This window comes from Eptesicus fuscus, chromosome 13 (assembly GCF_027574615.1).
Source record: "Eptesicus fuscus isolate TK198812 chromosome 13, DD_ASM_mEF_20220401, whole genome shotgun sequence".
Taxonomy (NCBI): domain Eukaryota; kingdom Metazoa; phylum Chordata; class Mammalia; order Chiroptera; family Vespertilionidae; genus Eptesicus; species Eptesicus fuscus.
In genome coordinates this window covers 82,513,323-82,579,102 of record NC_072485.1, presented here as the reverse complement: position 1 = coordinate 82,579,102, position 65,780 = coordinate 82,513,323, and the positions used below count along the sequence as shown (strand labels likewise).

Here is a 65,780-nt window from a genome sequence, read left to right as displayed (position 1 = left end):
GGGCAAGCCGTCTTCTCCGCCGACTACAAAGGCTGCCACGTGCTGGCGAAGGTGGGCCCTCCCGGCCCTCTGGGGGGAGCCCCTGGGCCGGGCCAGCGGGCCGCACACGGGGTCAGGCTGGGAGGCCCCTCGGGGACCAGGGAGGCATGGCACCCCCATCACTCGGTGAGCTGGTGCACGAGGGGGGACTGAGTCCTGGCCATCAGCCTGGCTGCGGAGCGGCCCCAGCTGCTCCCACGTGCCTTCTCACCTGCAGGCCGGGCGCTCCCACCTGAGCGTGTTCGTCGAAGCTCTGCTGCCCGACGGCCGTGTGGACGCGGCCCGGAACCTCACTCTGGTCTGTCCCAAACCCGCCCCCGGCCGGACGACGCCAGACGGCCGGACGACGCCGGACGGCTGGACAACGCCGGACGGCCGGACGACGCCGGACGGCCGGACGACGCCGGACGGCCGGCTGGTCCCATCCGCCAGCTTCTCGCTCTCCACCCCGCACACCCGCGAGCTCCCTCCCACCGCAGAGCCCAGCGTCAGCCCCCCAACCCCTGCCTCCTCAGCCCTCGGGTCGGGCCCCACCCACCCCACGTGGGCCGGCGCCCAGGGGGGCACCGTGGAGACCTGGGGAGCTGACAAGCCGGAGGACACTGGTACGTAGGGCTCTCCTGTGTGCTCACCTGGACCTATGTGTGTGGGGGGCCCGGCCGCCCTTCACTGGGCTCAGGAAGCCACGGCCTCCACCTCCCTGCAAGCTGCTGTCCTGGCTCCTCCTCACGTCCTCCCGCTCTGCCGCCAGCCCTAGGCACCCGCCCGAGCCCGGAGCAGTGCCGGGGGGACTCGGGGCACATCCCCTGCTTGGCGAGAGGAAGCTCAAAGGAAGCCTGTCAGCAGGCTGGCTGCTGCTATGACAACACCAGGGATGTTCCCTGTTACTATGGCAACACAGGTACCACGTTCCACGCCCAGCCGGGTCCCACCCTCTGAACCCTGAAGCCGTAGGAGGCCCTTCTCTCCCGTTCCTCCGAGAGCCTGGCCCACGGAGACTGCAGGGCCGACCGCCGAGGGGCCACGTGGTGCCCCGGGAACCGCTGGCACTAACAGCTCTCCCTCCTCTATTTGTTAAATTATCTTTATTTTTAACTGACTTCAGAGAGAAAAGGGGAGGGAGAGAGAGAGGGAAGGGAGAGAGAAACATCCACGGTGAGAGAGAATCATGGACCGGCTGCCTCCTGCACGCCCCCCACTGGGGATGGAGCCCGCAGCCCGGGCCTGTGCCCTGACCGGGAATCGAACCCTGACCTCCTGGTTCAGAGGTCCACACTCCACCCCTGAACCCGCCGGCCAGCTGCTCCCCTAGCTTCAGATCTAGAGCCTCCGGGTGGGTGAGGAGTGAGATGGGGATCTCCCTCTCAGACGGGGGGCGACGGTTCAGGCCTGAGGACCCGGGTCGGGGAGGCTGGCTCGGCGGGCTCGGCCCCAGTGGAGGGGAGAACCCGGGTCCTTGCTCCTCGGCCAGCCCCGTTGGGCAGCAGCCGCCCCGGTCCGTGCCGGACACGCCTCGGCCCCGAGGCCCTGGCCAGTCCGACCGCCTTTGTCCCAGCGACGGTCCAGTGCTCCAGAGACGGCCACTTCGTCCTGGTGGTGTCCCGAGAGGCGGCCCTGGCGCACAGGGTCACGCTGGCCACCGTCCGCCTGGCCTACGCCCCCGCCCGCTGCCCCCCCGCCCAGGAGACGGGGTCCTTCATCGTCTTCCGCTTCCCGTTCACCCACTGCGGCACCACCGTCCAGGCAGGCGCGGGGGCGGGGGGCGGGGGGCGGGCGGGCTGCCTGGGGTGTGTGTGTGTGCGCGCGCGCTCACCCCGGTGTCTCCCCACAGGTGGCTGGCAACCAGCTCATCTATGAGAACCAGCTGGTGTCGGACGTGGATGTCCAGGTGGGCCCACGGGGCGCCGTCACCCGGGACGGCAGCTTCCGGTGAGCGAGCCTCCCATCGAAGGCGGGACGTGGGCTGGGGTGCAGGGCGCGTGGGTGAGCGTAGAACGGGATTGGGGCCCTCGGGGTTCAGGTTCAAACCCTGCAGCCGGCCGTGTGACCTCGGCCCAGCCCCCCTCGAGGCCCTCACTCGGGCTGCTGTGAGCATCTGCCTGCGGCCCGGCCCTCGGAGCCCCACCTCGACCCCTCCCGGACCCAGCGCAGGGACTGGGCACCCCCAGCGAAGCCGGCGGGTCCCCCTGCGCCCCAGGGAGAAGCCGAGCCTGTGGCTGTGGCCGCTCCTGTCTGAGTTAGTCCCAGAGGCGGCGGGACCTGGGGCCGGGCTCGTGGGGTGGTGGGTAGAGGAGCGGAGGGAGAACCCCCAGTGAAAGGGGCGCCAGGACCCGCTGGCTCGGGGGCATAACCGGGGTGCCCCGGCTGCCCGTGGGGGTGCCCCGGCTGCCCGTGGGGGCCCCGGGGGATCTGCTAGGCACGCCTGCCTCTGCGCCAGGCACCAGCGCCCCCCTTACCTGCCAGAGCGAGCGGTTACCCATGGCTGGGGGCACCCTGCGCCCGGCACCAGCGGACCAACGCCCGGGTGTCTCCTCCCCACCGGCTGCCGTGGGTCTGGGGCAGGTGACTTCGCTTTAAAAAAAAAAGCCCCTAAGGACGAAGGGGGGGAGACAAGCTGTCAGGCTTCGGGCCGCGGGTGGAGGAGGGAGGGAGCTGGCCAGGGTCCGTCCAGCCCGGCTCCGGGGGCTCCGTGGCCCCCCGGGAGCAGCCGCAGCCCAGCAGGGGCCGTGGGGGCTCCAGGACCAGAGGCCTGAGGTCAGGGCGTGAGCACGGACGCCTGTTAGCACCTGCTTTGTGCCAGGCCCCGACCGCCTGCGGGGTGTCTCCTCCAGGTCCCCCCCTCCCCCAGAGCAGCCCAGGCTCGCACCCAGGGCCCTGTCTCAAGTGGAGGGAGCAGTAGACTCAGCAGCGGGGGCGGGAGGGGGGGGGCGGGGTTTGAGTGGGGCGGGGTTTGAGTGGGGCGGCCAGGTGGGGTCAGCGACTCCTGCAGACACCTCAGGGCTCTGGGTGTGACCCCGTCAAGACTGCAGGGCACTCGGCTGGCAAGGGACCCTAGACCCACACCGGGCGTCCTGTCGCCTCCCTGCCCCTGCCCCTGCCCCAGCTCTCGGGGGAGGGGCTGCTGCCATTTTACAAATTCGGAAACTGAGGCTTAGGCTAAGCCGTTTGCTTGGGGGCCCGTGGCCAGTGCATGCTAAGTGCATGCTAATACATGCTAAGTCCATGGCTAAGAAGATTCAAACCCAGGTCTGCCCGCCAGGCTTGACTGGCAGGCAACGAGGGAGCTTCAAATGCCAGAACGAGGTGAGTGCCGCCGGCCCTGAGCCCCGGGCCCAGCCTCCATCCGCCGGCCCCGCACCGAGAGGGCAGCCCGGCCTGAGCTGTCCCCGGAGGGCGAGGAGGGCAGAGGCGAGGCGGGGTGCCCGTCACCCCAGCGCCCCAGGTGCCCACCCGCCCGCCGGGGCCCTGTGTGTCGCGCCCACGGCGTGGACCTGGGGCGCTGACCCGGGCCCTCCTCTCGCCCCCCGTCAGGCTGCAGGCTCGCTGCGTCTTCAATGGCAGCGACTTCCTGCCCCTCCGGGCGGCCGTCTTCCCGCCCGCGGCGCCCGCCTCTGTGGCCCAGCCTGGCCCCCTGCGGCTCGAGCTGCGGATCGCCAAGGGTACGTGTCCCCGGCCCCGCTTTCTCCTCCGCCCCGCGGGCTGCAGCCGAGGCTCACCGCCCTCTGCCCGCAGACGAGACTTTCGGCTCCTACTACGGGGAGCGGGACTACCCGCTGGTGCGGCGGCTGCTGGAGCCCGTCCCCGTGGAGGTCCGGCTGCTGCAGAGGGCGGACCCCCGCCTGGCCCTGGTGCTGCACCGCTGCTGGGCCGCCCCGGGCGCCAGCCCCTTCCAGCAGCCGCAGTGGCCCCTCCTGTCCGACGGGTGAGAGGTGGTGGCTGCTGGCTCCCCCGGCTCCCCAGGCTCCCCCCGCCCGCCGCCTCCCCCGCCTCAGTGGTGGCCTCCTCCTCCTCCTCCCAGGTGTCCGTTCGAGGGCGACAGCTACAGGACCCGCCTGGTGGCCTTGGACGGGGCCGCGCTGCCGTTCCCGGCGCATCACCAGCGCTTCACCGTGGCCACCTTCGCCTTCCTGAACGCCAGCTCCGGCAGCGCCCTCAGGGGGCCGGTGAGAAGCCCGCGCCCCGCGCCCCGCGCCCGCTGGTGCCGAAACGGGCTCCCAGACGCTCCCTTCACCTGGTGTCCTGGAGGCCCGGCCTCGGGGCAGCCGAGGTGACCGGTGAACTGGGCGGGGGGCGGGGGCGGGACACCATCCCCCGGAGGCTGGGCCCCGTCACGTGCCGAGAGCAGCCTCGCCTGACGCTGCCGCGTGTCCGACCTACTCCCCGGGCGTCTGTCTGCCCAGCAGCTGCTCCGGAAGGTGACATGGTGAACGCGCGTGTCCTGAGGGTTCCTACACGACATGCAAATGGCACAGCGGCCACCCCCCGTCGTATAGCTTTTGTTCACTGAGCAATATTCACACACACCTCTATTTTATTTTTTAAAAATGTCTATTGATCTCAGAGAGGCAGGGAGAGGGGAGAGAGATAGAAACACAATGATGAGAGAGAACCATCCATCAGCTGCCTCCTGCAGGCCCCCCACTGGGAATGGAGCCCACAACCTGGGCCTGGGCCCTGACCGGGAATCGAACCGTGACCTCCTGGTTCCTAGGTCGATGCTCAGCCCCTGAGCCGCTGCCGGGCGCCCTCTACATCTTAAACAGCCACACGTGTGTCCCATGGAGGGAGACTTCACGGGTGGCACCTGCGGGCGGTGGAGTCCTTCTCAGCTGTGAGCCTCTCCCGTCACGACCGGGGACTGAGGCCCTGGCTGCGGGATGCGACTATGCCCGGCCTCTCCTCCTTCAGGTGCCGCCCTGGACTCTGTTCATAAGCGTGCCAGCCTGTCCTCCCCCTGCCCTCGGGCACCTTCTCAAAACTCCTCTGTCACTTAGTCGCTCGGGAGCACGACGGCCTCCCAGGGGCTCTGCAGCCGGAGGAGGGCGGGGGACAGGCCGAGGGCTGGGGCAGGGGTCCCTGCCCATCAGGACCTGGGCCGTCGGGAAGGAGACGCACGGGTTCCACACGAGGTGGTGGGGGCAGCACGCACACGCTGTGCCCCGCCAGCAGCGGCCGCAGTCTCCGTCCTGGCCCGCGGGCCCAGATGCTCCCCCGCCCGCCTGGGCCCGGGGTCCCCGCCTCGATGCTTCTTCCAGGGCCCGAGCCAGCCCCGCCTCGGCCTTTCTCCTCCCGCAGGTCTACTTCTTCTGCAGCGCCTCCGCCTGCTCCCCGTCGGGGCTGGAGCCCTGCTCCGCTCCCTGCGGCTCCAGGACTGCCCGTGAGTCTGGGGTGGGGGTGGGTGGGGGCGGGGTGTCTGTGTTCTTGCATCCATCTGTCCTGGCTTCTGGGCCACTCGGGCCCGGACACCAGCCCGATCTGCCGCTCCTCCCCCGCAGGACAGCGCCGGGCCGCGCCGGGCCTCGGGGACACGGCCGAGCCGCAGGACGTGGCCAGCTCTCCGGGGCCCGTGGGCTTTGTGGATTCCTACAGGCAGGAGCCCGCGCCGGGGCCCGCAGGTACGGGCCTGTGGGCGGCCCTCGGCCTTGGCCGCCAGGGCTGTTAACTAAGCAGGACGCTCCGTGGGAAGGGCGGGGGGCGCTCACTCCGTGGGAAGGGCGGGGGGCGCTCGCTCCGTGGGAAGGGCGGGGGGCGCTCGCTCCGTGGGAAGGGCGGGGGGCGCTCACTCCGTGGGAAGGGCGGGGGGCGCTCGCTCCGTGGGAAGGGCGGGGGGCGCTCCGTGGGAAGGGCGGGGGGCGCTCACTCCGTGGGAAGGGCGGGGGGCGCTCCGTGGGAAGGGCGGGGGGCGTTCACTCGTGCTCACTCCATGGGAAGGGCGGGGGGCGCTCACTCCGTGGGAAGGGCGGGGGGCGCTCACTCCGTGGGAAGGGCGGGGGGCGCTCACTCCGTGGGAAGGGCGGGGGGCGCTCACTCCGTGGGAAGGGCGGGGGGCGCTCACTCCGTGGGAAGGGCGGGGGGCGCTCACTCCGTGGGAAGGGCGGGGGGCGCTCACTCCGTGGGAAGGGCGGGGGGCGCTCCGTGGGAAGGGCGGGGGGCGTTCACTCGTGCTCACTCCATGGGAAGGGCGGGGGGCGCTCACTCCGTGGGAAGGGCGGGGGGCGCTCACTCCGTGGGAAGGGCGGGGGGCGCTCACTCCGTGGGAAGGGCGGGGGGCGCTCACTCGGTGGGAAGGGCGGGGGGCGCTCACTCGGTGGGAAGGGCGGGGGGCGCTCACTCCGTGGGAAGGGCGGGGGGGCGCTCACTCCGTGGGAAGGGCGGGGGGGCGCTCACTCCGTGGGAAGGGCGGGGGGCGCTCACTCCGTGGGAAGGGCGGGGGGCGCTCACTCCGTGGGAAGGGCGGGGGGCGCTCACTCCGTGGGAAGGGCGGGGGGCGCTCACTCCGTGGGGCAGAGAGAGAAGGCCCAGCGGTGGCTGCAGCGCCCGGAGGCCACCAGGCCTGGAGGGAGGCCGCCACCCTGACAGCCCCGCCCTCTTCACAGGCTCCGCCGGGAACTCGGACCCGAGGCTTCTCCGCGGGGTGGCCCTGCTGCTGGCGGCTGTGGGCCTGGTCCTGGGGGTCGGGGTCTTTGTGGGCCTGAGCCGGGCCCCGGCCCCGGGGCTCCTGGAGGGTGGCAGGGGCTGAACGCTCAATAAACGGTCTCAAGCTCTCTGGGGCCGGAGCAGATTCTTCTTCCCCGGAACCGGTTCCTTAGTCGGCGCTGCCCTCTTGCCGTTGCATGTCATGCACGCTGGGGCCAGTGGGTTCCCCACGTCTGGACTTGGGAGGAAAGGTGGTTTTTCCTGGGAGTGGGCGTCGCAGGGCTCACGGCCTGGGAGGACCTGCCACCTCTGCACCGACCGGCACCGCAAAGCGCACTGCGTGGCTGCCGGCACAGGTGGGGCCCCAGAGCCCCTGGGGCCAAGGGACCTGAACCCGCCTTGAATGAGCTGCTCCGTTCTGCTCTGAGCCCCCAGCCTCCGCCCCGGCCCCGGCCCCGGCCCTGGGCCCCAGGACCAGTCACACAGGAACAGAGGTGGAGAGTGGGGTGGGGGGCGGGGGGTCGTGCTGGCCCGGCTGGCTGCCCTCAGAGGCCAGGCTTCTGGCTCCAACCAGCGTTGCCGCTTCCTCCCTCCCCGTGCGTCCTGAGCCGAGCGAAGGGCAGGAAGGGCTGCTATCGATGGCATTGGCTGTGAACCAAGTGCGCTTCTAGATCAGAATCGCGTAACCAGCCTTTCTGGCTGTTCACACAGGCCTGCCATTTCTTACTTTGCATGCAGTTTCCTCTGGAGGGCGGTTCCACGGTGTATCTGATGGACCAAACCTATTGACAATGAGTGCTGCACACCCGCGTGCACCTTTGTGCCCTTTTCCTGGAAGAGCTGACTGCTGGGTCCAGAGCCGCGCCGCCGACGCCGGGGCTCTGGGTGGGCGTGGGCCTGGCCCCCACAGCCTGGCGTTCCCAACCTTCCCTGTCGGTCTGAAATGGGCCTCTGAACAGAAGCCCAGCATCTCCTGGCCACACATGAATCGCCTCTTCCCGTCTTGCCTGCGCCACCGAGCGCGTCTCGTCTACAGAGCGTTCACTAGTTCGGGGTGGGCGTCCTCATCTGACACACGTCCCCCGGGGCCGGCCACGGGGTTTCCTCGGGGGAGGGTCTGTCTCGCGTGGAGGAGAGCTACGTAACGAATCTCCCCTCGTACTGTTACCTTGGAACGTGGCAGAGCTCCCCTACCCTGCACACGCTTACAAGTGCCCACTTTTCTCGCCACTCCTGTGACAGTGGGCGTTGCCCTCCTGTCCAGTGTATTGAGGTGCAAGGTTTTTAAAACTTGGGGATGGAGCCCGAAACCCGGGCGTGTGCCCTGACTGGGAATCAACCGTGACCTCCTGGTTCATAGGTGGACGCTCCACCTTTGAGCCACGCCGGCGGGGCAGGCAGCTTTGGGAATCGGTATTGAAACTGTGCACGGGTTTCTGTCCTTCTGTCGAAGGGTTCTGTTTGCAACGTGTGCAGTGGAGGCTCGCAGCTTGGCCGAGAGGCAGGGCAAGCTCCGCGTTCCTGACACGGAGCCCTCGCCCGATCCTGCCCACCTTCAACCCTCCCTCCCCCAACCGCCTCCCAGCGCAGCAGGCACCTGAGCCCCGAGAACCTGAGTCAGACCCGATGGGGCGATAACGAACCGGCTGACCTGTGGCAGGAAGCGGAGCTGGGGGCTGTCAGGCACCGCTCTCCCTGCCCTCTTCGGGGCGGGGACCGGGCAGCGGCTGCAGGAGGCGAGACCACGGGCTCCCGCCCGCTCCCCAGGCGCTTCCTGCCGCACTGAGCAAATGGATGCGGGTGCCCGTGACACAGGCGGGGAGCCGGCTCCAGCTCAAGCAAAACGCAGCTCCCGCCACGGGCTCCGCGCGCAGGCATGTCCGGGGGCACGTGCCACACAAGGCGCCACGGCTGGCCCCGCAGCGGGAGAGGCAGCCAGCCTTCCGTGTGAGGGACAGGGCAGCTGTCGGTGCCTTTAAACACGTGCTGCCGTCATTGCTGAGACAACATGGGGAAGAAAGGCTCACACTCAGGACCAAAGTGAAAGCACAGACGGGGAGTAAAGGCAGCTTTGGCCGCAGCCTGTTCGGCTCAGCGGACTGAAGGGTCCCGGGTGCTTCTGGTCGAGGGCACATGCCCAGGTTGCAGGCTCAGCCCGGCGGTGTCCCTGGTGCGGAATGGGCAGAAGGGGGGAGGCGGTGCCCGCTCCCAGTCCAGATCCGCCCGGAGCAGGCACATTGATGCCGTTTCAGACGTCGATGGCGACAGGCGGGCGGAGCCGGCGGAGCGGGGACCCCAGCCGGCCACGCGTCCTGGAAATCGAGCGGCTCCGCAGCTCCCCTCCGTCCCAGTGGACCAGGGGGTGGTCCGTGTGGGGTCCAGTCAGACACTTAAATCTCAGCCTCACTCTGAGTTTCCTGTGGCCGATCGGGCCCTGGCAGGGCTGCCCTCTGGGGCTGAGCTCAGCCTGGGGCGGTGTGGGGCGACAGGCAGGCTGCGTAACTACAGTGCCCCCCGGTGGCCGCCCTGGGCAGTGCGCCAAGGCTGACAGCAATGTGGCCACGCCCTCCCCTTCAACAGTGGGGACACACGTGGGGCTGGGGGCCTGCATGCTGGGGCGCTCAGGTTCACGTGGGATGCAATAAGCGCCGGTTACCCCCCAATTTCCCGTCACATGCTGGGACTGCGGGCTGCTCCTGGGCCCGGAACAGCCTCACGGCCTGACCACCCGGCCCAGAGCGGGTTCCCTGCGGCAGCCGAGCCCAAGCCTGGAGCTGTGACAGGGCAGCTCTGTGCTCTCCGGCTGAGACCCCGCCGCCGGCCTCCTCCCTGCTTGAGGCACCAAGGGCTGCAGGGTGAACGTTCACGGAGGCCTGGGCAAAGGGCAGGGGCTGCTTTCCTGGGCAGTTCCAGGTTTTCCCAGCCGGTAAGCGTGCCGCCTGCAGGGGGCCCGGCGAGAACGGCCTGATGCCTCACATGGACTGCCGCGGCCCGCAGCCCAACTTAGCTCCCTTCCCGCACAATCCCTCACCCACGGCACCGACTCCCCCTTTCTCACCGCCCCCCCTCCCAGGTGTCCCTCCCATGCTGCACTGGGCCTGCTGGTCAAGTACTAACCACCATCCTGCCAGGCCGGTGGTCACACTGGCCCCCTTCCTGTCCCTCTACACCCCCAACCCCCACCCCCCCAGCCTCAGGCGTCCCCTCTGCCTGGCACTCGGGCTTCAGCGTGACCATTGGCACCTCAGCAAGGCCCTTCCCGACCACCCACCTCCAGCAGCCCCCCGGGAACCCAGCTCCAGCAGCCCCCGGCCTGGACACCTGCCTCCTGGTCTTCACTATTTACCGCCGTCTCCCCTGAACTGGCCCGACTTTGGATTCTCAACTGCCAGTTACAAAACCTTCCGACTAAGCCAGCTGGGACAGGTCTCCTATCACAAGGGAAGGCCCTGGCTCACTGCTCAGTTCCTCACCAGCAAAAGGCCACCTTCCTAAGAAATCTATTCTTATTGATTTCGGAGAGGAAGGGGGAGGGAGAGAGAAACACCAATGATGAGAATCATGGACTGGCTGCCTCCTGCACACCCCCCACTGGGGATGAGCCTGCAACCCGGTCAGGTGCCCTGACCGGGAATGGAACTGTGACCTCCTGGTTCAGAGGTTGACGCTCAACCACTGGGCCACACTGGCCAGGCAAGAAAAGGCCACTTGGCCGCACTTCCCTCTCCCTGCCGGGCTGGGGAGGTGGGGGCACGAGCGGCACGACCCTAGGAGACAAGGCCCAGGCCTGCGGGACCTGGAGACATCCTGGCAAACCGCCAGCAGGTTTGTGTTTTCTTTGATTTCTTTAAAGGGGGAGAGGGGGCGTGTAAGTGACGAAAGCAAAGGGCAAAGGGCTTCCTGAGGGGCCGCGGCCCCAGTTCCCACCCACCCACTCCTGCCCTTAGCACACGCACACGCGCACACACACCCAGGTCCCTGCCTCTCTCTCTCACACACACACACACACACGCACACGCACACACACACACGCACACGCACCCCCAGGAGGTGGCCGCTTTATTGTTTCCTTTTTTAATGAAATTAGGTCGCTGCTTACAAAATCCTGCGCCAGCCCCGCGCCCATCCCCTCCGCTCCCTGGGCTCAGCCTGCGCGTCTCTGGGACTGAAGCCGTCTGCTCCGGGCCTGGAAGCTGCGGTGAGGGTGGTGCAGGCCGCCAGGGTTCTCAGGCCACCACCCCGACCGGTGAAATGATGAGAATGTCCCCCCCAAGGCCCCGCCCCCCAGTAGTCTCTCCCCTGCCTCCCCCCTCCCCCCCTAACTACCCCCCGCCAGAAGGGACAGGGCCTACAGGCTGTAGAACTTGAGGCTCCTGTCCATGCCCGTGGAAGCGATGAACTTGGCGTGCTGCCCGAAGGCGACCCCCGTGGTCAGGCCGCTGTGCTCTGGAAGAGACGAGGCACCGTGAGGCCTTCCCCAGGGTCTGAGCGCTGACCTGACACCCCCGCCCCCACAACATGTGACTGCGCGTCTGGTTCCCTGGACTTGACACTCCGAGGGCAGGGCCGGGCCGGGCTCTGAAGGGACCGGCATTTCCCCGCAGGGCCTCACGCAGTGCGTGGCACGTGGCAGGCACGTGAGGCTTTGCCACGGGCTGAGTGCACGGAGGACTACCAGCCCCCTCCCCTGTCCCCTCTCCCGCCCTGAGCTGGCCGGCGGGCGCTGAGCCAGAGCGGGAGGCTGGCTTCCCTTCTGGCGGAGCCCAGCCTGGTTTGAGCTTCAGCGGTCAGCTTGCTTGTAGCTGGAACGGTCCCCTCACACAGGGCAGGCCTGGGTCTGGGGCGGGCCAGAGGGGCTGGGCAGCACTCCCCCGGGGCTCGGGCAGCTCATGAGCTCAGTGCACGTTCCTCAGGCCCGTTCAGGGTCACCTGCCGCCAACCGGCTGTCCACTGCAGGCCCCGGCGTCGGGGAAGGCTCAGCCACGGCCGCAGGCAGGCCTGGGCGCCCCGAAACACCAGAAACACTGCGCTGCGCAGCCCGGAGCAGGGGGCACCCTGTGTCCTGCCCACAACCTGCCACCCGGACACCAACTGTCCGCCCAGAAGCAGCAGCTGCCACGGAGCAGCAGGCCCGTCACCAGCCGCCCCGCGTCCCCGGCTGGCGCCATCTGCACACTGAGCCGCTCTGCCCACCTTCAAGGTGGAGAAGCGACAGCTGAGAGGGAGCACGCGCCAGGCCACAGCTGTGGCGGGTGGCGACCTGTAGCCGCCGGCTCAGCACCCTGGGCCTCCTCCTCCGGCACGTTCACCCGGGAGGCCATCACACCCCCCTCCCCTGACCGGACAGCCCAGCAGCGAGGCCTCCTCCCTCGCTCTCTCGGCTCTAACCCACAGGACGCGTGCGGAGCACTGAGGGCACACGCTCCTCGGCCCCATGGGACGCACACCCCGCGCCCCAGAGCGGAGGACTGGCGGTGTCACGCCTGCGGGCAGAGCCGGCACGACAGCCCAGCACCCCCCTCCCAGTCCGTGCGCTCAGTCACAGCGCTCCTGCCTCAGGCCGCTCACCGCTGCTGGGGCCCCGGACTCTGAGAAGCTCCTCACGCACCGAGACTCCCGCTTCGTCCGGCCATCCCCCAGCCCCCCCCAGCCCCCAGCCCCCAGCCCCCGAGAGCCCGGGAGCCCAGGCCCACCTGTGAAGTGCAGAATCTCCGTCCACTGCTTGCAGATGTAGATCTGGACGTCGGTGCCCCCCAGGGCCAGGTAGGTCCCGCTCTGGTCAAAGATCAGGGACTTCACCTGCCAAAGCCAGAACAGAGGTCACACGAGGGGAGGGCTCGGGCCATCGGAGCGGGCAAAGCTGTTCGGTGAATAACTGACAGACGAGGAGGCAAGCGAGGTGTGTGGGGGGGGGGGCACCTCAAAGTTGTTATCCAGCTGCAGCGTCTTGAAGTTCTTCAGCTTGCGCAGGTCCCACAGCTTGACGGAGGAGTCGTCGGCCGCCGTGGCCAGGTAGTAGCCGTTCTCGGAGAAGGCGATGCTGGTGATGGGGCCCGAGTGGCCAGGGAAGTTGGCCACGTTGGTGCGCTCCTGCAGGTGGGGGCGGGCAGAGGGCCACCCACTGGTCAGGAGGGAGGAACGGAGCTCGCGAACCCCTCCCTCTGGGACGTCCTGTCTCTCAGGGAAGGACAGGAGCGGGAAGAGCAGGGGTGGGGCCCAGCCCAGGGCCCCCGACCACCCGCTCCGTCACACACAGCCCTCTCCACCCGCGCCCCGGGCCGGCCACAGGCATCCGGCACACGAGCAGCACGGCTCCGGCCATGGCTCCCACCTTCAGGTCCCAGATCTTGATCTGCGAGTCCATGGTTCCTGTCCCAAAGATGAGTCCGTCGGGATGGAACTGCGCGCAGGTGAGAGCTGGGGGAGGGAGGGTGTGGTCAGAGCCCCCGGGGGACATGCACGGCACAAGGGGCCCCCCATCTTGGCACTCAGCAGGTCCTGGTACTCAGGGCATTTTTATAACAACAAGTGAGCAAATGCAGGGAGACCCCTCACCGCAGCCGGAGGTCTCATCCGTCACCTTGGTGAGCACGCGCCCCGTCTGGATGTCAGAGAAGGCCCAGTACTGAAACAGACACAGGCAGGAGTCAGAAAGGGGGTGCCCTCCAGGGCGCAGGGACCCCCGTCCGGCAAACCCTGGTGAAGCCAGCCCCCCGGCAGAGGAAACGCTCTCCTTGCTGGGGCGGCCGGGGTGTGTGTGTGTGTGTGTGTGTCGCTGCCCTCCTCCCGCGGGGCCGCACCTGGTCGTCCGAGGAGCTCAGGAGATAGTCGCCGGTGGCGTGGAGGCTGAGGCCCGTCACGGAGCTCTCGTGGGCCCGCACCACCTGCACGCAGGAGGAGCTCGGCACCGACCAGATCCTGATGGTGGCGTCCGGGGAAGCAGAGAACACCAGCTCCTAGGAGGAGAGAGGCGGGCGCTCAGCGAGAGAGGCGCACCCTAACGGCCTCCCAGGCTGTGGATGGCCACCCCCCCCACCCCCCCACCCCCCCCCAGGCTTCTCCTTGGGCCCTGCCCTGCCTGGAACCTCCCGCCCACCCAGGATGCCTACCAGGGCCACAGGAAACACTAAGATGCTAAATCCGCCAGCATTTGGCTGTGGAGGCCCCGCCACCTAGTGGTGAGCGGAGAACTGCAGCCGAGGGCAGCACCCAGGACCAGAGAAAGCTGGTTGGGCAAGGGGCGCATGGCTGCTCTGGGGGGGGGGGGGGGGGTGCAGTGCCTCCAGGTGGATGGTGGATGGCAGGTGGCGGATTCGGCCTCAGCACTGCCCCCTGCACCTAAGGCTCCTGGGAAAGTCTGGGGCTGGGAGAGCTTCCGTGGCGCCACCAACCAACCACTGTGGTTGGAAATTAAAAACCAACCACCATCTTTTGTCAACTTGATTTCGTAGAGAAATATTAACCCTCAGGAAGAAAGGAGGGCTTTCATTTGGAGAAATTAATTTTTATGAAAAATTCACCAGGTGTTTGTTTCTAACTTCCTGGCGGGACAGGCAACGGCTGGCTGAGCGCAGGGGCCCCCCACTGCCTCAGCCCCGGCCCCCAGCCCGAGGCCTGAGCTGCCACACCCCCGACGCCAGGACTCTGCCGGAGCTGTCTCTCTGCGGCCCGGCCCGCCTCTCCCACCCCACCCGCTGCGACAGGCACACCACGTGCCCCGAGGACCGGGGTCCTGACTGCCTTGGACCCTCGCTCCAGGTTCTGTTGGGCTCTGCTCCCTGGTTTGTACTGTAAACACAGGAGGGCTGGTCCTCCTCCTAGTAACACGGGGCAGCGAAGACGCCTTGGTAAGCGACACGTCCCCTCGGCCGGTGGGAGGCGGCCTCGTGGGACCGACGACGCCAAGCAGAGGCCCTAACTGTCCCCTCGAGCCCAGAGCGCCCTCAGGAGACGGCAAGGGCGGGCGGTTCTGGGCCCTGAGCGCTGCCATGGGGCTCAGAGATGAGGGGGCTCAGAGATGGGGGGGGAGCGCTACCTGGGAGGGGTGGAACACCACGCTGGTGACCTTCTTGGTGTGGCCCTTGAGGGTGGCCAGGATCTGCTCGGAACTCTTGTCGAAGACGACGACGTTCTTATCCGCCCCGCCTGGAAGGACGCGCGTGAGACCCAGGAGCCGAGCCCTTCCAGGTCCCTTTGCCCCGCGGCCCACGCACAGGACAGACAAGCACCGCACACCCGCCCCTGCACCCCCTCCCGCCCCTGGGCCAGGCCGGCGCTCACCGGTGAGGACCTTGTTGGTGTCGGCGGGGCAGAGGTCCAGGGCGAGGATCCCGGGGATGCTGGCGCTGTGCAGGCCCTGTCACAGGAACCCGTCAGGCCCAGCCTCGGGGGCCAGCGCCCCACACTCCCCGGCCCCACACTCCCCCACTCCCCCACCCTCACACTCCCCGGCCCGAGGGACAGCTCGCTGCCCGCTGGCTCCAGGCTGCCTGCCCCACCCAGAAACAGCCCTGGGGGCCCTGTCCCCGGGACCCAGGCCCGGCCACTCACCACGTGGGAAGCCACCTGCCGGTACTTGCTGAGCTCCTCCGGCTTCACCAGCTCCTCAGGCACCGTCTTCCCTCTCTGAGAAAGGAAAGGGCCGAGAAGGGCCGTGAGCGCAGGACCCAGCCGCCCCTGCAGGGGCTCTGCTGCCCCGGCCACCCGCCCCGGCCACCCACCCGGCCACCCGGCCCGGCCCGGGGAGAGGACGCACCTTCTTGCGCTCCGTGGTCAGCACGGTGGCCTTGTCTTGCAGCTGCGGGGGGGGGGGGGGGGGGGCGAGAGAGAGAACAGACTCCGGTGAGACAGGCTATTCTGCCGACACGACGGGGTGCTGGGCGGGGCACGGCCCTGTCTCCGGCGTCAGCAGAAAGCCGTATCTGCCGAGGTCTGTGCCCGGGGACAGGCGTGAGCCCTTCTCGCCCTCCCAGCTGTGGGGCGGGCGCCGAGGACTTGGCTTCAGAGGAAACGGGGCCTTGGAGAAGTGGAGTCACTTGCCCGAGGCCGCAGGGGGACAACGCAGAGCGAGGGGACCAGGCCTGCAGCACCCAGGCCCGGCCCGTGGCGCCGAGGTGCGAGCTGCCGGCCTGCCCTGCTTGTTAGACACAACCGAGCGCGTCTGCGGGGAGGCCCAGGCTCAGCCCCGCCCGAGACCCGCCAGCTCTGCGTGTGAGCTGCGCCTCCGGATCTCTGTCTCCATCTAGCCTCCACCCTGCCCGTCTCCCTCAGCGGCAAGTGAGGATTGTAACAAAGTGTCTGATCTCTGCCCAGAGCCCCCGGCGAGAAGCGGGAGGTCGAGCCTGTGGAGGAGGCGCTGCTGTTCCTTTAGGAGCAGGGGAAGCGGACCGAGAGAGTGGGTGAGCCGCCCGCGGCCATAAAGCTCGTACAGGCGACACACACAGCCGGGCCGCCTGGGCGAGTCTGTGCTCCGCACGACCCACTGCCTAACGGCCCGGTCCCATTCCTATTGGCCTCCGGGGAGAAACCAGGGCCCACCCCCACCACGGGAGCACCTACCTTCTGGATAATCTCGGGGGTCATTCCCACCAGCTCGCCCAGCTCCATCGGCTCGCCTGCCCCCTGCAGGGAAGACGTGAAGGTGAGGGGGGCCGGGGGGCCAGGCGCGCGCAGGGGGGCCGGGCAGGGGGCGGGGCGGCGGCACTCACCACAACGCTGGGCTGGGAGCTGGGCACGGCCTGCGGCACAATGAGGCCGGCCTGCGGTTTCAGCGTCGCCAGAGCTGAGAGAGAGACGCGTTAGAAACGGGCATGACGGAGGAGACCAGCCGGGGGGGGGGGGGGGGGGGTTGGGGGTGGGGGGAGGCTGTACCTTCCCGGGCCGCGGTGACCTCCTTGGTGAGGCGGGCGATGACCCGGCAGGCGGCGTCATGCTGGTACAGCGCGTGGGACAGCTCCTGGCGGGTGGTCTGCAGCTGCTGGCGCAGAGTGAAGCTGTGCAGCATGACCGCGTCCTGGGGGGGCACACCGTGAGCGCGGGGGCCGGGAGCGCCCAGCCGAAGGGCCGCCTCATCAGAGGGCACCGCCGCGTCCACGGCCTCGGCCCGTGTCGGCAGCCCAAGCACTATCTGTGTGGCCCCGGACGTGCTGGCCGCCCCCCAGCGCCCGGGCTGCCGGACCTGGGCACGGACCTGGGCACGGACCTGGGCACGCAGCAGCGGGAGCCACTCTCTCTCCGCCGGCGCCACTCACCTCCCGGCTCACCTCGGACGCCCCGCCATCACCTCCCCGAGAGGGACCAAGAGCGCCGCGTACTGACCCCTCAGCGCCAGGCGCACCGAGCCTTCGCTCGCTCACAGCTGAGAGCACCCAGCTCAGGCCGGCCCGGCTCCTGGTGCTGGCGATGCACCAACAGGTGAAACCAGCCCTGAAGCCATGGATGTGGACTCTCATTCTCCCCACGCCCCGAGCGGCGCTGCCCACGCTGTTCGGCGAGGAGAACTAGGGCCTGAAGGCAAGCGGCTCACAAGGCACGTGAGCGGCGGAGCCAACGTGGAACCCAGACCTGCGGGACTCAGCACCAGCCCCCCGCACCCCCCGCCGGGCCATCCTGCCCTCGAATGAGCAAACAGTGCCCCCCCACCCCCCGCCCCAGGCCTAGGCCAGCGAGGCCTTCCCGCGGGGCGCCCTTCTCCCCAGGGCCTCACCCATTCGTCCTGCAGGGCTTTCAGAATGGCTGGGATGCTGGTGGCCGAGGGGGGCTTGGGCCGGATTGGGTGAGCCACTGCCGAGAGGAGAAGCGGCATGAAGAGCCACCCCCGGGACCCTCCCTCCCCTCCCCCTCCCCTCAGCTCGGCCCCTCCCGCCCGCCCCACCCCACGCTCCGGGCAGGGCCTGCCGGCGGCCTCCATCACCTTTGATGTCCACCAGCTGCTCCTCGGACAGAGGCTGGTTGTTGATGGGGTCGGTGCCGTTCTCGGCGATGTACTTCTCAATGAGGCGCCGCTCGTAGATGTGGTTGGAGACGGGGGACACGCACGGGTGCTCCGGCACCTCATTGGAGACTGCGGAGAGACGGCGGCAGGGGCCTTGGTGAGGGGGGACCTCGGGCCAAGGGGATGCCCCCTCTGCTGCTGGCCCCAACACAACCACATGCCCCACCCCCAACGAACAGGAGTCAAGACGCGACACCACGCCAGCTCTGTCCTGTCCCCAGAACGCTTCCCTGCGACACGACCAGCTTCGCACGTCTCCTGACCGTCAGACGCCGACACACAGCCTGCGCGACGACCGTGAGCAGGCACCTGAGAGCACCCGCCCTGCCGCCTCGTCCTGAACAGAGGCCGGACTCGTCGCACCCAGGACACGCAGGCGCACAGGAGGCCACTGGAGCCTCAGTCCAGAGCAGCGCCTGCCGCCCTCTCACCTCACGGCACTACTCACTACTGCCACCCCGCGGCACACCAAACCTCGCTGTCCTTGCGACGGCCGACACAAAAAGGTCCCTATCACTGATTCCCTCACCCTAGGCCAGCACCGCGTCGGCTGCGGCCATTTTTTTATTTGACACCCAGAGGGGAGGGGTCAGTGTCCCTGGCTGGCTAGTCAGGTATTGCTTGTTTTTAAAATTCCTGCAAGAACCAGCTGCAAATTGCTGGTCCGGAGCCTGGATGGAGTATCAGACAAAGAAATGACAAAGCAATGTGACAGGTGCTGTAAGGATACAAAACGGCCACATGTTGTTTCCTAGTTGCCAAGCTCGACTATCAGCACTTCCCATCCATTGATCCCGAGCTGCCTGCTGCGTAGTCTGCGCGTCCCTTGGGGACAAGCTCGCAGCTGGACCCCGCAGCCCAGCAGGCGCTCGGTAAACACGCCGCCGAGGAGGGAAGGGGCGGGAGGATGCTGGGGATACGGGAACGCGCTTCCTCCAGACGGAAAGGAAACAATAAAGGTGAAATACCCTGCAAACGGCGCCTTCTTCAAATCACCACTGCCCTTCCTTTTTCTTGGCCGGGGATGGGGAGGGGGAGGCGGGGGGTAATGGAAAGATTCTAAGAGTCAAGAGCTTGAGAGTTAGGCAGCAAATAGAGAAAGGGATGAGAAAGCAGTGACCTGTGGACACAGCGAGGATGGACACCTTTAGGCCACGATACACGATAAACTACCAAGAGGGAGGACGGCACATGCGGAAAAAAGCCCGGGTTCGGGGTCAGAGGGCCTCGCTGCAGCACCCAGCTCTGCCGCCGATGGCTGCGCAGCACTGGAAACGCCATCATCTCCCCGGACCTCCCTCCCTCACCTGAAAAACCAACCACGGGCCTTTATTCCCGCCCCGGAGGGTTCTTGCGAGGATGCAACCAGACCCCTGAGCGCCAATGACGGCGACGTCAAAGGCCGCGGCTTTCGCACCGGGTGAGGCGGGCGGCTACAGACCTGGCCTCCAGCCCCGCCGCTGCCGCTCCGCGTGACCTGCGCACACTGCAGCTCTGCCCACCCGGGCGCGATCTCAGCGGCATCCAGCGCAATACTCGCCTTTTGCAGGGGACACCGAGGCCCGGGGCCGCGCACCAGCTCCCGAAGCGGACCGTGCACAAGCCCTCGGGATCCTGATGCCTCCGCCGGAGCTGGCCCCCTGCACCAGCCCCCTCCCTCCGTTCAGGCCCCGACGATGCGTGCGACAATCAACTCGCGGCGTTACGTAAACGGTGAGGCGCTGCGCAAGTGCATCCCACGCAGAGGGGGAGGACCCCCGCGCTGACAGGCGGCCGCCCTGCCTCCCCCGCGCCCCGCTGTCACCTCCGCCCAGCCCCCGCGCCGCAGCGGCCGCAGACCCTCCCGCTCGGCTCTCCGGCCTCCTGCGACCCGCGATCGGCCGCAGCGTGTACTCACTAGAGCAGATCAAGGACATGGCGCCGTCGCTGTGCTCCGAGGCGCCACACGCCGGGCTCCGGGCTTAGCTTCGGAGCGGCCGCGGGGCAGTTCCTGCTCCCCGCTGCTTCCGGGACGCTCCGCGGCGAGCGGAGAGCTACCACCCCGAGCGACGATCGCGCAGCCCTTCACGTGCGACTGCGGCGGATCGCGCGACTCTGCCTGTACTTAACGGAAACTGCCCTTTCCCAGAATGCACCGGGGCAGGAAAGGGCGCGCCAGGGAACACTCGGCTATTTCCGGACCAACTCGGCTCCTTCCGTAAAATGCTCCCTGCGGCAGGGAGAGAAGAGATCCGGAACTACACTTCCCATGATGCAGCGGGAATTGTAAAATCAATGCATTTTCCCAACCTTTTTTTAAAAAAAACAACAAGATATTTTTATTGATTTCAGAGAGGAAGGGAGAGGAAGAGAGAGATAGAAACATCAATGATGAGAGGGAATCATTGATTGGCTGCTTCTGGCACGCCCCCCACTGGGGACGGGTCCCGCAGTCCAGGCTTGTGCCCTTGATCTGTCTTGAACTCGGGACCCCTGAGTCCTCAGGCTGACGCTCTATCCACTGAGCCAAACCGGCCAGGGCTTTTTGCAACCTTTTTGAGACCCGTGCGCGCTGGGCCGTGGGGCCACAATCTTGCAAACTCTTAAGTGTACGCGAGAATTTCCTAACCAACTTGGTAAAATGCATATTCCTGAGGTCTGCCTTAGAGGGTCTGCATTTTCAGCGTGTGCCCCACGGGATTCTGAGGTTTGAGAGACACGGCTAGATGACCCGCTGCAGGAAGCAGCCACTGGCCGAGAGAGAAGCCGCGCTGGTCCGGCCTCTACTGCCAATTTGCTCTGCGATCTTGGGCAAGTCATCAGCTCCTCTGCCCCTTTCCTACTGACTTCTGTTTCCCTTCCAACTCAGATCGTGTAGGGTCTTGGTGGATACCTATAAAATGCGATACTCCCAGAAATCATGTACAGAACATGTGGTGTGAGCTCTAAGGGTCCAGACCAAGCAGCAGGACAGACAGGTGTGTCTTCTCCGCCGAAGAGGTGTGGCTGATGCTGACAGGCGGGCAAGATTCAGGTGGAAGAGAAGCAGCACCGAGGGCATCCCCAAAGGAGTGGCAGCGCAAACAAGGGCGGGGAGAAGAACAGACGCTGCGGGAACGAAGGGTTCATATGACATCGTGCCCAGGAGCGTGGACTCTGACGTCGGGTTGTGTGTGCTGACTCCCAGCTCCACCCGGCTGGTAAACCGAGTGACCGTCTCTGCCTTCCTCCCCTCACCTGTGAAATAGGGCAGGACAACAAGGGTTGACCTAACGCAGAGGGTTGCTGTGAGGACCTAATATTTAAAAAGCGCTTTGAATAAACTTGACGCAATTGTTAGAAAGGCTTCTGGAAGGCGATGCCACAGAGCCTGTTGGGAAGAGAGACCCTTGGCTGAGGGTCCAGAGCACGATGGATGCTCCGGCCAATATTGGGGGGAAGAAACACCCGGAAGAGGCGACGGGCTGGGGGTTCACTCCTGTGCCCCGTGGTCTGGGCAGAAGACAGAATCAGACGGCCGAGTCAGGCAGGGGAAAGGGAGCGTGGAGTTTGGGGAACTGCTTTAACATCAAAGGCGCGCTCGCCCAGGGCAGCCAATGTGATCTAAGCATTAAAACAGCAACTGGGATGTTTTATAAAAATGAGATCAACTTTGTATGACTTTATTGTTTTTGTTTTAATCCTCACCCGAGGATATTTTCCCATTGATTTTCGGAGAGAGTGGAAGAGGGAGGGAAAGACAGAGAAACACCGATTGGCTGCTTCCTGCACGTGCCCCCACCGGCCAGGGAAGGGCCTGCAACCGAGGTACAGACCCGAAGTACGTGCCCTTGACCGACTGGAACCCGGGGCCACAGGCCAATGCCCTGTCCACCGAGGCAAACCGGCTAAGCCTTAGCCGCTAAGGCAACTGGGACGCTTTCTAAGTGTGCAGTTACCTCATTGAATTCCCACACCTACTGCGCAGCCCTTTTGTAGTCAAGTGGAAACAACTGAGACTCAGAGAGATGAAGCCGGAAAGGGGTCACCTCATTCCAAATCCGCCCCCCATGCTGCCCGTGTTTTGCAGAGTTGGGGCCTGAGAGTTGGCGCCCCGCCTTCTCTGCAACCGAACGGCTGGGCGCCCCCTGCAGTCTGGGCGTGGAACTGCTCCCGGAGGGAACGGGCGCGTTTCCCAGCGTCGTGTGGCGGTAACGCTGCAGCACCTCCTCCCTCTGTGCCTTTTCAGCGAGAAGAGTTCCTGCAGAGACCAAGGGCTCTCGGGCGCCCCTTCCTCAGGACGCTGCCCAGCAGGCACCGCGGCGCTCGGGCACTACATCGCCCCAAATGCCGGGGCGCTGGAGGGCGGGTGGGCTTTGACCCCGAGCTGAGATGCAGCTTTCCCACCCTACAGCCCAGCCAGGGTCACGCCTTTCCCCTTTCCCGCCACGCTTCCGCTCCCAGCTCCGGCCGCCCACCCCGCTGCGCTCCCGGTGGGAAAGCTCGGGAAAAACACCGGCGGGAGGGGAGGGCGCATGCGCACAGCGGGGCGGGCGGGAGCGGCGGGGCCCGGGCGCGTCCGCCTTGCGCGTGCGCAGACGATAAACCAACGCCCCGGGATCGAGGCGCGGGTTTGGTGGCGCGTTTAGCGAAGTCGCACGTGAAGGGCAGTCGTGGCCGGAGGCGGGTGAGTGTGGGCCGACGCCGGGGCTCAGGGGCCGGTCGGGCCAGGGAGGCGGCAGCCACGCAGGCGGGGCCGGGGCGGAGCCGCGAGGCTGGGCGAGCACGACTGGGGAGGGGTCCGACTGGGGACCCGGATCCTTGTTGCTATGCAACAGGGGGCGTCGTTACTAGGCAACGGGAGGCACGCGTTTCCTGGGAGCCGAGGGTTCCGAGGCGGCTAGGAAATCCGGCCGAGGCGAGGCGCGGTCCGGCGGGGGGACAAGGCCAGCGCTGAGCGCCTCGCCCCAGACCCCCGTCCCCCGCCCCCCGGCCCAGCCCCCTGCGGCCTCGCTCCGAGCCCTTTGGGGTACCCTGAACCCATGGGCCATGCCGGGTCCCTTGCCAGAGACGCCACCCAGCAAGGGCTTGGCAGGGGACACGCTGTTGGAAATAGCACATGGCGCTGACACCCTGTCTGGGGTAGGCTGGGCCCTGGGGAGGGCTCAGTTCGGCCTGTCGCCCTGCCCCCAAACAGAGGCTGGGAAGCAGCTGTCGGGGTTGGCGGGGCTGCCCCACCTGCCGGGACGCTGACTTCATTCCCCTCCGCGGCCGCTTCGCCGTCTAGGAGCCCCCTTTCCACACCGGCTGTCCTTGGGCGGCCGCCGCCTGTTTGGATCAGCTTTAAAATCAGCCTCCCCCACCTGTCTGCATGGCTCCCCGGCTGCCCTCCACGGCACCCTCCACGGCACCCTCCACGGCACCCTCCCGGCTCTGGTCAGGCTTGGTCCCAACAAGCACGGATGAGGCATGCTGTGCCAGGCGCTGGGGAGCCCGAGAAAAGTTGGTTGTGGGGTCTGGACCAGGGGGTGCTCGGAGCCGGACGGGGAGGCAGGCGTGGAATCCGGGACGCCCGCGGCCGTGCAGTGAGCAGTATACCGACGGTTTGGGTACGCACATCCCTTTGTGTTCTTTTTCCTATTTCTTGTTTTCCTTTTTGTGCCGCACCCGCCGTCTCTCTCGGTGAGCGCAGTGCGCCGGGTTCTCGCAGAGCCAGGCCAGCTCCTTGGGGTAAGTCCTGGCCCGCTTACCCCCGTTGTCCATTGGAGGAGCCTGGGCCTCAGATAAAGTCACAGGCAGGAGATAGCGGCTTCCAGTTTGTGGCAGAATTGAGCCTGGGACCAAAATGGAGGTAACGCTCAGGGCTTTGCCTGGAGTATACTTTCCCCTGACCTGCCGACCGTGGTTCTGCATCGGAGGTTCCGAGGAGCTCTGAAAACACAAGCTGGATCCCTCGCGGGGGGAGTCGGAGGTCGTTAGCCCCGTGGGACAGACCCCCTTGCTGTGACAGGCTCCACCGGCCACTCTGATGGGCGACCAGAGCCGAGAATCACTGCTGCCCCCCAGGATGAGGAAGTCGGGGCCCGAAGAGGCACCGAGTCAGCTGCCCTTCTGCCCCGCGGTGATTCATAGCGGGAAAGAAAGCCAGGCAGAGGAAGCCTGCCTCCAGCAAACCACACCCACACACACAGCTTCCCGCTGCCATGGCGAGAGGAAGCCGCCCCCCGCCACAACCCTCCCCGCTGGGCTTCCCCAGCCCTGCTCCAGCCAGAGTGCTGCGGCCTGAACGGCAGGGGTAGGTCTAGTCCCCGATTTTGGCTGTCCTCATCTCTTGCTTGGTACACACAGGACCTGTGAGCCCAGCAGGCGGGTCCCCTGTGGGTGGCCTTGTCCTGGGGGTCTGGGGGTCCTCTCACTTGGGGCTTGTTGATATTGGGGAGGATGTTCAGTGCCTCGAGGGCAGGGACCATGTCTCACGGGTGCCGCGCCAGGTGTGGAATAAGCGAAAGGGCAAGATGTAGGTTTTGGGTTCTGGATCAAGTCCCGGTTCTGCTTTGTGGACTTGAGCAAGTCGCCTGACCTCTCTCAGCCGGAGTTTCCTGGGTGAAATGCGGAGAGTCCGGTGCCTCATCAGATAGCTTTAAGCGTTGAGCGAGGTGGTGGGACAGCCAGCGCTGTGTGAACGGTAAAGCGACACAGTGGAGCCGCGCACACACCGCTGTGACCGTGGCTGCGGGCGAAGCCGCGTCAGACATGCTTCCCCTCAGCGCCGAGGCTGCTCCTGCCGTGACCGCCACGGCTCCTGAGTGAGAAAGTGTGCGACAGAGCGGTGAGGGCTCAGGCTCTTGCTGCCTGGGACTCACGCGGAAGAACAGACAGAGACTCCTGTTCAAGAAAACAGAGGAGGCCCTGACCGGTGTGGCTCAGTGAATAGAGCGTCGGCCTGCGGACTGAAGGGTCCCAGGTTCCATTCCGGTCAAGGGCATGTACCTTGGTTGCGGGCACATCCCCAGTGCGGGGAGGGGGGTGCAGGAGGCAGCTGATCGATATCTCTCTCTCATCGATGTTTCTGACTCTCTATCCTTCTCCCTTCCTCTCTGTAAAAAATCAATAAAATATATTTTAAAAAAAAGAAAACAGAGGAGACGCAGCCGCCAGTCGCCTGCACTGTTCTCTGCGCAGGACCCGCTCCAGAATGCCGTCCAGGCTCCCAGCGCACCCCGGAGGCCAGCCGCAGGGCCACGGCCTCGCTGCGGAGGGCTTATTTCAGGGCCCCCGGCTCCCCTCAGCTGGGGCAGGTGGCCGCTTCACAGTGGAGGCCAGCGCAGAGCTCAGCAGGCTGCCGTGGGGGGAGCAGCTCCTGTCACGCTGACCTAGGCTGGGGGAGGTGACATGTGACTCCTGCCGGGGGAGTTCCTTGGACATAGGATCGCACCGAGAGAGCAGGCCTGCCCTGTCAGTCCCGGGGCGCGTGTGACCCAGATAGCCCAGGAGCCCCGGGCTTCCCTCGCCTCGGACCCGGCCGGCAGGAGCCGTCTGCTGCTTGATTTGTGCCAACAAGAGTAGAAGGCGTCCCAGCCTGGGGTGGCCCCTCGGGAACTGCCTGCTTCTCGGCCCTGCTTGGTCCCACCGGCCTCGGGAGACACCAGCGGCTGTTTCGGGGCCAGGAAGTGCCCGAATTCGATATTTTTAAAGATAACCCTTTCTTGAACCCTTCTCTTTCCCACAAAGCAAGAAAGGGAACACCCTCTCTCCCCTCTCCTCCATCCTGACGGCTCTGGTTTCTGGCCAGCTCTCTGCCTGCCCTGGTAGCAGGCCCCTGGCTCCTCCCTCGGCCTCTGAGTCCTGGGAACGCCCTGGAGCGACAGGTTCCTCTGGGGGGAGGGTGGGGCCTGGAAGGGGCGGATTGACTTCTCTGGAGCACCGAGGGGCCCCCCCCCCCCCCAGATGTTGATACTGAAAATGGTTCTTGGCTGATCCACCCCAGCTTCACTGAGTCAGCGCTGGCTGGGTCCTGACGTGCCCGTAGGTAGCATCACGGAACACGACATGGAGCACAGAACCCGAAGTGGTGAAGTGAACTGTCACCGCTAAGTCACGGCGGCCATTGATCGGTGCCTACTTCCTTTTCGCGTCCGGATGATCTTCCGTGCGGCTTTCTGTATCACCTCGGAAACGCACGTTGGCGGCCGTGTGGCCGGGAGCTGTGTGCAAGGGGTCTGCTGTCAAATGCACCTGGGTTCAAGTCCTGGTTTTTCTATTGATTTCAGGGAGGAAGGGTGAGGGGGAGAGAGAGAAACATCAATGACAAGAGAGAATCATGGATCGGCTGCCTCCTGCACGCCCCCCACTGGGGATTGAACTGGCAACCCAGGCCTGTGCCCTTGACCGGAATCGAACCCGAGACCCTTGAGTCTGCAGGCCGACGCTCTATCCACTGAGCCAAACCGGTCAGGGCGACTTATTATTTCTTATGCCCAAAGCACCTAAGACACAGGCTTTCGGATGTTTAGAGCTGGAGTAAGGGTTAGAGCAGGCATCCTCAAACTACGGCCCGCGGGCCACATGCGGGTGTTTTTGCCGTTTTGTTTTTTTACTTCAAAATAAGATATGTGCAGTGTGCATAGGAATTTGTTCATAGTTTTTTTTAAACTATAGTCCGGCCCTCCCAACGGTCTGAGGGACAGTGAACTGGCCCCCAGTTTAAAAAGTTTGAGGACCCCTGGGGTAGAGCGAGCTCGCCCCGCTAAGGCGCTGAGCAGTGCCCCTGGTTAGCTGCCATGCGGGGTGAGGGTGAGGGTGGCTGTGCCCAGCTGCAGCGGGAAGTGCCGGTTCCGCCTTTCTCACTGGGGAGGCGGAGGGAGCTGCGGCGGAGGCAGCGCGTTTCCCTGCGGTCTGGCCCCCTGCTCACCCTGTGCTGCTCTCCCCGCAGACCCAGTCATGGCCGGTTCAGGCAGCACGTGGCCATCGCGCAGCCGTCTGTCCCAAGTCCCCCTGCTGGTCCTAGTGGCCCTCGTCCTCCTGCACTCAGCATCGTCCGAGCCCTCCCGAGACTTCGTGCCGCCCGGCAGGCAGAAGAGGGAGGTGCCCGCTGACTTCCTGAGCCAGATGGGCCGGTCTGTGCGGGGGACCCTGGAGGCCTGGATCGGGCCGGAGACCATGCACGTGGTCTCTGAGGTGAGGGCGGCGGTTCCTGCGGGGACCCGCACGGAGGGAGATGGAGGAGGAGGCGCTGGCTCTGCGTCCTCTGTGTGTCACAACCCCCGTGGCCCCCGATTCCACGCGATGAAGCAGACGTCCCTGCCTCTCGCGCTCCCATTGGTTGAATTCCACCTGAAGGCCCTGAGCTCCACCCCGTCTTTCCCTCCTTCCTGCCCTTCTGGCCAGAAAGGCTGGGAAGGAGCCATCTTTACAAACCATGTCACTGGCCCCTCCCTGTAGGGTCAGGCTTTGGTCTGCATGTGAGCTGGTGTGGTGAGTTGGCACACCATCAAGCCCTGCTCATTCCTTCGCCTGTAGGGGTGGGGGTGGGGCTCTCCCACCCAATGGGATCTGATAGTTCCCACCCACATACACCCACTGCCACCCGCACCGTGTGCCAGCAGGTCCTCTGCATTAGGGCCCAGGTGTCCTGGGTTCTAGCCCAGGAAGGAGGAGCGGCCTGCTGTCCGTGCCCGCGCCCTGGCAGGGGGCTCGGGAGGGCTCCTCCGAGGCCCCGGGCGGGTAAACGCTGGCTGAGAAGCGGGTGGGAGCCGGTCCTGCCGGCCTGGCTGGACCTGGTAGCGAGGCTTGGCGAGGAGCCTCACCCGTCACGGGTTCATCTCTCCACAGACCACGTCTCAGGTGCTGGGGGCCGTCTCCTCATGCATCTCCGTGGGCTTCTTCGCGCTGTCGGGGATCGCCGCCCAGCTGCTGAACGCCTTGGGGCTGGATGGTGAGTGGCAGGGATCTGGTGGGGCAGCTGGGGCTTAGCCCATCACTTCCTGTTTGTGGGAGTCTATCTTTTCAGGGTCTAAACTTTTCCCCAGCCGCCTACCCCGCCCAGGGCTCCCCAGAGGCCAGCTTAACAGCAGGCCAGAAACTGCCGCCACCTGCCAGTCCGCCTCCTGTCGGAGGAGCATCACGCTCAGCCATAGCCTCGCATGGAACTCCCCACAGCCCGGAATCACTCCCATTTTGTAGATGAAACTAGCTCAGCCAAGGCAGGGACCTAACCAGGGCGGCAGGACGCGCAGCCGAGGTTCAGGCTCACATCCCTACAGCTCTGTGACCCCGTGGGAGGGGCTCTCTTTCCCTTTGCAGGGGGTCTAAGTCCTCCCTCTCTTTGGGTTTGAACGCCCCCCTCACTTGTCCCCCCGCCCGCTGGCGCATCGCCACTCCAGGCTGGCTGATTCTGTGACTCCTCCCCCTCAGGAGACCACCTCACCCAGGTCCTGCAGCTCAGCCCCGGGCAGGTGCAGACCCTCCTGCTGTGGGGCGTGGCGGCCCTGGTCGTCTACTGGCTGCTGTCCCTGCTCCTCGGCCTGGTCTTGGCCTTGCTGGGGCGGATCCTGTGGGGCCTGAAGCTTGTCCTCTTCCTGGTCGGCTTTGTGGCCCTGGTGCGCTCCGTGCCCGACCCTTCCACCCGGGCCCTGCTCCTGCTGGGCCTGCTGACCCTCTACGCTCTGCTGAGCCGGCTCACGGGCAGCCGGGCCTCGGGGGTCCAGCTGGAGGCCAAGGTCCGCGCGCTGGAGCGCCAGGTGGAGGAGATGCGCTGGCGGCAGAGGCGAGCGGCCAAGGGCACCCGGGGCCTGGAGGAGGAGTGAGGCCGCCCCGCACCTTCGTCGTCTCCGAACCAAAGAGCTGAGCTGCTTCCGGGGCGCTGGCCCTCCTTCCAGCCCTGCCCCTCGCTTGCCCTGTCTGGACCCTCAGGACTCTTACCTCTGCCCCAGCCCCCCAGCTGAGAGGGCGGGAGACCCCTCCCCTGCTGGTCCTCTGACCCCTTTCTCTGCCCCCAGCCGTCTCCTCTCCGCTGGGCAGCTCGGAAGCCCCCACCCCCAGCTCGTGCTTCTGCTCTCTGAGCATCACTGCCATCAGCCGCCCTGAGGCCACCCCGCCTTCCTGCTGCTGCTCGCTGGCTCTCCTGTCCTCTTTGCCTTTGCCAAGTCCCAGCTCCCTCCCTGTGTCCCCTTCCCGCCCTGCGCTCCTACCTAACCACTGTCCTTCCAGGCTGCTCCTTCCCTTCCTGCCCAGAGTGGGAGAGCAGGGCCGGTGGGACTGAGGGGAAGGGAGGTGGGGACATTGCCCTGTGGGGCTGCGGGCGAGATGGACATTGAGTCTGTTACAAGTGCCTTAATCCGAGCCAGCGGGCCCTGCGCTTGCCTGCTGCCCTGTGCGCGCCCTGGGCCCTGTGCGTGCCGTGGGCCCTGTGCGTGCCATAGGCCCCGAGCTTGCCGGCTGTCCTACTGTGTGTAGGAAAGTGTGCTGTGGCTGCTTTGTGTCGTGATTCCCCTTCAGCCGAAGCAGGCTGGCTGCTCCGGAGGGTGCTGGCGAGCAGGCCCAGCAGCGGCTCGGTCCTGGGGGGGGGTGGGGGGCGCGTTCAGGGACCGAAGACGAAGGACTCATCCTGTCTGCAGAGCTGCAGGCGCCTCCATCTCTCCACTCCCGCCGCCGAGGAGCTGCTGACCAGGCCACTCCCATGGCCCGGGAGGGTCGCGGAGCAGACACACCGAGATGGCACCCCCTTCCCTTCACATGCTCTGCGGGGAGCAGGGGGAGTCTGCAGACCCCTCTCCACTGGGGCGCTCCTCCCCTGGAGGCTCCGGTGGGCCGGGCACCCTCCTCTGCCGGCCGGGCATGTGACACACGTGACGTGGAGAGTGACGACGTGCCCAGTTCTTACTGTCAAGGTGGACGCGGAGTCACAGCTGGCGTGATATGTATTTTACCAGCGCTTGGTGGTTTTAAATAAAGTGCACGCTGTTCCATTGTCTGTGCCGCGTACGTGCATTCGGCAGAGTCCGCACTGCTTCGGTTTCCCGCTGCAGCCAAACCACCTCCAGCCGACCCTGTCTGTCTCCCGGTGGCCGAAGGGAAGGCGGGAGGGGATGGGAAGGAAGGCTGGTACCAGGTACCCTTCCCTCCAGGAGCTGAGGAATGAGGGAGGCCTGCCCCGGTTATAAGCCTTCCAGGAGCTGACTGGCACCCCACGTCCTGCCCCCCCCCCCCTCGTGCCGGGGTCAAAGCTTGGCCCTAAGCCAGGGGACTTGCTCCTCCTCCTCGCCCACAGGGTTTCCTGCCCTGGGGTTCCTGACCAGCCCGCAGCCTGGCTCGGTGGCCGGTGGAGGGCCTGGGCGGGTTTCTTTTGTCAGCTTCCCTGGAGATGCTGCTGGTCAGCGGGTGCCTGCTCTGGACCCTCCCAACAGCCTGGCCCGGAGGCGCCGGGACCCGCGAGGCCGGCCTTCTCTGGGGAGCAGAGGCAAGTCCTCACACTTCCCACGCCCACAGGCCTGTCCCGGGCATGAAACCAGCTGCCTGCGCCTGGAGTCCTCCCTTCCAGCAGGGGCCCAGGCCTGGTGGTGATGGTGGTGGGGGGGGGGCACATGGTTGTCACCCCCCCCTACTGGCCCCTTTCACCCTTTTTCACCCGAGGCTGCAGGGTCCCCCCTTGTCCTGGAATTCAGGTTCCGATTCCAGGGTCACACGCCTTTACAGGTGAGCTGCGTGGGGGGAGGGGAGGGGAGGGAAGGGGAGGGGAGGGGGGCCTCCTCCTCAGTCGGGAGCTTCTGAGACCGAGCGCACGACGCGTCCTGTCCCTCTTGGCAGCGGCGGGTCAGGCCCCTGCGGTGCCGTCTCCCGGGAAGTGGCCTTCGCCCCCACTTGGCGCTGGGGGCGCCCCGGGGTGGGGACGCGGAGGGCACTAGGACCCGGCGGGGCGGAGGGACAGCCCGCGGGCCGCGTGCCTGCGCTCCCGCCCACATCCCGCTCCGCTGCGCTGCGCTCCGCTCCATTGTCTGGGAGCTGCCCCGCGGCCGGGCCGTGCGGCGGGCGCTGGCGGCCGGGACTCCGCCGCGGGATCGGGATCGGGATCGGGATCGGGGTCCGCCGGCGCCTGGCGGGCGCGGAGATGCCGGGCGGCCCGCGGCCTGAACCGCCCGCCTAGTCCCGCCTTCCGTGGGGAGGACGCGCGCCCGGATGGAGGGGCGCGGGGCAGCGGCCCCCCGGGGACCCTGCGCCCCCGGGCTCTGCCTCCTGGTGGCCCTCGCCCTGGACGTCGTGAGAGGTCAGCGGGAGGGGTGGGCCGGGCGGGGGCGGGCGGGCCCGGGGCCGAGCCCGAGCTCCAGGGATGCCCGAGAGCGGGAGTCTGCGGGTGTCCGGACCGAGCCCACGGCGCGCCCCGAGTGCGGGAGAGACCTCACCGGGAGGCCCCCGCCCCAGGGCTGCCTTCACCCGCATCACCGGCACCCCTTCCCGACCCAGCACAGCCGGTCAGGCCCGCACCTCCACCGCCTCCCTCCAGCCAGGGCTCTGGCCCGGCTGCCCCGACCCGGGCGGGCGCCAGCTCCCTTCTCTGCCCTCGGAGCTGCACCCCGGTGGCTGCTAGCCCCGTCCCCCCACCATCAACCCACCCCCGCGGCGGGAAGCTGCCCCTTTGCAGGGCCCTTGGAGGTAGATATGCGGCCGCTCTCCCTGCCCCGGGGAGTTCCTTGACCTTGGAGTCCCAAGAGATCGCCCCATCCGTGCCTTCCTGGCGCTTAGGCAATCCCCATCCCTGGAGGGGGCAGCGGCTCCCCTTGGCATGGGCCGCGGCTGTAGGTGGATGATGCCACAGAAGAGTGGGGCACAGTGAGGCATTCTCCACCCCCCGCCCCCACCCCCCACCCCGCAAAGCTGAGATCTGGATGCGGGAAGTCCGTGGGAGTCAGGCCTCCCAGCATCTTGTCATTATACCGGCAGTGGAGCAGCAGGAGGGAGGGAGCCAGGGGCTGCCCCTGGGAGCCAGGCACTCACCTGTTACACTTGGAGGGGGGGGGGTGGTAAGTGTCTCAGACACATGCTCAGTGATGGGGAGCATCCTGAAGGAGGCTGAAACCATCAGGACCCCAGCCCAGCAGTGGGCTGGGAGGGAGCGGCTCTGAGGCTGCTTTCAGCCACCTGCCCCCCTCCCCGGGGACCCGCAGGAGCCAGAACCCTCTCACAGCGAGGAGCCGAGCGCCTGTCACGTCCATTAGCAGCCACCCTGCTCCACACGCCAGTTTGCAAAGGCCTCTCCTTCTCCCGGGCCACCAGCGCCCGTTCTGCAGGTGCCGGAGCAGAGGCTCCCAGAGTTAAAGGACTGGCCCAACCTTCCCCGAGGCCGAGTTAGGGCGTAAATGCACGTCTCCAGGCTCCTAGGACGTCCGCTCCAGGGAGAGCTGCCCAGCGTGTGATCCGGGATCAGCCAGACAGGCCCCGGGTGATAAACAGGAAGATAACCAATTCAGAGGAGGCAGCCGGGGCTGCACAGAGCAGAGGGGAGGGGTGAGAGTGCAAGCAATCAAGGAGGGCTTCCGGAAGGAGGCGGCATTCTCTGTTGGCCCTGAAGGGGGAGGGAGAGACCCAGAGTCTAGGGAGTGAACACTGCTGCAAGCAGCACAGGGTGGAGGGAGAGGTAGAGCGTGGAGGCAGGGTGGTCTAGTGGTTGATGCCTGGGCTCTGACTCCCAGCTCCACCATGCACCAACCGTGGGGCCCCAGCAAGTACTTAACCTCTCAGCCTCATTGTCTCCAGCCGTAAAATGGGATCAGCCCGGCCGGCGTGGCTCAGTGGTTGAGCGTCGACCTATGAATCAGGAGGTCACAGTTCATTCCCAGTCAGGGCCCATGCCCGGGTCGTGGGCTCGATCCCCAGTCGGGGGTGTGCAGGAGGGAGCCGATCAATGATTCTTTCTCATCGATGTTTCTATCTCTCCCTCTCCTTCCTCTCTGAAATCAATAAAAAGAATTTAAAAAAGAAATAAGCATAAAATGAGATTAACAGTCATAGAACCTAGTTCTCAGTTGTTACAAAAACTGAAAGTTAGTACATGTATGTAACGTGTTTTATTTTTTATTTACTTTAAAAAATATATATATATTTATATATTTTATTGATTTCTTACAGAGAGGAAGGGAGAGGGATAGAGAGTTAGAAACATCGATGAGAGAGAAACATCGATCAGCTGCCTCCAGCACACCCCCTACTGGGGATGTGCCCGCAACCAAGGTACATGCCCTTAACCGGAATCGAACCTGGGACCCTTCAGTCCACAGGCCGACGCTCCATCCACTGAGCCAAACCCGTTAGGGCTAAAAATATATTTTATTGATTTTTTTACAGAGAGGAAGGGAGAGGGATAGAAAGCTAGAAACATCGATGAGAGAGAAACATTGATCAGCTGCCTCCTGCACACTCCCCACTGGGGATGTGCCCGCAACCAAGGTACATGCCCTTGACTGGGATCAAACCTGGGACCCTTGAGTCTGCAGGCCGACGCTCTATCCACTGAGCCACACCGGTTAGGGCTGTAACGTGTTTTAAATGGTAGCCTGCACATAGCTAGTGTCCTAAAGTGTGAATTACTGTTGTTAGGCCTGACCGATAGTCAGTGGGGTACACCCCGAGTATGGTCTTGGTGGGCCTTTGTCCTGGTTATTCATACCAGACTCTCTTCCCGGCTCCTGTTCCCACCCACACACACACCCCTCGCACTCAGTACCCTGTTGGGATCGGGGTAGAAGGGAGCACGTTTGGGAAACTGGTGCAGAGTTGCCATGGTGATGATGGAGGAGGGGGAGGGACGTCCAGCCACAGCTGGCCAGGGCCTGGGGGCAGCGGAAGGGTCTCTGCTTCTGCAGACTCACCTGTTACCCGCTGGGCCCTGTAGAGAGCGCTGCCCCACAGAGCCTCGGTGCCGGGGGCAGTTACGTAAGGGCTAGGATGGGGGTGGAGGAGGGGCCGCCCCCCAGAAGGCTCTGCTGGAGGGAGAAAGGCAGGAAAAGGAATGGCGTGGGGCTGGCATCCGCTCCTGGGCTCTGATTCACATCCCGGCCGTCACCTGCTACCTGTGCTCCTCTTCGGGCCTCGGTTTCCTCGTCTGTGCAGTGGGGGGACCCTCCACGCTGCGGGCTGGGCCTGTGTAACGCTCCCTTCCTCCCGCCCGCGGCGCCGTGCCCCGCCAGCTCTGCAGCTCGTCCTCTCTGTCTCCCCCTCGCCCCTCAGTGGGCTGTGACCCGGGCCCCCCGGACCCCGTGTTCCTGCCGGCCGCCCTGGAGCTCCTGGACGCCCCGGAGCACTTCCGCGTCGAGCAGGTGGGCCGCTACCCGCCTGCCAACTCCTCCCTGGGCGCCCGGTCCGAGACCTTCCTGCTGCTGCAGCCCTGGCCCCGGGCCCAGCCGCTTCTCCGCGCCTCCTACCCGCCCTTCGCCACTCAGCAGGTAAGGGGGCCCCGGGGCCTGCTGTGTGCGGCTCGGGCCTGCCCCAGCCCCCTTTCCAGAGGGGGAAGCGGAGGCCCATGAAGGCTGGAACTGGGAGCCTGGCGTCCAATCTCCCCACACCACCCCCCCCCCCCCCCGCCGTGCTGAGCACCCCCATTCTCCCTGCAGGTTGTCCCCCCTCGGCTCGCCGAGCCCCACCAAAGGCCGGTCCCGTGGGACGTGCGGGCCGTGTCGGTGGAAGCGGCGGCCACGCCAGCCGAGCCCCACGCCCGCGTGCTCTTCCACCTCAAAGGGCAGGATTGGCCCCCGGGGCCGGGCAGCCTGCCTTGTGCCCGGCTCCATGCCATGCACCCCGCGGGCACGGCCCACCGCGCCTGCCGCTTCCAGGTGAGCGCTGGGCCCCCCAGGCTGGCCCTGCTGCTGTGCCTGCCCCGGGGGGGGGGGGGAGTCCTGGAGGGAGAAAGCGGGCTCCCACTCCTGGGAAGTGTGGGGTCCCGGACCACCTGACTCCAGTCTCCTCTGCTGCTCTCCCGGGACCCCGCGGAGGTTGCTCAGGGTCCCTTGCGGCGTTCAGTCCAGTGTGTATGATTTTGGGCAAGTAACTTAACCTCTCTGGGTCTCAGTCTCCTCCTCTGTGGAATGGGGCAGTAACAACCCCAGCTCACCTGGGGGCGGGATAGAGACCGAGTGGGAGGAGTGCCATGCCTGCGCAGAGCCGCCTCCGGCACGGCGGGCGTTATGGCCAGGGTGGCGTTCAGCGCTGCGATCCCACTGTGGTGGCGTCTACGCGGGAAGCCGCGGGAGAGGGGCGCATGTGGACTTTGGGGTCCTGAGAAACCTGAGCTGCAGTCAGGGCGGCCGGGGCCTGGGTAGGGGGAGGCATTCGGGTCGGCTCCTGTGGTCGCCTCCCGAGGCCTCGCCCAGCCCTGTCCCTGCTTGGCCGTGCCCCTGGGGAGTCGTCTCCGGCCCAGGCTGGCCCTGCGTGTCGGCTCTGGGCTCCTGACACGCCCCACGGCCTCGTGCATTTGCAGCCATCCCTGGGCGCCTGCGTGGTGGAGCTGGAGCTCCCCGCCCACTGGTTCTCCCCGGACGCCACGCGGGCCGAGCTGGCCTACACGCTGGAGCCCGCCGCCGCGGGTCCTGGGGGCTGCGGCCCTGGCGGGGAGGACCCTGGGGTGCAGGCCCTGCCGGTGGGCAGTGTGGAGCTGCGCCCGGCGGACCCCCCCCAGTACCAGGAGGTGCCCTTGGATGAGGCAGTGACTCTGCGGGTGCCCGATGTGCCCGTGCGGCCTGGCCAGCTCTTCAGTGCCAGCCTCCTGCTTCGCCGCAACTTCACAGCCAGCGTCCTGACCCTGCGGTGAGTACCAGGCCCCGAGGCAGGGCCTCTGCAGGCCGCCCGGGCAGGCGCTCCTCTGGGGGTCCTCACTAGGACCTTTGACTGTAAAACATGGGCCCGCCCACCCCGCCCACCCCTCCAGGCCAGGCACCGTGATTGCCCGGGCACAGGCCAGACCCGGCAGTGGGCACAGCCCTGAACTTGAAGGCAGAAGGAGGACCTTCTCGTCTCCTGGGTCCTTGGTCTAGTGGGGCGGACTCACAGGGCAGCTGGGAGGCTCCAGGGAGGGAACAGGAAAGGGCTTGGAAACTGGCAAGTGCAGTGCCTGGGCGTAGTGAATGCTCTGACGCCTCAGGAGGGGTACTGGCCCCAACCTCACTCATTTTCATGTTCTCCCGCTTGCCGCCCTTACCATGGGTCCCTCCCCTTTGCCCTGAACCCACACGGCTCCACAGAAAGGACCTCCTCTCTGTGTTCCTTCCTGCAGGAAGGTCCCCTAAAGCGGCCCCCACCCCACCCCGGTGACAAGGACTGGCCGCGTGTCGCTGGCCTCTTCCATATTTGGATTTGTGTGTGCCCTGCCCTCTGTGTCTCCGAGGTGCCTGTCCCGTCCCCATCTCTCACGTCCTCCTGTGCTCACTAGATCTCCCCTGGACTTACACTATCCCAGCCCCGCATCTCCACTCTGGAGAGAGGAGCCAGGCCTAGGGGCCCCCAGCGCCAGGGAAGGGGGCTGCCTGGGCGTGAGCTGGAGTGCATGCTCTGCTGAGGCACAAAGTGCGGCGGGGGCTGGGGTGAGGGGGTGAGGAAGGGACCCTCATCCTGCCAGCGGGGAGCTGCCTGAAGGACGTGGCATCTGAGTTGCTGGAGGCCTGGAGGAGAAGCTGGTGGGGCGGGCGGAAGGCCAGCCTGAGCCACGGCGTGGAGGCGCGGGCGGCGTTGTGTGTGTGGGAAAGAGCTCTGGGTGCAGCGAAAGCAGAGTGATGGAGAGCTGTCACGCTGGAGGTGACACTGGACCAGGCCCTGGGAGCCTTGAATGCCAGGCTTGGCCGTGACCTGTGGCCAGTGGAGTCGTACGTGGTCCTGGGGGGTGGGGAGAGCTACGTGGCTGACCTGCGCCGAGGCTGCGTCCTTCTGGCTTGGAGACGGCGAGGAGGATAGTTGGACCTGAACTCGGGGACGCCCGACGGGAGGCTTAGCCCCGTGTCTTCCCGCTGGACCCCGTCCACAGCGTGGCACCCACCTTGACAAACGGCATCTGCTTGTCCTCCCCAGCATCAAGGTGAAGAAGGGGCTGCACGTGACGGCTGCCCGCCCAGCCCAGCCCGCCCTCTGGGCTGCCGAGCTTGACCGCCTCAAGGGCTCCAAGCACCACACCACCCTCATCACCTGCCGCCGTGCTGGGCCCACAGGACCCGACGCCAGGTGGGTGGCTGGCTCCCCGGTGCGGGCAGAGGAGGGGGGGCTGCGGGCTGGAGACGGGCTCCAGGGCACAGGCTGCGCTCTGCATCGTCTCCCCATGTGAGCAGGCGAAGGAACAGACTCCTTCAAGGAATCAGTGTCCGCAGATAGAGCATCCGTCCTTTCACTCACTCATCCATTCATTCACTCATCCATTCGCTCATCATTCACTCATTCATCATCCATCCATTCATTCACTCATCATTCATTCACTCATCCATCCACCCATCCACTCATTCACTTATTCATTCACTCATCCATCCATCCATCCATCCATCCATCCATTCACTCATTCATTCATTCACTTATTCATTCACTCACTCATTCATCCATCCATCCATTCACTCATTCATTCATTCATTCACTTATTCATTCACTCATCCATCCATCCATCCATCCATCCATCCACTCATCCATCCATCCATCCATCCATCCATCCATCCATCCACTCATTCACTTATTCATTCACTCATCCATCCATCCATCCATCCATTCATTCATTCACTCTCATCCATCCATCCATCCATCCATCCATTCACTCACTCATCCATCCATCCATCCATCCATCCACTCACTCATCCATCCATCCATCCATCCATCCATCCATTCACTCATCATTCATTTACTCATTCATCCATCCATTCATCCATCCATCCATCCACTCACTCATCCACTTATTCATTCACTCATCCATCCATCCATCCATTCACTCATCATTCATTCACTCATCCATCCATCCATCCATCCATCCATCCATCCATCCATCCACTCATTCACTTATTCATTCACTCATCCATCCATCCATCCATCCATCCATCCATCCATCCATTCACTCATCCATTCACCCATCCATTCATTCACTCATCCATTCATTCATTCACCTACTCTTTATCCCCCCCAGCCACGTGCCAGGTGCAGTGAGTGTCTGTGAGTCTCATTCAGGTGGTGCCCAGCCCCCCAGTGACAGCCCTCACAGCCACCACCCCACCTCCCCCAGCACCAGACGGGTCCCTTTGGGGGGCTATTGCTATTCCCAAAGCCCAGCTGCACTTCATAACGTTTGCACTCTTCTTCCTCATGCCCTGAGCCTGGGTCAAGGCCATGGGCTTTGAAGCTACTGCTTGAATCCTGGTTTTGACACTTACTTGGGCAAACCAATTCATCTCCCTGCCACCCCCCTCCCCCCCCCACACACACCAGAGCCTCAGTTTCCCCACGTGTAAAATGGGGATAATACTGCATCCCTTAGGTTTTGTTAAAATGAAGTAAGATGCTGTGTAGCCAACATCCAGGCTAGTTCCTGGCATCTCGCGGGCACTGGGTCAAAGGAAGCTGTGAGGGCTATTCAGGGGGCCGTGTGCCGATTGTGGGGCTTGGAAGTGAGTCTTCCTTCTTGATAGAAATTGAGCCAGGTGCTTTACGCCACCCTGATGGCTGTGGAAGGCGGAGGGTCGAGTGGAGGAGGCCCAGGAAGGCAGGAGAGGCAGTGAGCAGGGGGGTGGGGGAGGGCTCAGGAGCCTCATGGGTCCTGCAGGGGCCAGGACTGGAGGAGAGCTTGGGCGCTGGGGCCAGGAAGCCTGGGTTTCATGCCAGCCCTGCCGCTTTCCCCGTGTGACCTCGGGCGAGTGATGTAACCTCTGAACCTCGGTTTCCTCATCTGTAAGATGGGGATGATCACAGACCCTCCCTCAGGAATCCAGAGCGCCTGGCTGCTAGCAAGCGCTCAGTCTCTCTCTCCTCTGCCAGCAGCCCCCGCGAGCTGTCCGAGTTCCTGTGGGTGGACTTCCTGGTGGACAACGGCACGAGCGGGGGCCTGGCCGTCACTCGCCCCGTCACGTGGCAGTTGGAGTACCCAGGCCAGGCTCCGGAGGCAGAGAAGGACAAAATGGTGTGGGAGATCCCGGTGTCGGAGCGGGACATACGCGCCCTCGTCCCGCTGGCCAAGGTGAGGGGTGCCCCCTCTGCCCAGCCAGGTGGGGGGCCGCGTGCGGCGAAGAGCTAGGGGCTGAGCTCCTCCTGCGCCCCCAGGCCGAGGAGCTGGTGAATACAGCACCGCTGACCGGCGTGCCGCGGCGGGTCCCCGTGCGCCTGGTCACCGTGGACAGCGGGGGCGCTCTGGTGGAGGTGACAGAGCACATCGGCTGCGAGTCGGCCAATGCCCAGGTCCTGCAGGTCAGTGGCACGTGCCCCTCCCACGTGAGCCCACGGTTGTGTGCAGGGATGTACACGCAGCTTTCCTCCTCACCCATCCCGGTCCCCACGAGACAGCTTCGTGACCCCGGGAACCTCGTGGGGGTGTTCCCACCACCTCCCCCCAGAGTCCAGTGGGAGCTCAGTGACCCCCGCCCCCCCGCTCAGGCCCTGTCACGTTCATCGCTGCGCTGGCGAGTGAACTGCCGTGGGTGAGGGGCGGGCATGTACTTTGGGACCAGACCGTTTCTGTTTGAGACCCTTGGTGATCAGCTAGCTGTGTGGCTGTGGACAAATCTCTTAACCTCTCTGAGCCTCGGTTTCCTAAGCTGTAAAATGGGAATGCCCTTTAGAGATGTTGCAAGAATGAAAAGCGGCCGAACGCAGTACCCAGCAGAACGCAGGGCCGAAGCCAGCAGGCACCGCTGTGGTAACAATTATGTGATGATGAAAATGACGATGATTATGGTTGGAGCCTCATCGTGACCCATAAGACAAACCGGGGGCTGGGCAACACTCCCCATCTTGACACTCTTTTTTTAAAAAATATATTTTATTGATTTTTTACAGAGAGGAAGGGAGAGGGATAGAAAGCTAGAAACATCGATGAGAGAAACATCGATCAGCTGCCTCCTGCACACCCCCTACTGGGGATGTGCCCGCAACCAAGGTACATGCCCTTGACCGGAATCGAACCCAGGACCCTTGAGTCCGCAGGCCGACGCTCTATCCACTGAGCCAAACCGGTTTCAGCAGTCCTGACACTCTTAAGGGGCCGCTCAGGCCTGCGTTTCCTGCACCCCGGCCTCCCGGGGGGAGGAGATGCCCGCAGTGGCCCTGGGCCCGTGTCTGAGTGGCTCCTGCCCACCTGAGCAGGTTGCCCCGTGGCTCCGGCAGCAAAGTCAGAGGCCAGCGCTAAGCAGGCAAATTTTGGAATTCAGACCCTCCTCTGTCAGCAGAAAGATTCTGTTGTCTGCAGATAGCCATTTCCCCAACGGCGCCCCACACGCGCCTGGGGTGCGGCCCCTCCGGGGAGGCGGGCCCTGGCTGCGGGCGAAGTCTTGCTCTGAGGACCTGCATGTCCGTGGGCGGGGTCAGGGTGCGCTCTGGTGCTCCCTGGCTTGGCCCACGCCCTGCCCTCCCACAGGTGTCCGAGGCCTGTGACGCCGTGTTTGTGACTGGCAAGGAGAGCCGGGGCGCTCGCGGGGTGCGGGTGGACTTCTGGTGGCGCCGGCTGCGGGCCTCGCTGCGGCTGACCGTGTGGGCCCCGCTGCTGCCCCTGCGCATCGAGCTGACGGACACCACCCTGGAGCAGGTCCGCGGCTGGAGGGTGCCCAGCCCGGCTGAAGGGTGCGTGGAGGCCTGGAGAAGCCGCTGGCCTTGGCGGAGTCGCTCGGGGACTGAGAGAGGGCCTGGGGACACAGCCAGGGGCCCGGGGACACAGCCAGGGGCCCGGGGACACAGCCAGGGGCCCGGGGACACAGCCAGGGGCCCGGGGACACAGCCAGGGGCTCGGGGACTGAGAGGGCCCGGGGACACAGCCAGGGGCCCGGGGACACAGCCAGGGGCCCGGGGACACAGCCAGGGGCCCGGGGACACAGCCAGGGGGCCGGGGACACAGCCAGGGGCCCGGGGACACAGCCAGGGGCCCGGGGACACAGCCAGGGGCCCGGGGACACAGCCAGGGGCCCGGGGACACAGCCAGGGGCCTGGGGACACAGCCAGGGGCTCGGGGACTGAGAGGGCCCGGGGACACAGCCAGGGGCCCGGGGACACAGCCAGGGGCCCGGGGACACAGCTAGGGGCTCGAGCTGGGGTCTGAAAGAGGCCCAGTTGCTTGTGGCTCCTTCCCCCATCCCTGCCCTTGGTGGCCCAGCCTTTGCCCATCATTGCCGACCTCACACTCTCCTCCTTCCCCACCTCCCGCACTTGGACAGTACAGACCCTTCTCGTATGTCATCTGCTCCATCATGTTTGGGGGCGGCCTGCCCCTGCACACCCCTCCCCTAGAAGGCAAACCCTGGAAGGCAGCTAGCTCACTGCTGTGTCCTCAGCGCCTAAGATGGCGCCTAGATCCGTCAAGATGGAGCTGCCCCACCAGAGCCCAAGGGTGCATGGCCTCAGGAACCTGAGCCCCGGGACCCTGCAGAGTGACCCTGTCTCCCGCATGGGAGGGGGCGCTCCTCCAGCCACCACCAGGTCCCCATTAGGAGCAGGAGGGGAGGGGGGGGGAAAGAGCAGCTTGATGGACAGGTACAGGCACCAATCAGGAATGGGGCCGGCACTCAGCGCCTGCAGGTGGAGGACCTGGCCCAACAGGGTGTGCCTGTGGGCGGGGTTTAAGAATGGGGCGGGGCCTCGCGGCTGGGGGCGGGGCCTGCGCTGACGCCCCGCCCCCGGACCGCCCCTTCCCTGCAGGGCGCCGGAGCCCGAGGCGGCGGCCGGGGAGGAGGCGGAGCGGCGGGCCCGGGGCTGCCGCCTGCAGTACCAGCGCGCGGGCGTGCGCTTCCTCGCGCCCTTCGCGGCCCACCCGCTGGACGGCGGCCGCCGCCTCGCGCACCTGCTCGGCCCCGACTGGCTGCTGGACGTGTCCCACCTCGTGGCGCCTCACGCCCGCGTGCAGGACCCGCGCGTGGCGGCGCTGGAGGGCGGCCGAGTCCTGGTGGGCCTGGAGCCCGGGGTCACCTCCATCGAGGTGAGCCGCTCCTCCGAGGAAGGCGCAGGGGCCCCAGCATGTTCGTGGGGTGGACGGGTGTGAAGGGTCGGAGCGGCCGGGGGGAAGGGGTGTCCCTGGGGGGGCCTGCGCCCAGCGGGATCGGGGTTGGGTGTGGGGGACCAGGTCTGGAGGGAGGAGGGAACTGTCTCCCACGTGTAGGGTTGGGGTGCAGGTACGTGTAGGGTCTAGTGTTAGAGCAGGGAGGGTGGGGAGCAGCCTGCGCAGATGCGGGGAGCAGACACCCGAGCCCTGGGTGGGGCTGCTGGGGTCGCAGAGGGGAAAGGCCGTCTGTGTAAGCGGGCCCCACCGCCGGCCCCTCGTCGCCCTCAGGTGCGGTCCCCCCTGTCGGACTCCATCCTGGGGGAGCAGGCGCTGGCCGTGACAGATGACAAGGTCTCGGTGCTGGAGCTGCGGGTGCAGCCGGTCATGGGCCTGGCCCTGGCCCTGAGCCGGGGCCCTGACCACCCTGGGGAGGTCACAGCCACGTGCTGGGCGCAGTCAGCCCTTCCCGCCGCAAAGCAGGTGACGGCTGGGGGTCGGGGCTACGGTCAGTCTCCCCAGGTGGGGGTTGAGGACGGGGTGGGAGGGTTTTTGGAGTGAGGACCGACTGCCCTGGGCGGCAGTGAGCTCTCCGTGGCCGGAGCGTGTCGGTGGGAGGTGGATGAGGCTCTAGCTGAGGACCCTCCTGATGGCTCGGACCCGGGGGCTGAGTGGCCGACAGGTGATTGACGCCCGTCCCCTCTCTCCCTGTGTCTGTCCATCTGCCTGTCTGTTTCCTCTCTGGTCCCTCCCTCCATGTGGCCTGTCTCTGTGGGAGTCGTGTGCATGCGTGCCTGCCCTCGCGTGTCCGCCTGTCTGTGCCCGCAGGAGGTGGCCCTGTCCCTGTGGCTGTCCTTCTCCGACCACACCCTGGCCCCCGCCGAGCTCTACCACCACCAGGACCTGGGACTCTCCGTCTCGGCCGAGGAGCCCAGCACCGTCCTGCCAGCCCAGGGGCGGGGTGCCCGGCTGGGGGTGGTGGTGAGTGGGGCGGGCACCGAGGCGCTGCCTCTGCATGTGTCTCTGCACCCGCCGGAGCCCTGCCGCCGGGGCCGCCACCGCGTGCCCCTGGCCTCGGGCACCACGTGGCTCGGGCTGCCTCCGGCCCCCACCCCGGCCCCTGCCCTGCCGTCGAGTCCTGCCGGGAGCTCCCCGGCCACGGAGGCCAGTGTGGGTGGCGGAGGGCGGGCGGCGGGCAGTGTGGGGGGCAAGTTTGAGCGGACAGAAGAGGCCGGGCAGGAGGAGGAGGAGGAGGAGGAGGAGGCAGAGGCGAGGGGGGAGGAGGGGGAGGAGGAGGAGATGGTCCCCGCCCCTCGGCGGGTCTCCAGCCTGGAGCTGGGCATGTACGCCCTGCTGGGCATCTTCTGCCTGGCCATCCTCCTCTTCCTGGCCAACGGGATCGTCTTCGTGCTGCGCTACCAGCGCAAGGAGCCCCCCGACAGCGCCCCGGACCCCGCCTCCCCGCAGCCCCACAACTGGGTGTGGCTGGGCACCGACCAGGAGGACCTGAGCCGCCAGCTGGACCGGCAGCCCCCTGGCCCCCTCGAAGGGGAGAGGGGGTGTCCCTGCGAGAGCGGGGGCGGGGAGACCCTAACCCTGGCCCCCGCACCCCCCGCGGGCACCCCCGGCACCCCCGGCGCCCCGGCCCGGAAAGAAGCCGGGGGGCGCCGGAAGCGTGTCGAGTTCGTGACGTTCGCGCCAGCGCCCCCGGCCCAGCCGCCCGAGGAGCCCGCGGGGGCCCCGGCCGTGCAGTCCATCCTGGTGGCGGGTGAGGAGGACATCCGCTGGGTGTGTGAGGACATGGGGCTGAAGGACCCCGAGGATCTCCGGTGCTACATGGAGCGGATCCGGGGCAGCTCCTGACCCCCGGCCCGGCCTCTGGCGCTCACCAACCCGTCCCCACCGGGCCCCTCCCACCCAGGCCGGCCCAGCCCTCTGCCGGCTCCCATCACAGCTCCTGGTCGAGAGGAAGGGCTCAGCCCTTATTTATGGGAACCGTTTCATCCCGATGTGGGCACAGAATAAAGGGAGAGGGAACCGCAGGCCTGCGCTGTCTGTGTCCGGTGGGAAGCAGCCGGGGTGGGGAGGGTGTCAGCCCCTGTCCCTGCCGGGGCCGCTCTGGGGGGCGGGGCCCCGCGCTGCCCTCTCGTAGCCACGGGAGATCCTCACGAACAGCAGGGCCGCGGCGACCTGGATGGCGGCCAGCAGGAAGAAGTACAGGTCCATCCGGCAGTTGTTGATGTTCCCTGGGGAGAGGGGAGGCTGGCATTGGGGCGGGCAGGGCCCCCCCCCCCCCTCCGAGCCGGCGGCGGCGGCGGCGGCGGTGGCGGCGGCGGCGGCCGCAGGGGCGCGGCCAGGAGGCGGGGGAAGGCCCTGGGCGGGTGGCCCTCCAGCGTCTGGCCGCCCTGTTCTTTCTGGGGCTGAGAACAGCTCAGGGCCAGCGGCCCCTCCACCGAATGGCCGAGTTCCAGCAGCAGGAGGGCACTGGGAGGCCCCCTGAGTTCCATGCTTCCCTTTGACAGTTGGGGAAACTGAGGCCCAAGGAGGGCAGGCCATGCTGGGGTGATTGGCCAACTTCAGCGAGAGCCCCGTTCTCTGAGCCCAGCCTGCTGTGGGTCAGAGCACTTGGCCAGCCACCTCCTTCCCAAGCCTCCTTCCCCCCCCCCCCCCCGCCCCACTCCTCGCTCCCAGGGCGGCCCCACTCACCCTGGTCCTCGGGGCAGTGCAGCCAGCCCCTTGGCAGGGACAGCAGAGCCACCAGGCCGGAGCCCAGCAGCGAGCCCACCCCCGACAGGGCGAAGAAGATGCCCATGATGGCGCCCTGCATGGAGCGCGGGGCCTCCGAGTATGCGAACTCCAGGCCTGCAGGGAGGAGAGGGGCTGAGCCAGGCGGCCAGGCCCTGCCCACGGGCCCCCCACCCCCCAGCCAGCCACAGCCTGGCTTTCCCTGGATGCCTGACGGCTCCGTGGCCATGACAACGTCTGTGCCTGTCACCTCTGCCCCGTCATCCACCCCGTGACCTCCCCATGGACACCCCCACGCTGTCCCAGGAGTTCTGGGTCCCCTCCGCCCCCACCTCTGCCGTCTTCAGCCTCCCTGTCCCCTGTGCTCTCTGCTCATCTTCAGTGTCATCACCAAGTCATTCTGATTCGGCCTCAGAACCTCTTCTAGTGTCTGCCCCCCTCTGGGTGCCCTCTGCCCCCCTCTGGGTGCCCTCTGCCCCCCTCTGGGTGCCCTCTGGGTCCCCTCTGTCCCCCTCTGCCCTGGGCCAAACCCCAGCCGCTCACTTCCGGCCCGGCCTCTGCAAATGCCTCTGAAACGCCCCCTCCATCCTCCTCCCACAGCCAGACGTCGGAAAGCTCTCTAGTGGGGTCCTTCCCTGCCCAGGTCCCTCGGGTGGGGCTGTTACCCTGCGGGGGGGGGTAACCCCAACATCCAGGCTCCACCCACAGGACCTGCGCCTGCAGCCTCCCCCACTCCCTGCAAGACTCCGCTCCTCGCTGCGCTGCTCCCCAGCCGGTGAGGTCCTTGCTGCCACCGCCGAGTTCCGTCCCCTCCCCACCTTGCCCCGGCTCCCCAACACCCCAGGTCACTTCCACAGCACCCCCCGGGCTCACTGTTCAGGAGACTGTTCCCCCCACCCCCATGCCACGGCGAGTCCCGCCCCGCCTCCCCCTGCGCCTGCAGCTGAGGGGGCCGGTTCCTGGGCTCACTGGGGAGCCTGGCCAGCCCTGAGCCCCCAGCCCCCAGCCCGGCCCGGGAGGCAGACATGATTGCATTATAACAGGCCCGCCCTGTGTGCGGGGACAGGTGAGGGGAGGCCCCGTGCCTCAGGCGGGGCACTGGAGGGGCCTCGGAGGGAGATGGCACTGCGGCTCAGAACTGAAGGGGAAACAGGAGTTCACTTTCAATCTGAGGGAACGGCAGCCGGGACGGGGCAGCCGGGGACGGGGCGGCCGGGGACACACGGGAAGCGCGAACGGGAAGTGCCTGATTCACCTCAAATGCCCGGGAACCCCCCTGGGTGCACGCAGCCCCTCGGCAGGCTGTGCCGGGAGACCTCTGACCGTGAGGCACCCCCAGGCCGAGCCCGTCGCCGTCACCGGCCCGAGCGAGTGCAGGGGAGGGCCCGGGGCACCTGGGATGCTGGCGAACATCTCGCTGATCCCGATGAGCAGGTACTGAGGGGTCTGCCACCAGATGGACAGGGGTGCCGCGTAGTACACGCTGTCCCCGATCTGCTGGGACACCGTCTGGTTGTGGTGGATGTATTCTAGACGCTCCATCTCCAGGAATCCTGGGTGGGAGAGAAGGGGACTCCGGCTTAGCCCCTGGCAGAGCTGGGCACCCGCCGGGCCTTCACTACGTAGCCAGTGACTGACTGGGCAGCGGGCGAGGAAGAGAAGACTGGCCTAGGGTGTGTGTGTCAAGATTTGGGTTCCAACTCTTCCCTTTTTTGCCTTGGCCGCCAGGAAGCTCAGAGCTAGGCTTGGCACGCAGTAAGAGGAACAGCTCTTGTTAATCAAGAGCCCGCTGTTGCGAGGCATTTAATACCCATCCTGGCAAGCGCAGAAAGAGAGATTTAGGCGAAGCCACCCGCCCAGAGGCACACAGCTGATAAGGCATCGGGCCTGGATCTGAGCCGCGGGGTGCGGTTTCAAAGCTGGCCACTTTCCGGGGCATCGCGTGTCCCCTCTCCTGCAGCAGCCCCGTCGGCGTTCAAGTGTCTCTCCTTCCCCTTCACGGCTTCGGAGGCAGCACGTGGAGTTGGCTCCCGTTCTGGCCCCGCCACCGACTGGCGTGTCACCGGGCCAATCACCTGACGCAGCGGGCAGGGCTCAGGTGCCCTGTGAATGCGAGGACGAAGCAGGACGAAGTGCACTAAGCACATCGCTCGCAGGGGACCCATCCCGTTCATGAATTGCTCTGGCTCCTCCGTGTGAACCAGGCCGGGTGATGGGCGCCCTGCGGACTTCCTCTCCTCTAACCTGCGCAGCATCCCGCGCGGCCGCACCCCGCGGGCAGAGCCTGGCCCACGCCGGCTCGGGACGGACGGCTCTGTTTAAAGACGAGGCTCAGAGGCTCTGAGACACTTAGGTGACTAGTGGCAAACGGCGGAGGTTTGTGTGCCAGCATGGAAGGCTGCCTTACCTGAGCGCCTTTTGAATAAGTGGCTTCAAATACTTTTGAAATGGAAGAAGGAAGAGAACAAATAAAAACTTAAAAAAGTATGTTCCCCGGTGCTACAAGAGGCTGCGTGTCTGGAAAACCCAACGTGTTCAGCGCCCAGGGCAGCGCGCACAGCTGTGAGTGAGAAGGGAGAATCCGGCCCCGGGGAAGCCTCCTTCCGCGCCCACCCTCTGCGGGGGGACCTCGGTGGGGGGACACTTGGCCCAGGCCCGGCTTCAGCATCAGCCTCGGTGAGCTGGCCGCGCCCCGCCCCAGCCCAGGCCGCCGCCCTCGCCCTCCCCTGCGCACGGCCACACACCTGCCACAAGGACGGAGGCAAAACTGAAGCACATGCCCAGCGCCATCTTCTGCAGAGCGGAGGGGAGCAGCCGGCGCCGCAGCAGCCAGGGGTCCAGCAGGCGGTCCTTCACCGGCACCAGGATCAGCAGCACCACCACGTTGGCCAGGAGGAGCCAGGCCTCCGGGATCTGGGCACGAGGGAGCCAGGAGAGGCGGCTGGCAGGCCGAAGGAGCTCTGGGCTGGGGCCCGAGGCCGGGACCCCGGCCTGACCCATTTCCTGCCCCCCCCCCCCCGCCCCCTGCTCCGGGAGGCACACTCCTCAGCTGTGTAACTAGGGGTGGGGTTGGATCACGGTGGCAAACAGGTTCCTCTAACTTCTACCCATTGGTAGCGGCTGCCTGCCACATTCACCAGCTCAGCATAAAGAATGCCAGGATCGATTAGTGATGTCTGCCGCCTGCCACATTCACCAGCTCAGCATAAAGAATGCCAGGATTGATTAGTGATGTCTGCCACCTGCCACATTCACCAGCTCAGCATAAAGAATGTCAGGATTGATTAGTGATGTCTGGCACAGGCAGCAAATGGGGTAGGGTGGCTGAGATGCCATTCGCCTGCCAGCTCTGAAGGCCTTTCATTTTGAGTCAGATGCCATGCGCTGGTTAGGAAAGTCCTGGTGAAAGGCAGGGTCCCGAGAGGGAGAGGAGGAGCTGAGGGGGGACAAACCGGGCAGCGAGCCGGCTCAGAGCAGCAGGGGGGAGTGCACTGGCCTGACCTCTTTGGAGCAGCTGGGCATCCAGAAGGGTGGCTGGGGGGTGGCACAATCCGCCCACCTTCCAGGTGCCTTTCCCGGGCCCCGAGGGCACCCTGCCGTGGGGCACGGGGAGTGCAGAGGCCGCTTCTTTCCCTCCTCTTCTAGGGGAGCCCGGCCTGGCCTGACCCGGGCAGCACACACCACGCCCTCACCTTGTAGCCACTGGCCGGGGCTCCCAGCGCCACCGAGCTGTTGCTGGGGTAGTTTGGGAAAATGTTCGGGATGTGGAGGTGAAGACCTTGGAGGACATATGTGGATTGCATCTGCAAGAGAGACGGAGGTGGAGCGGGGCAGAGCTGGCCGCCTCACGCCAGCCGGACTCCCGGCTCCCAGGCAGGCAAGGCAGCCCAGCACAGGGGGCCGGGCAGGGTCCCACCCGCCTCGGGGGGCAGTGACCTCCCGCCCGCCTCGTTCCTCAGAAGCAGGCTTGGCCCGGGCTCCATCGCAGAGCGGACGCAGCTGGGGGACGGCTGTCCAGGGCGGCACGGGGCAGGCGTGGCTGAGTGCCGCCGACATGGAAGCAGTGACACGGCTGTCCTCTGGGAGGGCTCAGCGAGTCCCCAGGCTGACCCTCCGGAGTGGCTCTGCACCTGAAGACGGCGCAGGCACTGCCCCTCTAGATGCTATAAAATGGGAGGCCCTGGTGCGCCCCACAGGAGGGCCTGAGCGGGGGGCGGGGTGGGGGTGGCGCTGGCTGCGGGCAGCAGCTATTTATCAACCGGTGTGTCAATATCCTGACCAGCGGTACGACAGAATCAGCCATGGACACAAACACACACACACACACACCACACACACGTGCTCTCACGCACACACACGTGCTCCTATGCACACACAAGTGCTCCTACGCACACACAAGTGCTCTCATGCACACGCACACACACATGCTCACACGTGCACACACGTGCTCACGCACACACCTGCTCACCTTTGCCGTGGGGCGAGGTGAGAGGCAGAGGCCAGTGTCCTCTGAGCAGCTGATTCCGGGAGACACTCCCCCCGCAGCCCCTCTCAGGGTCTGGGGTGGGACTTGGGGGTCTGTACTTTTTATTTATTTATTTTTGGGGGTCTGTATTTTTTAAAAGCTCTGGGGGGACACTGAGGCCAGCCAGGAGGGGACCCACACTCTGCACTGAGCTTGCCCCTCGCTGGCTGTGGGGTCCGGGGCAGCCGACGGCGAGCCCCAGCCTCTGTCCATGCTCATTCGCACGAGGCGCCGAGGCCCAGAGGGACGGTCCCCCGAGCGCCTCGTGTCCACCCCCGGGGGAGGGGGCTGACTAAGGACCACGCCCGCTGCTCACGTGGCAACCCTCCCCCTTTCCGCTGCCCTGGGCTTCTCGGTGAGAGAGGAAACGGCGAGGGGCCTGGGAGCCCGTCCCCCAGAGCCAAGGGCGGGCGGGCGCTCACCTGGAAGTACACCATCCAGTAGGGCACCAGGGTCACCATGACGGGCAGGAGCCTGACCAGCCCCCGGAAGTTGGCGACGTCCTGCTGGGGGGAGGCGCCGGGCTGGGGCGGCCTCTGCTCAGGCAGCAGCTGGGCACCCCCAGGGTCCCTGTGGGCAGCGGACAAGGTGGGGGTGTCATCCCTGCACCGTGGCCCCGGCTTCCCCTCCTAACAACCCTGCCCCCGGGCCTCGGTGACCACAGCCCCCCTCCACCGCCACCCCCGCTCCACCCCACCGCTAGCGCCATCACCAGCCCCCGCGTCCTCACGGCCACTGCCCTGGGGAAGGTGACCAGTCGCCATGCCACCCTCTCCGTGTGGTTTTGTCCCCATGCTGGCGCTGCCCCCCCCATGGCCACACCCCTCTCCTTGGCAGCGAAGGCGGCTGTGAGGCCCGCCCCGCCCCAAGCTGGCCCCGGGCCACGGAGCTCGGACCAGAGAAGGTGGGCGCGGGCGTGAGGAGTGTGGACTTTGAGCGTCAGTTTGCCATGGGGCCCAGGACCTCCCAGCCCGCGCCCGCCCCGGACAGAGGCCTCTCAGATCCGAGGGGCCCAACCCCCCACCGCTCTCTCCAAGTCCCCCCTCAACGCGACAGACGGCGCCCTCCCCGCGTGGCAAGGAGGTAGGGAGTGGAGGGCACAGTCCTGAGACTCAGGACAGACCGGCCACGGGCTGGTGACCCTTCGCCCTTCGTCACGAGAGGTTTCTGACCCGTCTCGCCCAAGAGCCTGCCTCGCTGAGATTCTAAAAAAGGCGGCCGGGTGGCGTGGCCATTTCCCGGTGCCCAACGCCAGCTTCCCCGCTCCCGGCGGGCGAGGCCACTCGGCGGCCTGGGCCGCCCTTTCACTCCCTCCTCGCGCCGCCCAGACCCCTCGGCGCGAGCAGCTCCAGCCACAGCACGAGGCCACGTGAAAGGAGCCGAGGGGCCTCGCCGGCAGCAGCATCGACTGCGCCACGTGGGGGGCCTCCTTCCGAGTCCCCGCATGCCCGCACCCCTGGCGACATCACGGGAAGCAGAACTGCCTGGCTGAGCCCGGCACCCGGAGCGGGGAGGGGAGGGAGGGGCTGCTTAGCCGCTAAGTTCCGGGCGGTCTGCGGCAGCGATGGGTCCTTCAATCAGACTCGAAGGCAGTGCATGAGGTTGGGGTGCGGGGAGGGGCAGGCTGTTTCCTTTTAGACCTGCTGACAGGAGCCACAGCCCCCAAGGCCCGGACAACTTTGCTCCCATCCGTCGTCGGCTAACGGCTACCGTAGGGAGGAGAGGTGGGGGAGCCGCAAGGCCAGTGCAAGGGCAAGGCGTGGGCAGGGCCCTGTGGCCGATTTCTTAGCCTTCACAGCAGGGATAGGGTTACGGGCATCATACCCAACAGCCTTCCCGGGACATCATCCCGCCGCCATCACCACTCTGCTGCCACTGCCACCACCACGCAGGGCGTCTCGTCACCGTGGCTACTGACACCATCACCCCAGCTGCATCTCTACCATCACCATGGCTACTGACACCATCACCCCAGCTGCATCTCTACCATCACCATGGCTACTGACACCATCACCCCAGCTTCATCTCCACCGTCACTGTGGCTACTGACACCATCACCCCAGCTTCATCTCCACCGTCACTGTGGCTACGGACACCATCACCCCAGCTGCATCTCCACCGTCACCGTGGCTACTGACACCATCACCCCAGCTGCGTCACCACCGTCACCGTGGCTACGGACACCATCACCCCAGCTGCGTCACCACCGTCACCGTGGCTACGGACACCATCACCCCAGCTGCGTCACCACCGTCACCGTGGCTACGGACACCATCACCCCAGCTGCGTCTCCACCGTCACCGTGGCTACTGACATCATCACCCCAGCTGCATCTCCACTGTCACCGCCAGGACCGCGAATGCCCTCGCTACGGTCGGCCCCCCGCCCATCCCGCCAGCACCGCCGCCGTGGCCTCCATCGCCGCCCTCAGTCCCAGAGGCGGCCCCGGCCCCTGGAGATCGGTCCCCCTAAAGGGCTGCCGGAACGTGTTGCCACCGGGCCACGGCGTGTCGGGAGCAGAGGGCGCTTCTCCGGGCTGGATCGACGGCCGCCCTCAGCCAGAGCCCCCTCACCTGGCAGAGTGTCGGCACCACAGCCGGGGACAGCAGTTCTGGAGAGCGAGTCTGAGCATGGAAGACACCTGGCTGCCCGCGGGGGGCTTGGTGACGAAGACGGGGGCGGCGAAGAGGAAGACGAAGAAGGCCAGGCCCACGCAGGCCACGGGGAGGCCGTACCCCACCAGGAAGCCGATGTTCTGCTGGACGAAGGCCACCACCAGCAGCGACAGCACCGCGCCCACGTTGATGCTCCAGTAGAACCAGTTGAAGAAGCGGCGGTTGGCATGGCGGCCAAGTTCCAGCACCTGCCGGCGGGCGTGAGAGCGTGAGGGCCCACGAGGGCCGGGGGCCCCCTGCCGTGGCGTGCTCCCTGGGCCGCACGCCCTCTCCCTCAGACCACTTCCTGAGTCTGTGGGTGGGCGTTCCGGCACCTTCCCATCCCGGGCAGTGAGCAGATGCTCAGTAAACATTTGGTGGCTGCACGGACAAACCCTCTTGTTGGGCGTCAGCGGTGAGCGGCCGTGGGGGCACAGCTGTTCCTTCATGCCCAGGGCGCACGTGGCTTTCTTACCGCCGCCACGCAGGGCGCCGGGCAGATGCCCCTCTGCCACCTGGTCCTCTGGGCGACTCCTCCCTCTGTCTCTGGCTGAGCACCCGACACTAGCACCCACTTTGTACTCAGAAAAAAGCCGACCAAGACCTCAGGTCTGCCCACGTGCTTAAACGTGATGCACGCATGTTGCCGCGGGAGCGGGCAGGGGGCTCCCCGAGCGTCTCCCTCGCCGCTGGCGGTGGCAGAGTTTTCCACGGTGGCCCGTCCCCCCATCCTGCCTCGCCCCCTGCTGATCTGTGCCCAGCCAGACGGGGCTGCCCTCCTCAGGGAGGCAGACATGGCCCCCAGGGTGGGAGGGAGTGGACATTCAGGCCCCCAGCAGGGCGGAGGCTGCAGCTCTTCACCCAGGATTCCAACCGATCGCAACGGTCAGGCCCCAGGCCCTTCCGGCTGCGGCCCGGGCCCGCCCAGACCCTGGTCCCAGATGCCCGCTCAGCAGGTCTGGGCGCGGCCTGGGCACCTGCATTTCCAAAAAGCAGTGAGGCCTGGAGGTCACCCCTCTGGATAAATGGTTCTGCTCGCTGTTAACCCCTCGCCCGCTCAGGGACCCCCACCTCCGACGCCCTCGCTCTCCTGTCACGCTTTGCTTTCTGCAGTTGCACTGGGGGAAGGCACGCGTTTTCTTCCTTTTCCAAATGTGAACCGATAGGCCCCAGAGATGCACGTAAAACGGCCCCCCCGCCCGAGCTGGTCTGGCCAGTGGATCGGGCGCCGGCCTGCGGACGGAGGGTCCTGGGTTGGATTCCGGTCAAGGGCACGTGCCGGGTTGGAGGCTCGGTCTCTGGGGGTGCTGGAGGCCGCCAGTCGAAGATTCTCTCTCATCATGGATGTTTCTCTCCCTCCCTCTCCCTTCCTCTCCGAAATCAATAAAAATGTATTTAAAAAAATGAAACGACATGGACTCCCTTGGAGATTCTGAGCGATGGAGGGGGCGGCGTGCCCCTCCCGGGGAATCCGTGCTGAGGACTCTCAAGCTGAAAACCGAGTAAGTCCCCCTTGGCAAGGCCCCTGGGAACGGCTGGTGCGGGATGGTGGGTGCCCGCTGGATGCGGCGATTCCCTAAAAGAGGCCCCTTTCATGATGGCGGACACGCAGCTGGAGGCGTGAGAAGACCGGGGACAGGAGGACACGCCGTCAGCGCAGTGACGGGGTTACACCCCCGGGAACCATTCGGCCGCTGTCCCCTCGGTTGAGGCCGAGTCTCCTCGCCCGGCGGTGGTCACATTCTGCCCGTCCTGCGTCTGCTTTTGCTCACGAACGCCGCGCGTGGCTGTTTCCATCGTGTTCCACATCATTTACAATTATTGCCGAATACCCCGCTGACGTGGAAGGCACCTCGCATCCAGGGAGCCAGTGTTACTGGATGTCTCCCCGCGCCCGCTCTGTCCAAAGGGGCCAGGGGAAGGCTCAGGTGGAGACACCTGCCCGAGTGGCCTGGCGAGTGAGTGGCAGCGCTGGGATCGGACGAGCCGGCCCGGCTCCACCTCGGGCCTAGCTGGCGGGGGGGCCCTGACCCCCAGACCCTGTGCCACATGAAGGTGGGGCTCCCGTGAGGCCTGCGGTCCACCACCCTGCCCGCTCCTCGGCCTGCTCTCTCTGTGACCGGTTCAGGGCGATTCATGTCCGGAGACCTCACTGTGCCCATCTGTAAAATGGGCACAACAATACCACCTGCCGCCTGGCTGGTCAAGAGGGTGAGATGCGCTGAAACACTGAGAGGCACCGAGAGAAAGACGGACAACTGCGGGTTAATGACGATTGTCGGGGTGCCGTTGTTAGAGTGAGCACCCCCCCCCCCCAGTTCTTTCAAACAAGGAAACTGGCCCGGATTGGGGAAGTGGTTTGTTTGCTGGAGGTCACCCTGGGAGCCAGGCCCCCCCCCGCCCCCACCCCTGGGTCTCTGCCCAGGTCCCTGTCTTTCCCTCCCCTTGCCCAGCCCTCCCCCCCCCAGGGCACGCCCTGCGGCCACTCACCTGGTCGGCCCCGAAGGAGGTGAGGTTGCTCCTGACGGAGCTGGCGGCCAGGGCGAGCAGCAGCAGGCCCCCGTAGAGGGTGGGCGCGCAGTACGGGGCGGGCGCGGGGCGCGGGCAGCCGGGCGCGGGGCAGGCGGGGACGACGGGCGCCTGGGGCAGCTCCCCGCAGAAGGAGCGGCGGCCGTCGGGCAGGGCGGTGGCGGGCAGCAGGCCGCAGGCCGCCAGGTAGAGCAGCAGGCTGAGCGCGATGGCGCGGAAGCGGCCCAGGTACACGTCGGCCAGCCAGCCGCCCACGGGCGCCAGCAGGTAGGAGGCGCCCAGGAAGACGAGCGCCGCGCGCGAGGCCTGCCCGCCGGCCCAGCGGAAGCTGGCGCTCAGGTAGAGCACCAGGTTGCCCGCGACGCCGAAGAAGGCCGCGCGCTCCAGCGCCTGCACCAGCAGCACCGCGCCCGCCGCCGCCCGCCGCCGTCGGGGCCCCGGCCCGCGCGCCAGCAGCGCCCGGCGCTCCCCGCGCCCGCGAGGCTCCTCCGGGACGCGCGGCCCCGGCATCCCGCGGCCCCCGCCCCGCCCCCGCGACCCCGTTCCTTCCCTCCCGGCCCGGCCCCCTCCGCTCCCCCCCTCCCCACCCCCAATCTGCCTTCTCGCTCCCCTCCCTTCTCCTTAGCGCTCTCCCCGCTCGGCCGCCCTTAGCTGTGCCCTCCCTTGGGACTGAACCTGCCCCCTCTGGGCAGGGCCTCCCCGGGCCCCTCGGCCGTCCCCTCGGCTGCCGCGACCTCCCGCCGGCCTCTGCCAGCCCTCCGGCCCCTCGCTCCCTCCCTTCCCCGCGGTGGCCGCTGTCACGCGGTCTGCGGCTCAGGAGAAGTGAAAGCCTGGGTCCCGGGTCCCAGCCGCCAGCTTTCTAAACATTTCCCTTCGCCCCTGCCTGCCCCGCCCCCCAGCCTGGAGGAACGGGCCGTTTTCAGTTTCATTTCCCCGACGCATCCTCTCCCAGCCCCGTCCCCGCTGGAGTGCGGGACCCCAGAGGCCCTGAGCCTGGGGTCCCGCCGCCCGCTTTGCGAACCGGGGACAGCGGCCGGGGGAGGGGGAAGGGGGGAGGGGAGGGAGGCAGGAGGGGGGTTTTTGGGAACTGAACTAGGGGGAACCCTTGCGGCCCCAGAGGGACAGGGAAGCTCTCAGAACGCAGTTCAGATTGTGCAAGTGCCCGGCCAGGAAGGAAGCCGCCAACCCCAGGACGCGTGTGGCGCCATCGGTACCCACAAACGGGTTGAGATTGAGAGGGGCCGGACCTCAGACGGAATCAGAACCAGGCCTCAGCACGCCCCTGCTCAGAGCCTGCAGTGCCCCCGGGGTCAGAGCCAGCCCTCCCCGCCAAAGCCCCCCCAGACTGACCCCTGCCCTCCTCCAGCCTCTGGGCAGCCCCGGCCCCCCAGGTCCAGCCACGCCGCCCTTCTCTCTGCCCCTCCCCCCACGGGCTGCGCTCCTTCCCGCCTCAGGGCCTTTGCATGGCCGGCTGCTGCTCTGTATTTAGGTTTCAGCTGAAATGCCTCCTCTTCAGAGACCTCCCCGTCGCCCATTCTAAGTAGAGCCAGATGGATTCTGGCACCTTCTCTCTGCCACATTGTCCTGATTTCATGGCTTCAGGGCACACAGTGCCCCTCCAGTGGCTGGCTTACTTCCTCCCAACAGGACAGACCTACGTTCTCTGGGGTCTTGTCAAACGTTTCTCTTTAAGACTTTATTTTTTTAGAGCAGTTTTCGATTTACACCAAAATTGAGAGGAAGATACCAAGATTTCCCATGCACCCCTGCGCCCACACGCGCACAGCCTTCCCCTTCTCGACGTCACTCAGCCGGGGGTACCGTTTCTTCTCCCGTCGTCCCCCAAGACGCCACGCCTGATGCGGTGCATTGTACGGGCTTGGACAGAGGTGTGGTGACCGTGTCCATTGTAACGTCATACGGGCACCTCCTCTGCCCTAGTCTCTCCCCCCGACCCCCCCACGCCTCGCCCCGTCCCCACCGCAGCCCCGGACCCGTCCACTGTCTCGCTGGTTTGGCCTTTTCCGGAGCGTCACCAGTGGAGTCCTACCAGAGGCCTCCTTCCCACCTAGCCCTGTGCCTCCAGTGCCCTCCACGTCTTCCCGACCTGAGCGCTCATTTCTTTCTTTATTTAACGTATTTGTATTGACTTCAGAGAGGAAGGGGGAGGGAGAGATAGGAACATCTGTGATTAGAGAGAATCATGGATCGGCTGCCTCCTGCATGCCCCCCACTGGGGATCGAGCCCGCAACCCAGGCAGTTGCCTTTGAGTGGAATCGAACCCGGGACCCTTCAGTCCGCAGGCCGACGCTCTATCCACTGAGCCACACGGGCCAGGGCTGTTACACCTTTAGAAGGGGTAAGAAGCCACGCGGTGACCGGTGGGACGAGCCCCCGCAGGGTCAGGCGTCATGCAGGTGACCCGAGAGGGCAGAGCTGTCCGGAGCCTCTGGGTCAGCCGCCGCAGGCAGGGACCGGGCTCTGGGGGAGGTGGGCCGGCAGCCCCCAGCTCGCCCGCTGGTCCAGCTCAGCCGACGCGGCCGCTCTGCGGAGGGAGCTCAGGGTGGCCAGGGTGTGGTGACAAAGTGCACGTCACGTCGGACACAGCTCTGTCCTCCCTTGGCAAGGGTGCCAGGGGGTGGGTAGGCCACCTGCCACCCCGGGGACCCGAGCCCGGCCAATGAGAGCGCTCAGCTGCTGCGGGAGGGAAAGCCCGGATGACAGCGTGGTCAGCAGAGGAAAGCCCCTAAGGGCGGGAGCAGGGTGTCCGCCTCTCCGTCCAGCCTCGGGCCCCGAGCTGTGCGGGCGGGGCCCCCACCAGGCGCGGTGGCTCGGGCGAGGCCTGGGGACCTGCTGAGCCGGGGAGACCCGCGGGGCGGAGAGAGGAAGCAGCATCCTGGAGGGAGACGTGGCTGTCGCCCAGGCCCGACTGTAACACTGGTGGCCGGTGTGGGGCCGGAGAGGGCAGTTTGGCTCTGAGGAGACCCCGGGCGGGGGGCCCTGACCACAGCCCGCAGACCCGGGGCCTGGCCAGACTGCGTTCGGCCACATGGCGTGAAGTGTGTGTTCTTGTTTTTTAATTAAAAGAGATGTGTGCACAGCAGGCCCTCGGGTTCCATCGGAGATCCGTTCCTACGGCGCGACGTAACGCGATTTCCCGAAGTCGGAACCCACCTACAGAGCACTTACATCACTCACATGGAGCACAGACACAGAGGAATGAAGTGACACAGTAAACAAATTTAAAAGGAAGAGAACCATTCTGACCTTTACTGTGGTGAATAAATAATAAAATCATAAAACACACATGTACAGACGTCGAAATGACGGAACTTTTTTTTTTTTTTTTTTTATAAATAAATGGGAGATGGCGACGTAACCACGAAACGATGTACGTTGAGTCCGATGTAACCCGAGGACGGCCTGTATATATATTTACTGACTTCAGAGAGGAAGGGAGAGGGGGAGAGCTAGAAACATCAGTGATGAGAGAGAATCATGGACCGGCTGCCTCCTGCATGCCCCCCGATGGGGATCAAGCCCGCAACCCGGGCATGTGCCCCGACAGGGAATCAAACCGTGACCTCCCGGTTCATAGGTCAACGCTCAACCATTGAGCCTCACCATCCAGGCTGTTTTTTAATTTTAAACATGGTTTAAACTTAGTGATCTCCTTGTAAGTTCAGGAACGGTCGCATAAAAATCTAGATTTCTGGCTGCTCTTGAATTTGGGGGCGGGGGGAAGCTTGCAACTCTGGGCCACCAGGTGCTGTTTCTTACACATCCCCGCCACATCGCCCGCCATGCAGTCACCGTCGGCGTCGAACATGCACAGCCTCATGGCAATTCCACCAGGGTGTGGCCCCGCCGTGCGGCCGAGCTTGTGTCCCAGGCCCTCCCAGGCCCGCCACACGCCATCAGGGTTTCTCTTTACCTGCCCCGCCCGCACCTGTGGGGGTCCTGGCCTGGGAACAGAGCCGCCTGGATGAAAGCATCATGGCCCCGGCGCGAGGACGACGGAGCCCTGGCCGCTCCGGGCGGCCGCGCAGGTCCACCCACGGCTTCTGTGCGGGCGGGGGCTCGCTCCCAGCATGCCCTGGTGCCTAGCAGGTGCACCAGACATTGCACTGACAGCAGCGGGTGCCCATGCAGACCTCCCGTTCCCGGGAGGCGCGTCGCGGCCCAGATCGCCCTCGCTCGGCCGTGCTGCTGCAGGAACCAGCTTGCGAACTGCGGTTTGATTCCCTCCCGTGAGCACCGGGAGAGCCGGTGCCTTTATTTATCTGTTTGTTTTAAATATATTTTTATTGATTTCAGAGAGGAAGGGGGAGAGAGAGAGAGAGAGAGAGAGAGAGAGAGAGAGAGAGAGAAACATCAATGATGAGAGAGAATCATGGATCGGCTGCCTCCTGCACGCCCCACCCTGGGAATTAAGCCCACAACCTGGGCCTGTGCCCCGACCAGGAGTCGAACTGTGACCTCCTGGTTCACTGAGTTGGTGAGCCAGATGCCTGAGGAGAGAACAGAGCTGACAGGTGGGAGAGGCCAGGGACAGGGCCTCCCGAGGCCCCGGCGGGAGGGCAGCTGCCGACCTGCGTGGAACTCTGTTACAGCAGCCACAGGACGCGGACACGGAAGAGAGAGGCCACGAGGGATGTGGGGTCACTACTGAACGCGGTCGTGCGAGACTCGGATTCCCGCCGGAGAGCTGATGGAAGAGCCCGCTGGTGTGGACTTGGCTGGCCCTGTTGGCTGGGCGCCCGGAGCTGGAAGGGTTAATAAAAATTCGGCCCGGGGACTCCAGGCCAGAGGACCCCACGGGGGGCAGCTCCGTGCGGGCAGAGAGGACAGACCCGGAGGCCAGGCCCTCTGCGCGGGGCCTCCAGGCCCACCCGGAAGGGACCAGCCGGCTGTGGCTTAGCAGCAGCGGGACTGGAAGAGCCGGGGGTTTTGCCAGTGGTGCGTTCAGGATGAGTCACATGGTTGGGGGCCGCCCCGGGCGACAGTGTAACAGTGGTTGCCAAGGCGATGAGATGACGGTGACTTGGTTCCTCTCCCTAATTTTCCAGCTTCCTCTAATGCGGCTCTGAGGCTCCGATGACCACACGAAGGTCAGGTCTGGTGACGGGTATCGCTGCTCGACTCCGGCCCCCCCCACCCCCCTGGGGAGGGTTGGGTTCAGCGGGGACGACGCTGAAAGGCCCCACGGGGAGTGGCCGGGACGGGGAGAGGCCTTGGACGCCCACCCGTGGGAGGAAGAGACAGGTGGCAGCGGGTCCCGGCGGTCAGATCTCCCAGAGCCGCCCTGGAGGAGGGTCTGCGTCTCGGGCGGCACGTCGGGAAGAGCAGGGCACCCAGATGCCGGGGTCAGCGCTGAGCCCCATGCCCTCCCCTCGGGACCGCCAGTGCTCACCTGCGGTCCCCGGCCTTCTCCGGGGTCGCGGAGGTCACGGCCTTCTCATAACGACACGGAAGGAAGACGTAACCTGCAGCGGCGGTGAGACTGCAGTGCCTGAGCCGAGGGGACGCGCCGGCAGGAGGCTGTGCCGGAAGCCACCCGTCCATCGTCCCGCGCACCTGGGTGCGAACAGGGAAGCCAATGGCAGTTGCTCATTAACGTGGGAGGCGCAGTCCTCGCGTGCCGGCTCCTGAGTATTCATTCTGCGGGACAAGACGAGAGCCCCACGTGGCGCTGTGCGGAGTCCGCGCGGACGGGCCTCCGGGACGGCGCTGGTGCGTTCGGTTCGCGAGCGGAACGCGTTGCTGTTTGATTTTTGTTCCTCCGTTTGTGTTTCTCCACGGACACCCTCCGCGCCGTCTGTCCTTGGCTTCCCGGGCAGTCAGGCCGATGGACGCGGATGCTTGAGGCGCTCACATCGGGTCCCCGCGGGGCTCTCAGCACAGCGCCTGCTCCGCGTACCCTGTGCCCTCCGCCAGGAGGGCCCTGCCTGCGCCCGACGCCCCCCTCCCCCTGCCCTAACCCGCCGTCCTGCTGCTGGTCCCGCCTCTCCTGCCACTTCTGTTCCTCTCCTGCCGCCGTCTGCTGGCGTTAGAGCGGGTCTCCCCGCATCCCGTTGTACAGATCTGCTGGCTTAACAGATACCCTGCATTTCACAGAGTCCAACTGTTCTGTGCTCCCACCAAGTAAGAGACCCTCCGTACGCACCACTCCTCACCAGGGGGTTTGTTATGGTTTCCTGGTTCCTTTTAAAAATATATTTTATTGATTTTTACAGAGAGGAAGGGAGAGGGACAGAGAGCTAGAAACATCGATGAGAGAGAAACATCGATCAGCTGCCTCCTGCACGCCCCCTACTGGGGATGTGCCCGCAACCAAGGCACTTGCCCTTGACCAGAATCGAACCTGGGACCTTTCAGTCCGCAGGCCGACGCTCCATCCACTGAGCCACACCGGCCAGGGCTGGTTCTTTACTTTCATCCTCTTTCCCTAACCCCACAAATCAGAACTGCTTTATGCCAGCCGTGCTTCTGTACCGTGTCTCCCTGGCCGCGTGTTGTCTTGCTCGCCATTCCTAGCTGGCTCCTACACTTTCCCCCTGGGATGGGTTTCCTTGCTCCCGAGCATCCTACCCAGACATTGCCCGGGGCCTGTTGGCTGTAGATGCTTCCGTTCGTCTCTGGACCTGCATCTGTTCAACCTCCTTCTGGGAACATGCGCAAAGCGGGCGTGCATTTCCACCAGCACTTCCTGCTGCTCCTCCACGCTCCTCCGGCTCCCGTCGAGGGAGCGCAGCCGGCCGCACGACCACCTCAGAGCCCACCATCTTCTCTCGGGCGGTCGGCAGTGTTGCCACCGTAAGAGCTCGCTGTCGGTTTCTCCCTATTGATGGCGCGGGGTTTGGGGGAGCGTCCAGGACCCGAGGATTGTGCCTTTCACCCGTTCTGGAAATCCTCCAGATCGACCTGTTCAAACCCCTGTCCCAGCCTCTGTGGCTCTCAGCACAGTGCCTGCTCCGCGTACTCTGCGTCATAGTTCCCATCCTTCGTGTCTGTGCTGCTGCATTCTGGGTAAGCTCTCCAGGTCTGTCACCCTGCTCACTAGCTCTCTCTCCAGCTGTGTGCATCTGCTGTTTAACCCATCTTTATGTTGCTAGTTTTAAAGATTATATTTTTCATGGATAGGAGGACTACTTTTTCTTTCTTCCAAATCTCCCTGGTCATTTAAAATAGTCTCAGTCCTTGTCTATACCTTGGACGGCTAACTTTTACTTCTTTAAGCCTCTGAAGCGTCCTTACTCTATATTCCAGATTCCGTAATCCCATCGAAAGGCTTTGAAGGTCCGAGTCTATTACTTACTGCTCTGTGTGGTTCTCACTTAAAATGACGTGTTGTGCCCTGGCCGGTGTGGCTCAGTGGATAGAGCGTCGGCCTGCGAACTGAAGGTTCCCGGGTTCGATTCCGGTCAAGGGCACATGCCCGGGTTGTGGGCTTGATCCCCAGTGGGGGACTTGCAGGAGGCAGCCGATCCATGATTCTCTCTCATCGTGGATGTTTCCATCTCTCTCTCCCTCTTCCTTCCTCTCTGAAATCAATAAAAATATATTAAAAAAATGGCTTGTTGTGATGCTTAACGGTACGTGTCCCCTTGACTGGGTCACAGGTGCCCAGATGCTTGGTTAAGTGATATTTCTGGGTGCGTCTGTGAGGGTGTTTCTGGGGGAGGTACACACTGGAGTCCACGGACTGCGTAGAGCAGATGCCCTCCCCTAAGCGGGGGGGGGGGGGGCTCGCGCTCCCTCAGGGTCTGGGCTGCATTGTGTTTGTGCCTTTGCTCGGGACCCCAGGCCGCGTCCCGCCACACGGAAGCTCCTGCCCACCTGGGTCCGCAGAGCCTCGGGCGCCAGCTTCTGCTCTCCAGGACCCCTTCGGATCTGGGCTCCCCTCTCGCCTTTGGTCTCTGATCACTGTCCGCAGCGTCCTCCCACCTCGCAGTGCGCCTCTGCCCAAGCTTGTGCACGTCTCTGGTTTGTGGTTTCGGACTCTTCAGCTGTGCCGGCTGCCATGTTCCCGGCCCCTCAAACGCGTGTCTCTCCAGACCCTGCCCATCAGCAGACCCCCAGCGCGTCCCCCGCGCCCTGGCCTGCGTCCGGCCCCCTGCGCGGTGCCTGCATGCTCCCCGAGGGCAGGCCGCGGCCCCCCACCTTCCACAGAGCCCCCACCTGCCAGAGCCTCCCCCCCCCCCCCAATCCCCTGTGGCTCTCCAAGTGTCAGTGGAAGGAAATGCAATCTGGAGGCTGGAGGCGCCCATCCTCCACCTGCGCTTCCAGGACCTCCCACCAGGGGGCGGTCTCAGCCGGTGCCGGAGCTTTTCACCCGCGGGCGGAGGGTCCGGGTGGGCGGAGCCTGGCCTCCCGGGGCTCCAAACTGCAGCACCCCGTGCCCTCTTCGCGGGACCCCCCGGAGAGCCTCCAGGACCCGCCACCACAAGTCATTTCAGTGGGAGCCCCACAGGGCAGTGAAGGGGAGGCTGGCGGGGACAGGAGGACGCGCAGGCAGGGGAGGGCCGGGCAGGCCGGACCCGGAACCCAGCTCCTCACCCTTCACGGGCTCTGCTTGGGGACCCCGGGGGGCCTGTCCTCCCTCAACCGCGTTTACTCAGCCCCACGGGGAGCGCGATGGGAACGGACACACGTGCCTCCTCCCCGCGTCCAGTGCGGCCCAACTGGACCTCCCGGTGTCCCCCCACCGGCTGCCTCCCTGCTCCCCCACTCCCCCTGCTCCCCCCGGCCCAGGCCTCCGCCGTCCCTACCTGTTGGAATCCGGCTCAGCCTCGGGCCCAGCTCCTCAGGGGAAGGACGCCAAGCTGGGGGCCCAGAGTGTGGGGGGCACCGGCCTCGCCTGTGCCAGCGCAGGGGGTGCTGCAGCCGCAATGGGGGTGGGGCCTCCCGGTTTACGGCTCTGCCCGACTCCAGAGGCTCTCCCTCCCTCCCCCCCTCCCCGGCCGTCACTGGCCCCGGGGACAAGGCCACTCGTGGGACGCAAGCCCAGGACAGCAGGTTCCACGGATGGGACAGGCAGCGGGCCCCTCGTGCACCTTCCCAACACAGACCAATGGAACCCCTACTGTGTGTCCGGTCTCCAGAAAGGAGGCGTGCCGCGCCCACTTTCCATGTCCTTAGTGTGTGTGGGCGTGCGTGCATGTGTGTGCGTGCGCACATGTGTGCATGCATGTGTGCGCACGTGCGTGCACGTGTGTGTGTGTGTGCGTGTGTGTGTGTGACTGTGACTCCGGGGTGCACCCAGGCTCAGAGGGCTCAGAGCGGAGGCAGCGGGTGCTCCCTCCCAGCCCCCGTGGCCCCGGCCCGGCTTCCTGAGAACAAACCACAGGCGGAGGCAGGGCTGGGCTCACAGGCTGGGCCGCCGGCTCGAGGCGCCTGCTCCGGGGAGGAAGGGACCGGGCGCAGCACAGGCCGAGCGGCGTGAGGGCATCCGCGCCCTGCCCGCCTCCTGCCCTGGGATGCCGCTTCCCGCCGACGGACACGCGGAGCCGGGAGAGATGGCCCCGCGGTGGCTCTTCCTCGTCGTCGCTGGATTGCTGACGGCAGGCCTCTCAGGTAGCCCCTCCCGCCCCCGCCGCTCGCCGCCCGCCGCCCGCCGCCCGCCGCCCGCCTGAGGACGGCTCTGGCCTCCTGGCCGCTTCCTAACTGCTCCCTCCACTCGCCTTTCTGGGGCCTGGTCGCCCCAGGGCTGCGCTCTGGCACCGGGAGGCCCCGTTGTGCCCACGGTCTCGGGGCCTGGAGAGGGGACGGGACCCCCCGGAGGGGCTGGGCTGTGCCTGGACGGAGCCGAGAGGCCGCCTGAGGCCGAGGTCAGGAACTGGGGTGCTCTTGCCAGCGGGCTCCCAGGCTCTGGGGGGAGACGCCTCCCCCCGCAGGCTCAGCAACCCCCACCCTAGTCCTGCCGACGCTCAGGAAGGAGCCGTTCGCCTTCAGAGAGGACCGACCACGGCCGAGGGTGGGCTCCCCGCTTGCCGCTCACAGCAGAGCCGTCGGGCAGCTCTGGCAGCGGGGAGGTGGGGCAGCCGGTCGGGGGGCTCGGGCATAGCCTTTGGGGCGGTTTAGGACACGAAGGAACAGAAAGGTTCTTGGTGCCACCTCCCTTCCCTCCTGAGCTCACCCGGTGCCAGGCCCTCATGACCGGGCCCGGCATGGGGTTTGGGCGCTGGGCTATGGTCACTGGAGGCTCTTGGGGTTTCCGGGTGTGAACACGGAATTCTGGGCCGCGGGAGTCGGGGTCCACCTGCGGCGGGGCGCCAGGTGCTGCCCGTTGGTGTGAGGGAGGCCCAGGGAGGCCCAGGGAGGGCATCGAGGCAGCTGGAGGCCGGGGAGGCCTGGGCGCTCTCGGCAGGAGCTCTCCCCTCCGCCTCCCCCAGCTCCTGACCTCACCTGGGGCCGGGAGGCCGGTCAGCTCCGGAGCGGGCACGTGAGTGCCTTCAGCCGTGCGGGTCAGCCTGGCCCCCGCAGACCGGGCGCACCTGGGGCGCAGCCGCCTCCCGCCCTGAGCTGAGGCAGACGGGCAGAGCGGCCCCCTCCTCCCGCCTCCGTCCCCCCCGCTCTCGGGTCTCCTCCGCACGGCCCGGCCACCGGCCTCGGCCCGGCATGCAGTCTGGTCCGAAGGTCCGTGGTTCAGTGCTCGGGCCGGGGGAACCGACCTTGACCGGTGCTGGCGGGAAGCAGGAACCCCGGCCTGGGCAGGGCTCGGGCCGTGAGCCGAGGGGCCTCGCTCGGAGCCACGTTGCCTCCATTCCGTCCCAGGCTCACCCTGCACTCGGGGACGGGCTCAGTGCGTGTTTTTGAACCCCATTTGTGTTCGCCGGCCTCCCCGGGGCCTACACGTAGCGTGGGGAGGAAGCGATGTCCCTGTGCGAATGGAAAGCGACATCAGGCGCCGTGAGCGAGAGGTGAGGCGGGCCGAGGAGCAGGTGGCGGGGAAACCAAGTTCTCGCCACGAACCGTGGAAAGGACGGAAAGCGCGAGCCCGCAGCCCACCCACCCTGGCGCCTGCTTCAGGGGAGCTGAGGGGAATGACAGGGGCGTCTGGCCCCAAACTGTTACCTTGTTCCGACTTTGTGGGGGGCCTGAGCCCCTTTAAGCAGGAAGCCGTTTGCTCGCTGTTTGGTTTAATGGCATTAAATGCTGCTCCCTGACTCCTCGTGGGCCCAGGGGTGTCTTCCCGCTGCTGGGACACCGGGGGGCAGGCAGGGCCTCCCGGGCAGAGGGAACTGTGGGCCTCGCCCCCCAGGAGAGGGCTCAGCGGAGCCCCTGGTGCGGCCAGAGCGAGCCGACGTGGGGGAGCCGTGACCGGCTGCCTGGCGGCTCTCCCTCCACCTGGCCCAGCAGGCCGGGACCCCCCGATGGAGCCAGGCCTGCCTGTGTCCTCCCTGGGCAGCCGGGGCGGGGAACGGAGGTCAGGACGTCCAGGGGGGAAAGAAAGGAAGGAAACGAGCGGAGGAGAGCGAGGAGAGAGAGCGGGAGCCGGGTGCGGCCTGGTGGGGTCCCCAGGC

The 65,780-nt window shown here is 66.0% G+C and overlaps 5 protein-coding genes across 7 annotated transcripts in view; 3 read left to right on the top strand and 2 right to left on the bottom strand.

Moving 5' to 3' along the window:
- ZP1 (zona pellucida glycoprotein 1) overlaps nt 1-6,778 on the top strand; it is an 8,302-nt gene extending 1,524 nt beyond the window's left edge. The window contains exons 2-12 of the mRNA XM_054725726.1: nt 1-51; nt 257-644; nt 791-940; nt 1,595-1,782; nt 1,871-1,968; nt 3,571-3,698; nt 3,772-3,961; nt 4,058-4,202; nt 5,335-5,416; nt 5,535-5,654; nt 6,636-6,778. The exon at nt 1-51 is cut by the window's left edge and continues 71 nt beyond it. Coding sequence (XP_054581701.1) covers nt 1-51; nt 257-644; nt 791-940; nt 1,595-1,782; nt 1,871-1,968; nt 3,571-3,698; nt 3,772-3,961; nt 4,058-4,202; nt 5,335-5,416; nt 5,535-5,654; nt 6,636-6,778 — 1,683 coding nt within the window. The remainder of the gene's footprint in view (nt 52-256; nt 645-790; nt 941-1,594; nt 1,783-1,870; nt 1,969-3,570; nt 3,699-3,771; nt 3,962-4,057; nt 4,203-5,334; nt 5,417-5,534; nt 5,655-6,635) is intronic.
- A 4,218-nt stretch (nt 6,779-10,996) lies between these two features.
- Nucleotides 10,997-19,781, bottom strand: PRPF19 (pre-mRNA processing factor 19). The gene is made up of 16 exons (XM_008159589.3): nt 19,566-19,781; nt 17,588-17,737; nt 17,381-17,457; nt 16,546-16,687; nt 16,383-16,456; nt 16,234-16,296; nt 15,431-15,472; nt 15,226-15,300; nt 14,956-15,031; nt 14,711-14,820; nt 13,476-13,631; nt 13,231-13,300; nt 13,007-13,092; nt 12,595-12,765; nt 12,369-12,474; nt 10,997-11,121 (listed from the first exon to the last, which is right to left on the bottom strand). Exons 1-16 carry the CDS (start codon nt 19,582-19,584, stop codon nt 11,024-11,026), a joined length of 1,515 nt encoding a protein of 504 aa, XP_008157811.1. The 5' UTR covers nt 19,585-19,781; the 3' UTR covers nt 10,997-11,023.
- Nucleotides 19,782-22,209: 2,428 nt separating this feature from the next.
- On the top strand, nt 22,210-29,592 carry TMEM109 (transmembrane protein 109). 3 transcript variants are annotated; one of them, XM_054725225.1, is made up of 5 exons: nt 22,210-22,313; nt 26,559-26,803; nt 27,458-27,560; nt 28,040-28,224; nt 29,242-29,592. In XM_054725225.1, the coding sequence occupies exons 2-5, from the start codon at nt 26,567-26,569 to the stop codon at nt 29,539-29,541; spliced, it is 825 nt and encodes a 274-aa protein (XP_054581200.1). In that variant the 5' UTR covers nt 22,210-22,313; nt 26,559-26,566; the 3' UTR covers nt 29,542-29,592. The 3 variants fall into 3 exon arrangements, with proteins under 3 accessions (XP_054581200.1, XP_054581199.1, XP_054581198.1); XM_054725223.1 differs by lacking the exon at nt 22,210-22,313 and adding an exon at nt 22,814-23,235; XM_054725224.1 differs by lacking the exon at nt 22,210-22,313 and adding an exon at nt 22,641-23,235 and having other exon boundaries at nt 28,040-29,326.
- A 1,012-nt stretch (nt 29,593-30,604) lies between these two features.
- Nucleotides 30,605-43,773, top strand: TMEM132A (transmembrane protein 132A). Its single transcript, XM_054725284.1, has 11 exons — nt 30,605-30,887; nt 33,845-34,059; nt 34,228-34,446; nt 35,091-35,416; nt 36,671-36,820; nt 38,606-38,801; nt 38,885-39,028; nt 40,194-40,396; nt 41,465-41,741; nt 42,093-42,284; nt 42,630-43,773. Exons 1-11 carry the CDS (start codon nt 30,800-30,802, stop codon nt 43,662-43,664), a joined length of 3,045 nt encoding a protein of 1,014 aa, XP_054581259.1. The 5' UTR covers nt 30,605-30,799; the 3' UTR covers nt 43,665-43,773.
- SLC15A3 (solute carrier family 15 member 3) lies at nt 43,763-54,771 on the bottom strand. The gene is made up of 8 exons (XM_054725285.1): nt 54,216-54,771; nt 51,645-51,934; nt 49,494-49,641; nt 48,239-48,349; nt 47,291-47,459; nt 45,941-46,099; nt 44,508-44,663; nt 43,763-44,047 (listed from the first exon to the last, which is right to left on the bottom strand). Exons 1-8 carry the CDS (start codon nt 54,762-54,764, stop codon nt 43,893-43,895), a joined length of 1,737 nt encoding a protein of 578 aa, XP_054581260.1. The 5' UTR covers nt 54,765-54,771; the 3' UTR covers nt 43,763-43,892.
- Between the last annotated feature and the right edge of the window lie 11,009 nt (nt 54,772-65,780).

Coding starts and splice junctions, on each gene's coding strand:
- PRPF19 (XM_008159589.3), bottom strand. Junction 15,032..15,225: donor GGCAGGTGGCTTCCCACGTG/GTGAGTGGCCGG, acceptor TTCCTGTGACAG/GGCCTGCACAGCGCCAGCAT. Junction 12,475..12,594: donor AGCTGGATAACAACTTTGAG/GTGCCCCCCCCC, acceptor TGGCTTTGGCAG/GTGAAGTCCCTGATCTTTGA.
- TMEM109 (XM_054725223.1), top strand. CDS start 22,998: ATGGCTCCCCGGCTGCCCTCCACGGCACCCTCCACGGCACCCTCCACG. Junction 23,236..26,558: donor GCAGTATACCGACGGTTTGG/GTACGCACATCC, acceptor CTCTCCCCGCAG/ACCCAGTCATGGCCGGTTCA. Junction 28,225..29,241: donor TGGTCGGCTTTGTGGCCCTG/GTGCGCTCCGTG, acceptor TCCTGTCTGCAG/AGCTGCAGGCGCCTCCATCT.
- TMEM132A (XM_054725284.1), top strand. CDS start 30,800: ATGGAGGGGCGCGGGGCAGCGGCCCCCCGGGGACCCTGCGCCCCCGGG. Junction 35,417..36,670: donor GCCAGCGTCCTGACCCTGCG/GTGAGTACCAGG, acceptor TGTCCTCCCCAG/CATCAAGGTGAAGAAGGGGC. Junction 41,742..42,092: donor CCGGGGTCACCTCCATCGAG/GTGAGCCGCTCC, acceptor CGTCGCCCTCAG/GTGCGGTCCCCCCTGTCGGA.
- SLC15A3 (XM_054725285.1), bottom strand. CDS start 54,764: ATGCCGGGGCCGCGCGTCCCGGAGGAGCCTCGCGGGCGCGGGGAGCGC. Junction 51,935..54,215: donor CCTCCTTCGGGGCCGACCAG/GTGAGTGGCCGC, acceptor GCCCGCCGGCAG/GTGCTGGAACTTGGCCGCCA. Junction 46,100..47,290: donor TGCCTCCGTCCTTGTGGCAG/GTGTGTGGCCGT, acceptor TCTCCCACCCAG/GATTCCTGGAGATGGAGCGT.